Here is a 71,644-nt window from a genome sequence, read left to right as displayed (position 1 = left end):
CAGGTACATCAAAATTTGATTTCAGCAAATGAACATATCCTGAGTTATGTAGCAGCATAGGCGAAATCTAGAATAGATTTATGATATAATAATGAAAATCTATGATATATTTAGCACAAGTGCCTTATTGACTTGCAGTTGGCGGTGTGAGTTGAGTATGAGTTGAATCTGCTCACATGCCAATAACATAAAACTCATTCCAATGCCCTGTTATGGGAAGCTTTGTTCACACAATCAAATGAGATGGGGATTTTCAAAGTTCCCAGAGTTTTCTTTCCCTGCCTGAAGTTTCCAGAATACCAGAAAGTATAGCCGTCTGTAGAATGTAAGAATGCAGGAATGGAATTTGGCAGTTGTCTAAACTCCAGCTTCCACTCATTCTCTCATCGCTCATTTGAGAATGGGTACATGATATGCAGGCTGAAGAGATAGCACATAGAGTAGGGCGTTTGCCTTGCACGCAGTCGACACGAGTTCAATCCCTCTTTGCCTCTCAGAGAGCCCGGCAAGTGACCGAGAGTATCTTAGTCACACAGGAGAGCTGGGCAAGCTCCCCATGGCATATTGGATATGCCAAAAACAGTCACAATAAGTCTCACCATGGAGACATGACTGGTGCTCGCTCGAGGAAATTGATGCACAATTAAATGACAGTGATACAGTGACAGTGGTCCCCAGGAAAGAATAAAATAGATGACAGATACCTTTCAGCTTCAAAACTGCAAGAGGCAAGCATACAGTAAAAATGTAGATTTTTTTAGAGGTAGGAGCAACCCTGCTCAAAATTGAGTAGGAAACGTTCAGGACTTACTTGATACTTTAAGGGTGCCTTTGGGTAGCCATGTGAAATACCCCGGGCTTTGATCAAGGGACCGGTGCAATGCTGCTGTGCTCCCTGAGTATCCTCCTGGAGATCTCTGTCAGCAATGACTCACCTGTTGGGAGAACCAGGGGAGAGGTTGGGGGAGGGAGTGATGTTGTATCCAACACAATGGACAGCCAGGAGAAGACTGAGATATCTGTCCGTCTGTATAAGGAGACTGTTGCCCGTTCTGAGTATTGGGATGCATTGTAATGACTGTCTTCCTTCCCTTCTTTTCTGCCAATTGCAGTAAGACCTGGCTATGAACCCACTGACGCCGATCGCAAAATGTACGAAAAATTGGTTAAGAAACACGGGATTCCCAAAGAAAACATCATGCGTACCCTATCCGAAGGTAAATTCATTATTTGCCCTTCTTGGGTATAAAAGTGGCCATCATGAAATTTTCTCCAGGAAAGTTCTTTGTCAAGTGTCCCTTGGACATCTGTGTTCTGAAAAAAATGTTTGACTAGTGCACTGCATAGAAATGTTAAAAGTATCAGCTATTGCGTTGAACGCTCTATTCATTGTCTTCCACAGATACCTGCCCCCAGTAAGAAGAGCTGTTGGGTGAGTGATGACATGGTATCTCCTGATATTTTAAGAGGTCAGAATGTCTTGGGAGGGGTGACCGTTTCAAAAATCAGACACAACTCTTCTGAAGAAAGGGTGGGCAAGTGCGATCATATAGACATGTACATGAGTGTGGGTTTAAATCGTGCTCCACGCCCGCTCGGAACTATATCATAGGGTGGGATTCTATACTTTGAGGACAAAAGTTTTTTTCAAATGGATGAAGCATTGAACTCTGAATGAGGATTAACTCAATGAATTCCAGTGACCGCAAACTATAATGCAAACTCTTCTATAATGTTCAGGAGATTCGAGGAAGTCTCATGGGTCCTGTGTGTTTTGTGGCGTCCCTTGTTTTACATATTATGTGCACCTTAGTTGGTCGTTGAGCACAGCCAAGTGAGGTCAGTTATTCCCAGCTCCCAAGAAATTCTATGAAAAGAAGCCTTATAAGTCACACACTTGCAGAGTTCAATTCCCTATGTCCGACAGCCATGAACACATTTCTACCTTACATACTTGATGTAAGACCTCATAGAAGATCATTCATGGCTACAGGTATCATAGCAGCCAAGTTCTTACCCTGAATATCACATGCAACAAATTTACAACAATTTTACAACAATTCTACAAAAATTCATGCAACAAATTCTACAGTAACATTTCTCTTAAACATTGCATTTATATCTGCCTCTCCTCTCTCCCCAAAGTGTTTACTTTGATGCACCCCTTTGGATCCAACTCAAAATGTTTTTTATTAATGTTTTAATTTTTATAGACATCTCGAGATCATGATGACAGAACGCAGCATCATCTCAGATACCCGAATCATGAGTCAAATTGTAATTCCTTCTTTCCCGCTATCATCGTGACCTCAGCCCGTGTTTTTCTCTTCCTTCATTTCTCACCCTCTATTTTATCCCATTGGATGCCTAAATTAATAAACTGATTATTCTATGCACAAAGCTGTTTTTGTTGCAAAGACTCTTATTTGTAAAGCACAGAAATACCTACTTGTGATGTGATGTGAGGGTTCAGGCAATTAGGTCTCCACTGAAATTGAAATTTGGTCTTCATAGGCAAATGGAATCCTTTTTGGAAATGTCTTGTTCGGGGGGAAATAAGATAAACTATATCGCGGATGATATTTTTGCAACTTATTGATCAGATTACTAATTGATTGGATATCTCATGCATGTCACATGAAGGAGAAGAGAAAGTGATGAGAGCATATCTTAAGTATATTTTTCTGACTTCCCAGCGAATGCTAGAACATGTGTCAAACACTGTATGCGTGAGCAGCATTAGCTGTCTGGTAGAAGAGAGAAGGATAGGATATAACAGAAGACAACATGATATGGCCAGTGTCGTAATTTTGAGGAATTTCTACTCTCAAAACATTTCCACTTGGAACCAGAGACATAGCACAATGCATAGGGCATTTGTCTTGCACGTGGCAGACCAGGGTTCAATCTCCAGCATCCCATGTGGTCCTCCAAGCACCACCAAGAGTAATTCTCCAGTTCAAAGCCAGGAGCAGCCCCTGGGAATCACTGGGTGTGACCCTTCCCCCCTCCAAAAAATAACATTTCCATTTAAGGCTCTTCCCAAAGAATGAGTCATTTTTACATGACAGGATTCTCACTGAAAGTTGGAAAGTGGCTGAAATTTGAGGGAGGTTATAAATCATGTCATTATCCTAAACTTAGACGGGGCACATCTCATACACAAAAGCTGCAAAGCATGGGGTATCTAATTAAAAGCAAGGGAACAAAAGTTAATGAGGCATGTGCATAGCCCAATGGTCTGCTTGCAATAGGACAGACAGAACGGCCAATGACCTGCTTGCAAAGTTCACTTCGGGGACATTTCCCTCCTTAACTGAACTCTATCAGAGATCTGTGGTGTGGGCAGTTTTCCCTGAGAAAAATTCACAGGTTTCTTTCAAACTACTTCAATGGATGAACATGTAGAGTCTTACCCTGAGTGAGTCAGAGGGAGAAGGACCGACATGAAATGATCGCATTCATTGGTGGGAGATAAAAGCCAGAGTGTGAGAAAAATAGCCAAAGATGGTGGGAGGAAGGGCCAGGAGAACTGGTCCATGGTTGGAAGTTGTTCACAGGAGGTGCTGGGGATAAGGCAGTTGGGATAGAGATGGATCCAGTGTGATGATGGCAGTTGTAAAGGATCACTCTGCACAAGAACTGCGTGCTGAGAGTTGGTAAACGGGCAGACATAACAACTGTTTAGTACCTGTCTGGTGTAGGGGTATGCAAAAAGAGAAACAAAAAAAGGAAAAGCAAATTCTGGTCTTTCCCTTGGGAAAATAACTGTTCTAACAGAGTATTAGGCTGATAAACCTAGTCAGTTTTACTTTACCCATCTTCATAAATTTCGGACTGGTGGTGATGGGTTTCAGATATGTTGGGATCAGGGCCATAAAATTTAACATGACCGTAACCACGTACACGGAATGATTTAGATGGTAAAATTTTAATTTTAACTCTCAGTTGAGAAGTACATCCTCGCAATTATATTAATGTGCTTGTTTGATTTTTTTGGTTTATGGGTCACACATGAAGGTGCCTAGGGCTGACTCCTGGGTCTGTGCTCAGGGTTCATTCCCGGCATCAAATGGGGTACTGGGAATCAATCCTAGGCTGGCCATGTGAAGGCATCTCTGGGCCTATCATGTATATTAATATTTACATAATGACAAGACACAAACTCCCAAATTATCTAAGTCCATAATTCCCTTGTGTACAAAGGAATAGATGATGTAATTTGATGCCCATTTGATGACGAGTTTTGTTCATGCCCATGGAACTAGCTAAGTCTATAGAGGTGTCTAGAATTTGAGGATGACTTTTCACAATGATTTAAAACCGTTTCAGGAATTAAAGTCTATCCGGTTTTGGATTTCAGTATTTTAGTATTTCAGTAATTAAATCCAGGGAAATTTCTGCCAGAAAGTGCATCATTGCAAGCTCGTACCTCTCTTTAGTGGTCCTTATGAGATGGCGGAGTCGACATGCCTTTCCCCCGTCCACTCCTGAAAGGAAATAGCCGATGAGAGAAAAAAAAATTTCTCCATCCTGGGAGGCATAGGAAAAAACAAAGAGAGAGATAGACATAGAAAGATTGCACTCATTTGTGGAATATAAAGTAACCAAATGGGAGACTGCCACCCAAGAATTGTAGAGATAAGTATCAAGAGGAGTAATTCACAGCTTGGAAGCTGACCTCACATGCTAGGTGAAGAAGCAGCTCTGATAGAGATGAGGTCACCAAATGAGGGTGCTAGTCGGGCCCTCTAGGAATGGCAGATCCAGGCTGAAAATAGACTATAGAACAAACAAGATGCCTACTTAATACCTCTGTATCCAACCACCACACCCAAAAGGACAGAGCGAGCTAATGAGAATGCCTTGCCACAGAGGCAGGGTGGGGTTAAGAGGACAGGGTGGGGATGGTGGGAGGGATGCTGGGATCATTGGTGCTAGAAAATGTGCACTGGTGGAGGGATGGGCACTCGATCATTGTATGACTGAAACCTACTCATATAAACCTGTAAGTCTGTAACTTTGTCTCACAGTGATTTACTAATAAAATAAAATAATATATAATTAAATTAAATTAAAATTACAAAAAAGCATCATGCATGGGGTTGATTATATTTAATGATTGTCATTATTGAGATGAACATTAGAATAAAATTGATTATCACTATAATTATTGATAATTATTTTCAGATGAGGAACACAAGAAGAATTTACAATTATTATTATTGAATATTAATTCTAGGACAAGAACAGAGGAACAGTGTTAGAATTGATTATTATTATCATTATTGGTTATTGTTACTCAGGCAAGAAACAATGTAAGAATTGATTATCACTATTATTATTGAGATGAGAAACAGAGTAAGAATTTATTATTGTTATATATTGTGGGCTGGAGCGATAGCACAGTGGGTAGGGTATTTGCCTTGCATGTGGCCGACCCCAGTTTGATTCCTCTCTTGGAGATCATCCTGCCCTCATGGCAGAGCCTGGCAAGCTCCCCATGGCATATTTGATATGCCAAAAACAGTAACAACAAGTCTCACAATGGAGACGTGACTGGTGCCCACTCGAGCAAATCAATGAACAACGGGACGACAGTGATACAGTTGTTTGTTATTATTGAGATGAGGAACAGCATAAGAATTTATTATATTTTTGATTATAATTATTGAGACAAGGGTCAGAGTAAGAAATTATTATTATAATTATTGGTTATTGTTATTGAGAAAAGGAATAGTAAGAATTGAGGACCCGCCCTTCCCGCGTCCCAGCCTGCTCCATAGAGCCTGAGCACCCCAGCTGTCCCTCTCTCCCTGGACTGATGCCCTAGAGGCCAGCATGCTGCCCCCAAGCACCGAAGCCACTCTCTCTTCTGGCACAGGTGTGTGCTATTGTGGGGAAAGGGGCGTGGCCTAATCGTCAGGGGCGTGGCCGAGGCCAAAGTGGGAGTGGCCTCTTTTCTGGTCTGTGGCCGCTAACGTCCAAGAGAAACATCCTAGCAATCCGAAAACAGTAGGACAATAAAATACAACACTTCATATAGGATTAGAGGAATATCTGAGTGGTAGGCCATGTTCTAGAAGGGGAAATTAAAAAGGCAACCACCATTGACCGAGCCCATCCAGAATTCTTTTTCACAACAAGAGGGAACAGGGATACGGATAGAAGATCCCTCTTCCATACCAGCACAAGAACATGAAGAAATAGCACAAATCCCCACCACAAGTAGAAGACGATGATAGGAGTACGGAAACTTCAATAAGCATTTCCTGCAAACTTGAGCTCTCTGATAAAGAATTCCGAGTTGAAATTATCAAGATGTTCAATGAACTCAATGGAAAGATTGACAACTTAATGGAGGACCGGACAGAAACAGTATAACAGACAGCCGAGAAAACACGGGAAGAAATGAGAGCAGAAATAAAAAACCTACAAAAAGAAAGGAAGAATTTGGTAGATGAAATCAAAAACTCTGTGGCTGCCCTAAGAAATAGAATGACTGCAGAAGAAGAAAGAATCAGTGAGCTTGAAGATCAGCTGCAAGAAGCCTACAGGCAACAACAAACAATGGAAAGAGACCTCAAAACAGATCCAGGACAACTCAGAGTCAAGGGGATGATTTCATGAGGAACAACATTAGAATTATTGGGCTACCAGAAGGACAGGGAAAAAACCCAATAAAAAAAGTCTAGTCAAACAAATAATTGCTGAAAAGTTCCCATAGCTGGAGAATGCAGGCATCCAGATTCAAGGCGCCCAGAGGGTGCCAGCTAAAAGAGACCCTAACAGGAAAACCCCAGACATATCATGGATAGAGACACAATACTGCAAGCAGCAAGGTCGAACAAGGAAATTTCATACAAAGGAGCACCCCTTAGATTCACAGCAGATCTATTAGAGGAAACCCTCAGAGACCGAAGGCAGTGGTGGGATATAGTGAAAAAAATGAAATGAACGCTTCACCAAGAATATTTATCTGGCTAAACTCTTATTCAAAGTCGAAGGAATGATACACCAGTTTCTGGATAAACAACAGCTCAGGAACTTCATAGACTAAAATCGAAACCTAAAAGAAGCACTAAAGGGACTATTGTGAGAAAAGAAGACCCCTACAAGCACAACATAATCCTTACAGAAAGATGGCACAAAATCCCATAACAATAATCTCTCTTAATATCAATGGTCTAAATTCACCAATCAAGAGACAAAGAGTGGCAAAATGGATTTAGAGACTGAACCCAATATTTTGCTGCCTGAAGGAAACAAATCTGCATAACCAGAAAAAACACAGACTCAAATACAAAGGATGGAAAACAATCCTGCAAGCAAATAACTCTCTCAAAAAAGCTGGGCCGGCCTTACTAGAATCGTACAACAGAGATTTCAGGATGAAAAAGTCTAGGAAGGATAGAGAAGGCCATTTTTTATTAATTAACTGACATGTACAGCAGGAAGAAATCACACTCCTATTCATGTACGCACCCAGTGACAGACCAGCCAAATTCCTGCAACAACTGATAACATCCCATAAGAAGGACATCTCGAGCAACACAATAGTCATTGGAGACTTCAACACTGCCCTATCACCCCTGGATAGATCAAGAAGATTAGAACACACCAAGGAAATACTGGCTTTGAGGAAGAAATAGAAGAGAGAGGGCTATAGGTCTATACAGGGCTTTATATCCCCCAAAAAAGGGGAATACACATTCTTTCACAGTGCACATGGAACATTTTCCAGAATAGACCATGTGCTGGGTCACATAAAATACCTCAACAGAATCAGCAAGATAGACACTGTACCAGCTATCTTTTCAGACCACGATGCAATGAAGATAGAAGTTCATCACACACAGACGCAGAAAATCAGATCAAAGAGCTGGAAATTAAACAACTCGATGTTGAACAATGAGTGGGTCAGGGAGGAAATCAAGGAAGAAATCCAAAGGTACCTGGAAACAAAGGAGAATGAAGATGCAAGATATCAGAACCTGTGGGACGCAGCTAAAGTTGTGTTAAGTGGAAAATTTATAGCTCTGCAAGCATTCCTCAGGAAAGGAGAAAGGACCCACATAAATAACTTGATTTCACAGTTGAAGATTTTAGAAAAGAACCAACAAAGGGAACCCAAACCAGTCAGAAGAAAAGAGATAATAAAACTTAGGGCAGATCAACGACATGGAATACCAAAATACAATCCGAAAGATCAATGAAACCAAGAACTGGTTCTTTGAGAAAGTAAACAAAATTGATAATGCACTAGTAAGACTCACAAAGAATGAGAGAGGGAAACCCCTTATAAGCCGAATCAGAAATGATAAGGGGGACATCACAACAGAAACCAAAGAAATTCTCAAGATCATCAGAGACTACTCTGAAAAGCTGTATGCCACGAAACAACAGAACCCAGAAGAAATGGATAAATTCTTGGATTCCTACAGTTTCCCAAGACTGAACGAAGAAGACCAGGAATACCTGAACAGTCCTATTGTTATCAAGGAAATAGAAACTGTAACCATACGTCTTCCCCAAAACAAAAGCCCATATCCAGATGGATTCACGAGTGAATTCCTCAAAACATTTAAAGAGGACCTGTTGCCAGTTCTTCTCAAGTTTTTCCAGAAAATTGAAAAAATAGAAACCCTTCCAAACAGTTTCTATATGGCTCATATCTCCCTAATACCAAAGGCTAACAAAGACACCGCAAACAAAAAAGAAAACTACAGTCCAATATCCCCGATGAACACAGATGCAAAGAATCTCTAAAAAATATTAGCAAACAGAATTCAACATCTCATCGAAAAGATCATAAACCATGACCAAATGCGTCGGGGATGCACGGATGGTTTAACATTCGAAATCGATCAAAATAATTCATATCAACAAAAGAATAGAACCATACGAAAATATCAATAGATGCAGAGAAAGCATTTGACAAGATCCAGCCCCATTTATGATGAAAACTCTCGCCAAAATGGGTATAGAAGGGGCTTTCTTCAATATAGTTAAAGCCATCTACCACAAGCCTATGGCAAGCATCAGACTCAATGGGGAAAAACTAAGAACTTTCCCTCTGAGATCAGGGACGAGATAAGGATGCCCACTCTCTCCATTCCTGTTAAATATAGTACTGAAAGTACATGCAATAGCGTTTAGGCAAGAAAAATATATTAAAGGCATTCAGGTAGGAAAGGAAGAAGTCAAGCTCTCACTATTTGCAGATGATATGATACTATACTTAGAGAACACTAAAACCTCTAGCAAGTAGCTCATAAACAATAGACATGTAGAGTAAAGTTGCAGTCTATAAAATCAACACCCAAAAGTCCATGGCTTTCTTATATGCAAATAATGATAGAGAAGAAAGCGACATGGTAAAAGCAATCCCATTCACAATTGTGCCTCAAAGGATCAAACACCTGGGAATCAACTTAACTAAGAGGTAAAGGACTTGTATAATGAAAACTACAAAATGCTGCTTCAGGAAATAATAGACGGCACGAGGAAATGGATAGGTATCCCATGGTCATGGATTGGAAGAATTAATATTATCAAAATGGCAATACTCCCCAAAGCATTGAAAAATTCAATGCGATCCCTATAAAGATACCCTGACATTCTTCAAAGAAATGAAGCAAGCATTCCTGAAATTCGTAAAGAACAACAAGCCCCCACTAATAGCTAAATCAATTCTTGGGAAAAAGAAAACGGGAGTAATCAACGTCCCCAACTTCAAACTCTACTACAAGCGGTAGTAAATTAAACAGCATGGTACTGGAAAAAATGGAGAGCTGCAAACCAATAGAACAGGGTTGAATATTCTGACACACCACCCCAAATATATGATCATCTAATCTTTGATAAGGGATCAAGAAATGTGAAGTGGAGCAAGGAAAGCATGTTTAACAAATTGTGCTGGCAAAACTGTACAGCTATATGCAAAAAAAATGGACTCAGATCTCCACCTATCACCATACACAAAAGTCAGATCAAAATGGATTATAGACTTCAATATCAGACCAGAATCCCTAAGGTACATTGAAGACAAGGTTGGCAAAACTCTCCAAGACTTTGTAACCAACGGTGTCTTAAAAGCTGACACACCACTGGCCAAGCAAGTGAAAGCAGAGATAAATAAATGGGACTACCTTAAACTAAGAAGCTTCTGAGACTCAAAGAATACAGTTACCAAAGGACAAAGACAGCCTACAGAATGGAAAAGGATATTTAACCAATACCCATCCGATAAGGGGTTGATATCAAGGATATACAAGGCACTGGTTGAATTCTACAAGAAGAAAACGGCCCACCTGATCAGAAAATGGGGTGATGAAATGGACAGAAACTTCCCCAAAGAAGAAATCCCAGTGGCTGAAAGGCACACGAGAAAATGCTCGACATCACTAATCAGCCGGGAGATGCAGATCAAAACAACAATGAGATACTATCTCACACAACAGAGAATGGCCCAGATCCAAAAAAACAAAAGTGACCGGTGTTGGCACGGATGTGGGGAGACAGGGACTCTTCTTCACTGCTGTTGGGAATGCCGACTTGTTCAGCCCTATTGGAAAACAATATGGACGTTGCTCAAAAAAATGAGAAATTGAGCTCCCATGTGACCCAGCAATACCACTCCTGGGAATATATCCTGGAGAGGCAAAAAGATTAGAACCCACCAAGGAAATACTGGCTTTGAAGGAAGAAATAGAAGAGAGAGAGCTAATAGATCTATACAGGGCTTTATATCCCCAAAAAAGGGAATACACATCCTTTTCCAGTGGACATGGAACATTTTCCATAATAGACCATGTGCTGGGTCACATAACATACCTCAACATGGAAAGTACTCAAAAAATGAGAAGTTGAGCTCCCATTTGACCCAGCAATATGACACCTGGGAATATATTCCGGAGAAACAAAAAGGTATATCAGAAATCAAATCTGCATTTCTATGTTCATTGCAGCTCTGTTTACAATAGCCACCATCTGGAAAAAATCGGAGTGCCCCCAAACAGATGACTGGTTAAAGAAACTTTGGTACATCTCCACAATGGAATACTATGCAGGTGTTAGAAAAGTTGAAGTCATGAAATTTGCATATGAGTGGATCAACATGGAAACTATCATGTTGAGTGAAATGAGTCAGCAAGAAAGAGACAGACATAGAAAGATTGCACTCCTATGTGGAATATAATGTAGCAGAGAGGTACAAGCTTGCAATGATGCAAATTCTGGCAGAAATTTCTCTGGACTTAGTTTTTCAAATATTAAAGTACTGATATCCAAAACCTCACAGCCGCTATTAAGGCCACAAGACCTCATATCTCTTTATTCCCAGCAATGGAAAACAAATTATCAAAAGTTTTCTTTCCAGCAGGTCCGTCTTTGGGGGGGAATCTCCAAACAATAATAGTGAGTTTTTTGTTGAAATATTGAATGTAATCAACGTAAAGAGGTAGTAAAGTGAAATTTATCAGTTACACAGGTGGTGTGGGGGTTTGGGAGGGATTGGGGGGCAGGGGGAAGGTTTACTGTGGTTCTTGGTGGTGGAGTATTTGCACTAGTGAAGGCATGGCTCTTTGAGCATTGTGTAACTGAGACTTAAGCCTGAAAGCTTTGTAACTTTCCACATGGTGATTCAATAAAAATAAAATTAAAAATTTTGAAAAAAGAATTGATTATTATCATTGAGATTTTTATTACTGATAAGAGAAACACTAAGAATTGATTGTTATTATTGAGTATTATTAGACAAGGATCAGAGTAAGAATTTATTAATATTATTACAATTATTATTACTGATTATTATTATTGAGATGAGGAACAGAGTAAAAAGAGGAGACTGGCTGCGTGTGGCTTTGAATCAAGTGCATCACGTACGATCTCCATGGCCCACCCAGTTGAACTCTCTGCGTCTGCCCCTCGGAAAGGCCTCTCCTCTGCAGTAAGCAAATGTTCAGTAGCATCGACTGTCTCTACCAAAAAGACGGAAGCTGTAAATATTTTCTCAAAGCGTACTTCATCTTTGCTTTATTTTTAACCTTTTTATGTTTTGTCTTGGGGCCACAACAGGGGTTGCTCATGGCTGACTCCTTGCTCTGTGCTCCAGGATCACTCCTGGTGGGCTGGAGGGAGCTAGGGATCAAAGAAGGGTTTACCATGAGCAAGGATAAGTACCTGCCTATTCGAGTCCCACTCCACCCTTCTTATTTTTTTTAGTTTTTGGGTCACACCTTGTGATGCACAGGGGTTCCTCCTGGCTCTGCACCCAGGAACTACCCCTGGCGGTGCTCAAAGGACCATATGGGATTATGGGAATCTAACCCGGGTTGGCCACGTGCAAAGCAAATGCCCTTCACGCTGTGCTCTGGATGTTGGCCGTTGATGGGATTACACACATCTGGGTTCCTCTGCTGGTATCTTCCTGCATGAGGCTTGTCTGAATGTGCGGAGAGGGGCCTTGAGCTTGACTCTGGCTAGGTCCGGGAGGTCTTCCGCCGCCGGGAACTCTGCTTGGGGTGGGGAGGGAAGCTGGAGCCCATCCCCTCCGAGGGACCCAGGGGAAGGTAGCCAGGTGTGCGGGCAAGAGACTCTATAGAATCAAGATTATACAGGTCTGATGCTTAAGGCGGCTTAAGATTCTTTGGGTGGAGGGGATGGTGTTTACGTTCACTTAGGAAGACTCGGTTGCATAATCTCTGGGCAGCTAGGAAAACCCCATTGGCTCTCCTTCTCATTGCCCGTGTAAGTTGGACTCCGGCCACTTGCCCAGCCACCTTGGTTGGCCCAGGCCATGGGGTGGATGAAGGAAGAAATGAGGGCCAGGCCGGTTGACGATCAGTTGTCGTTTATTCCATTCTCACAACGCCCTTGTTCCAGTCTCACTCAGTTCCCCATGCTAGCCTCACATGGCCCCTCACTCCCGTCCCTTCCTGTCTCTCCTCCCCATCTCTCCATGCTCCATCTCTCAGCCTGGGCTCTCTCTCTCTCTCTCTTTCTCTCTCTCTCTTTCTCTCTCTCTCTCCTCATGCCTGCTCCTCATTCTTCTTCTACATTCTTCTCCCTATGTCTAACTTGGCTAGTCTCTCTGCAGTCCCTCTTGCTGCCCTGGTTTCTCTCTCATCTCTCCCCAACTCCCCCAAATTGGGGGTAGTCAACACACCCTGCTCTAGCAAAATTAACATAGCCAAAGCCCTTCCTGACTGCCCATCGGGCGAAAGGGCATTAATCCCACCTAGGGGTGCTTCTCCTCTGCTGAGACCAATAACTTAATCAACAACTAAATGAACATCTTAATTCTATTGAACATTAGTGACTTTGCATGGTCACAGATATTTTGAGCATATAGCGTGACTCTCCTGGGGACATCTCATCATAGACTCAGACTATAGTGCTCAGGCTGGATTAATCATTCCTAACGCTAGCAGTCTGAACCTAGTAATTGCTCTTATTTTATTTATTTATTTATTTTTGCTTTTTGGGTCACAGCTGGCAATGTACAGGGATTACTCTTTGCTGTGCACTCAAGAATCACGCCTTGCGGTGCTAAGGGGACACTATGGGATGCTGGGAACCAAACCCAGGTCAGCCGCATGCAAGGGAAACGCCCTCCCCGCTGTACTCTTGCTCCAGACCCAGTTATCGCTTTTTGGATCATGACAGCATTTGTCCGTGACCAAGCTCTTAGGTTATAGTTAAGCATTATGGCACATTGTTCAGGCCCATCTGAATGCTAGGGTAGCACACAGCTCACCACTTGCCCGGGTTCTGTCCAGTCCCTCATCAGTCCCCTGCTTTTGGGGTGCTAGGAAGTAAGGGCAGCTGAGGCATAGGTCGAGAGAACAGATGCCCAAGAGGTAAATATCATTCAGAGACCATTAACTCCCAGGTTACAAAAGCATAGCATTAACTGTCTTCTTGCGGCTATACAAAAATGGTCATTGCTCTGAATTAACCAAGCAAAGGACATAAGAGGAGAAGTAAACCAATATTTACAGGCCAAAAGAACACAAAGAAGTTACAAGTAAACTCAGAGGAATGTGAGCACGGAGATGGGAGTAAACCAATAAACCTAAGCTCCCTGCAGCAAGGCTGAAAGGACAAACTATGTTATCCTATACTCTCTGACTATGGAGATCTGGAGCTCACGTTCTCACCAGAAGTAGAACTGAGAGAGTGTGTCACGCTGATCAATAATAAAAATATTGGGGCTAGAGCGATAGCACAGCGGGGAGGGCATTTGCGTTGCATGTGACTGACCCGGGTTCGATTCGCAGCATCGCATAAGGGTCCCCTGAGAACCGCCAGGAGGAATTTCTGAGTGCAGAGCCAAGAGTAATGCCTGAGCATCACTGGGTTTGACCCCAAAATCAAATATCTATCTATCTATCTATCTATCTATCTATCTATCTATCTATCTATCTATCTATCTATCTATCTATCTATATAGATGAGAAACAAGTTAGGAGTACTAGGGTCTTTGGGAGAGGGATGGAGTCCAATGGGGTGGGTTGTTGGAGATATGTGTATGATAAACCATTATTAAGAACATCAGAAGCCACTGATTCTCAATATAAATAAAAAATTAAATTTGAAAAGTAAAATTATAAAAGAAACCTATACACATATTGGGGCCAGAGTGATAGTACAGCGGGTAGGGTGTTTGCCTTGCATGCAGCCGACCCGAGTTCGATCCCCGCCCCTCGGCATACCATATGGTCTCCCAACCACCGCCAGGAGTAATTCCTGAGTGCAGAGCCAGGAGTAATCCCTGAGCATCGCTGGGTGTGACCCAAAAAGCAAAAAAAAAAAAAAGAAAACTATACACATATAAAGACTGGTTTTAAAAACTATACAGTATATATAATAAAACTGTTTAAAAACATCTATATAGAGTATATATGTATTGACTGTTTGAAAATAAATTATATATATACAGACAGAGAGAGTGAGAGAGAGGGAGGGAGAAATCATTGATATCTGAAGGTCATGCAGTTTTCTCTAATAGGATTATTAGATGAAAGATCAAGTAGTTGAGATAATCTCTTGGATAAATATTCTTTAACTTCCCTGAATGATCTAATGGGTCTGTTTGAGGAAATACATACATCTGAGACCCTCATCAATCCGCACCCCTAGGTGTGGGTGGAAGATTCTGATGAGAGGAGAAGAGGAAGGATTCCTTGTCAGCCCCGCACAGTACTGAAGACATGGGGACTCGGTGAAAGATAAAACATAGACTGCGATGCAGCATACACTGGGATTAAACGGGGGACGCAATGTTGAGAGATGGTCTCAAATTTCTGGGAACTACAAGAGAACAAAACGCGAAAAATAAAAGAGAAAGATTATTATCAAACAAAGAGTGTTTCTCTCTGAGTTTGAATGAAGACACCAATTGAAGAAGGACAGTCAAGATCATTATTCTACAGCTATGATCACACACAAAAAATGATACTGTTTCCCTCCCTTGCAGTATGAGGTCAATTCAATGCAATTTTAACACACACACACACACACACACACACACACACACTGCCTCACCTGGCTAGAAAATCCTTGGAGGATCAATGTCCAATTCTCTCAGAATGACAATTGAAAAAATGAGAGTGAAGAAAACCAAGATTACAAGGAGTAAAGTGGCAAAACTATGCATGCCACTATCATAAGACTAGTCAGGAAGAACAGAGTCAAAGGTCTCTCCTTGGCTTGAACACTTATTAAAGAAGAACCCATAATAGAAAGATATTCGTCTTTTTCCCTGCAAGCGTTTTTAAGGATTGGGGCATATAGACCTCTTGGAGATTAAGATTGAGTTCATGAATCTTTAAAGAACAGATTCCCTTAACACTAAGAGGGAAACGGAAGCTAAAATAATCGATTTCTTGCCTTTGAAAAGGAATGGAAGAGTCGTGTTAGGGAAGGAGCGAGGTACTCCAAGATGGTCGGTGATGGCACCCAACACTCAGATGTCCAGGGATGGTGTGTGGGTTTCTTAGGAAACGTAAAACCCTGAAATTCAATAGCTATTCGGGGAAGGTGTCTCCACAAGCTCTGTGAGAACCATACTAGATCATGTTCTAGTCTATTCCAAAACAACTTGCGTATCCAAGTGATGATCTCCAAAATGCAGGCAAACAGTTGCATAAAAATATAGATTAGAGACCCATGATCAACTTCATATCGTTCGATGATGGTACCGATACCAAAATTAATTGCATCAAAGCAGCTATTTTGTTTGGAAAATGCAGTTAGGTCTATCTAAGCATGTAATCTAGTGTCAGAGCAGAAACACCATTCTTGGAGAATTCGGCCCAGGTGGAACTCATCATGAAAAGACAAATCCATGTCACCGCCCTTGAAGACGTGAATCTAAAGGTCAGCTGTCCACTCCAACATAAGCTTCTCTTAAAACAAATGTCATTATGGCTTGACAGCTGTCTTAAACACCAACCGGATATGTCCATACGCGTAATCCTCCGTGGCGGATCACCGCCGACCATGGTCGGTTCTGTGTCGGGTCCAAAGAGCAGTGCTATAAAAAGCCCAACACCTTTGCAGTGTCTACATCCTGCCTTTCCCACTTCTCTGCAAGAAGGACCCCAAGACATCGGCAAGATGAAACTTGTACTCCTGGCTCTGTTCGTTGTGGTGGCTTCTGCCAAATTGCACAAGAAGGTATCAGGGAAGAGCTGATCTGTGTGTGTGTGTGTGTGTGTGTGTGTGTGTGTATTCCGCATTCTAGTTTCGCTGGTATTTTGTACGCTTTTTGCTGTGGGGGCACACCTTGCAGGGCTTAGGTCTTACCCCTGGCTCTTAGCTAAGGACTCACTGTTGGTAGAACTTAGGCTTCATCTGGGATGCCAGGGATTGAACCCAGGACATCCCAGTACTAGACAAGCATCCTAGCACTGTTCTATCTCTCTAGCCTCGGTGCTGAACACTTGATACACATATTGATTGATGGATCTGATCACAATCAAATAATCTCTTCCGTCTCTCTACTTTATTCCATTCTATTTGAAATAAAGGGGGTTTCCTTATATTTACATTCGCTCTCAAAATAAAAAATGATGCTAATTTACCAACATCCTGGATGTTTTTATGGTATATGAGTGAACATTTTTTTTTCACTTTTTTTTCTATTACAAGAACCTTGTGATTGTATACTTGAGAGTTTCCAATTCTTGTTTTTACAATTCTATAAATCTTTTTTCTATCCTATCTATCCTGATTTCTGTTATTCTACCCAATAGGCATACGGCACTACTTAGCTTGGTCCGATTAAACAACCTGTATTTTTTTTTCTCCAAAGTGCAATGAAGAGCAAGAATAGTTGAGGATGGGAGTTTATGAGAAAAGTGAAAAGTGTGATTGTCCTTCTTCATTGGAACTTTTCTTTCCAGAACACTGGTGAGTGGCGTACTGTCGCTCTAGCCGCTGACAATAAAGAGAAGATTGAAGAAAATGGGCCACTCAGAGGCTTCTTGAGAGACATCGAGTGTCTTGACAAACAATGTAACTCTGTCACCTTTACGTTCTGGATGATGTAAGTGACATTTCCCTGCATCTAAATTCACACATTTCATTTCCTTTTCTTTTCTTTTCTTTTCTTTTCTTTTCTTTTTTTTTCTTTTCTTTTTCCTTTTTGAGTCACACCCGCATTTCACAGGGGATAGTCCTGGCTCATATACTCAGGAATGACTCCTGGCAGTGCTCAGGGGATCCAATGGGATGCTGGGAATCAACCCTGGCTGGCCGCATGCAAGGCAAACACCCTCCCCACTGCGCTATCACTCCGGTCTCAAGTCACACACTTTTTAACTTCATGAACAACTGTTGAGTCTCGCTCTTCCAGATGTAAGGTGCTTAGTGACCTATCTGAATTCTTAAGAATTTGAGTCTCTGAACTTGGGTCAGAGAAGTTCTCCAGTGGGTGCCTTAATTTTCCAGAATGTTCATCCATCAGCTGTTTGAACTGCATTGTCAATGACAGAATAAAAAAAATTTAGGGAAGAAGTTTTCCTTGACAGTCTAAAACCTTGAGAGTCTAAGGACCATGATATCATCGATTAATCGTTGCATTTCATGTCACAGTTTCTGAAGATTTTAGAAAGACTAGTTCATGTTTCATTTATACGTGGTGTAAAGGGTTATCCAATAATATTTTTTACGTTAGACTCAGTAATAAATTATTGGTTCCACATAACATATGTTGAATGCTTACGGAATATATTTTGTTTACCTACAAACTATGAGAATCAGAAAATGACCAAAAAAGAATCCTGATCTTGACCACGGAATTATCAGTGCCTTTTTTTCGTTAAAAATGACCACACATGATGAATGATACGTAGAACACTGGTAACTAAAGCACAGACATGCAGTGAGAGATCGTTCTCCCCAAGTGTGATGTTTCCTCAGCAAAGAGCAACCGGGTTATTGATGTGGAGAATCGAAGATCAGAGATAAAAGTTCGTATGCAAAGAGACAGAGATGATTAAAGATCATTGTGAATTCAGCGTATTCTGAATCCTCATCGTGACGTTGGAAATACCTGAAATCAGGATAGATGACTAAAGTGAAAACAAAGCTAACGTGACAGCGTAATCTGGGAACATCGCTTGAAGGAATTAATGTCACTTTTGTCAGGGCACACTAATAGGGATGTTGGTCTCATATCAAGAACCTCATCAGACCCTTTTCGGAAGCTCCAGCTCCTAAGATGTTTCTTAATACAGGAAACGTTTATCACCCTACGATGCTCCCACATATATGTGAGAGATCCTCCTGGATGTTCTCTCTCTCTCTCTCTCTCTCTCTCTCTCTCTCTCTGACTCAATCCACTGAGCACGCCCGTGTCCAGAGGTGTCTACCTAGAAGTAAGACTTGACGTCCTCTTGGAGCTGAGTCTTGTGAATGCCATCCGGCTATCGGCAGCGCTGCCGCCGTGGGGAGTATGGGAGGAATCACGGACCTTTTTATTGCTTTGGTTTTCAGAAACAACGGAGTGTGTACGAAGGTTGCCGCATTCGGATACAAAGCACCTGGTTCTGAGAAATACACCACTGCTTGTGAGTCCTTGTGCTTCTGGGATGAGGGACTGGTCTTTTATTTTCTTAACTTTTAAAATTTTATTAAGTATCACTGTATCACTGTCATCCTGTTGTTTGTCTATTTACTCGAGCGGGCACCAGTACCGTCCGTCTCTATTTCTGCCAGCCCTGAGATTTTATTTTTTTTTGAAATTTACTGATTTATTTTTTAAATTATTGCATCACCATAAGGGAACAGTTACAGATTCACACATTTTCGTGCTTGTGTTTCCCTCACACAATGTTCGAGAATCCATCCCTCCACCAGTGTCCATTCTCCACCACCAATGATCCCAGGATCCCTCCCACCCGCCCCAATCCCATCCCAGCCCCTTGCTCTGTGGCAGGATATTCCCTTTTGTTCTCTCTTTCTTTTGGGGTGTTATGGTTTGCAATAGGGGTATTGAGTGTCCATCGTGTTCAGTCTCTAGTCTACTTGCAATACGCATCTCCCTTCTCGAGAGGGATCTCCAACCACATTTTACTTGGTGTTCTCTTCTCTATTTGAGCTGCTTTTTCCCCCAGCATGTGAGGCCGGCTTCCTGGCCATGGAGCCAACCTCCTGGTACTTATCTCTACTATTCTTGGGTGTTCGTCTTCTACTCTGTTACTTTATATTCCACAGATAAGTGCAATCTTTCTATGTCTCTCTCTCTTTCTGACACATTTTACTTGGCATGATATTTTCCATGCTGATCCACTTATATGCAAAGTTTATAACTTCCTGTTTTCAAACAGCTGCATTGTATTCCCTTGTATAGATGTACCAAAGTTCCTTTAACCAGTCATCTGTTCATGGGCATTCGGGTTTTTTCCAGACTCTGGCTTTGTAAACAGTGGTGAGATGAACATGTAAGTGCAGATTTCATTTCGATTACACTTTTTTCCTTCTCCGGGATAGATTCCCAGCACTGGTATTGCTGGATCAAATGGGAGCTCAATTTCTAATTTTTTGACAAGCGTCCGTACTGTTTTCTAAAAGGCCAGCCCTGAGATTTTAGCAGCCTCTCCTTACTCATCTTTCCCCACGATTGGATGCTCTTTCAAGGTCAGGGAAATGAGACCTATCGTGACTGTTTTGGCATATCAAATATGTCACAGGGAACTAGCCGGGTTGTGCCTGGTCTGGTGAGATACTCTTGGTAGCTTGCTGGGCTCTCTGAGAGGTGTGTATATATACATACACAAATATAAATATATATATATATATATTTAAGTTCATGGGCTTTAAGTTCTTTTCAAGATTTCTTGATCTCCTTATCCTCTAACGAGCTCCACCACAAATTAGAAACAAGACCTTGGGAAAAGCCTCTCACTGGCAAACATTTACATTTCCACACGAGGTCAAAATAAGGGAAAGTTTGATTTTCATTTTTCAGATGATGATAGTTGAACGTATTCTTCGCTGCAGTGCGTGCGTGCCTTAGAGACGGATGACCCCATATCTAACCTCCGCACCACAAATGGTCCCCTGAGAGTAATTACCTGTAATCCCTGAGCACTAGAACGTATAAAAATCCCTGAGCACCACTGGCTATCGCCCAAAACAAAAAAAAAAGTCGATTTATTTTAATATATTTATTTGACCACACAATCCATTGGGCTGTATCTATAGCACACTGGAAGGGCGTTCGCCTTTCATGTAGCTGACCTGTGTTCAATTCCTCTGCCTCTCTTGGAGAGCCAGTCAATCTTAGAAGAGTATCGAGCCCACACAGCAAATCTTCACAAGATACCCCTGGTGTAATTGATATGCCCAAAACAGTCACAACATGTCTCACAATGGAGACGTTACTGGTGAGCAACGGGATGACAGTGACGGTGACAAATATTTGAGAAATGGGATGAGAGTGAGTTTCATAAAATCCAATGATCCTTTAACTGAACGATCTGTATTGTAAAGTATTGTTCATATAAGCTTGAAACTCGTGTGCCAATTTCTCTGTCTCTCTCTCTCTTCCACAGTCGAAGGACAAAATTACCTCACTTTCTGCTATCAAGGCAAGAACGTGTTGGCCATCTGTTTCCGGAACACCGATGAAACTGGAACCGTCACAAATGTGGTTGAAGCTGCTAGTATGTCTCTCATTCTCAGTAGAATCAGTGATTGTATTGACACATAGACGTTGCTTAAGAAAAGATTACATACATGCAATATGAAAAAAAAAAACCAAGCCCACATTTTCTGGAGATCTGGAGTGTCCTTTAATCCAATCCCAGAATGCACTGTCCCTTACTGAAGTGATTGTATACTCTCACTCAGGTACATCAAGTTTTGATTTCAGAAAATGAACATACCTGTGTTATGTTGCAGCTTAGGCAACATCTACTATAGATTTATGATATATTTATGAAAATCTGCGAAAATCTACGGTATATTTAGCACAAAATCCTTATTGACTTGCAGTTGGCAGTGTGAGTTGAGTATGAGTTGAATCTGCTCACATGCCAATAACATCAAACTCATTCCAATGCCCTGATACCAGGCCATTGGTTTCACGCAATCAAATGGGATGGGGACTAGTGCAAAGTTCCCAGATTTTTCTTTCCATCCCTGAAGTTTCCAGAATACTAGAGAGTGTAGCTGTCTGTAGAATGTAAGAATACAGGAATAGAATTTGGGAGTTCTCTAACTTCAACTTCCACTCATTCTCTCAACTCTCATTTGAGAGTGGTATCCTAATTTTCAGGCTGGAGCAATACTTCAGCGAGGAGGGCGTTTGCCTTGCACATGGTCGACCCAGGTTTGATCTCTATGTCCCTCTCGTGGAGCCCAGCAAGCTATTCAGAGTATCTTGCCCACATAGCAGAGCCTGGCAAGCTCCTTGTGGCGTATTTGATATGCTCAAAAGAGTCACAACAAGTCTCACCATGGAGACTTGACTGGTGCCCGCTCGAGGAAATTGATGAACAATGGAAAGACAGTGATACAATGTACCCAGGAAAGAATAAAATAGATGACAGATACCTTTCAGCTCCAAAAATGCACCAGGCGAGCATAGAGTAAGACTGTGTAGGGTTTTTTAGAGGTAGGAGCAACCCTGCCAAAAATTGAGTGGGAAAAGTTCAGGACTTGACATTTGAAGGGTGCCTTTGGGTAGCGATGTGAAATACCCCAGGCTCTGATCCAGGGACCTGTGCAATGCTGGTATGCTCACTTAGTCTCCTCCTTGAGATCTCTGTCAGCAATGACTCACCTGCTGGGACCCAGGGGAGAGGCTCCGGAGGAAGTGATGTTGTATCCAACAAAGCCTTTGGAAGACGAGGAAATCTGTACGACTGTATAAAAGTAACTGTAGCCCGTTCTGAGTATTGGGACGCATAGTAATGACTGTCTTTCCTCCCCTCTTTTCTGCCAATTGCAGTAAGACCTGGCTATGAACCCACTGACGCCGATCGCGAAATCTACAGAAACTTGGTAAAGGAACACGGTATTCCCATAAAAAACATCATTCCTCTCCAATCCGCAGGTAATTTCATTATTTGCTTTTCTTGGGAATAAAAGTGGCCATCATGAAATTTTATCCTAGAAAGCTTCTTGGTCAAGTGTCCCTTGGACACCTGGGTTCTGAAAAAAAAAATAATAGTCTTTGACTAGTTCAGTGTCTAGAAATGTTGAAAGTATCAGCTCTTGTGTTTAACGCTCTATTCATTGTCTTCCACAGATACCTGCCCTCAGTAAGAACACCTGTTGGGTGAGTGATGACATGGAATCTCCTGATATTTTAAGAGGTCTGGATGTCTTTGGGAGGGGTGACCGTTTCAAAAATCAGATGCAACTCTTCTGATGAAAGGGTGGGCAAGGGCGGTGATATAGACACGTGCACGAGTGTGGGATTAAATCCTGTCCACGCTCACTATAGAACCATACCATAGGGTGGGATCCTATATTTTGAAGACAAAAGTTTTTGCTAATGGATGAATCATTGAACTCTGAATGAGAATTAACTCCGTGAATTCCAGTGACTGCAAACTACAATGCAAACTTTTCTATAGTGGTCATGAGGAACCTCATGGGTCCTCTGTGGTGTGTGGCGCCCCTTGTGTTACATGTTCTGTGCACCGCATTTAGTCCTTGAGCACAGCCAAGTGAGGTCCGGTTACTCCCAGCTTTCAAGAAATACTAAAGAAAATTAGCCCTGTAAGTCTCACACTTGCAGAGTTCAATTCCCTCTGTCCTACAGCCATGAACACATTTCTACCTTACATACTTGGTGTTAGACCTCATAGAAGATCATTCACTGGTACACGTATCCTAGCAATAATGTTCTTACCCTGAATATCACATGGAACAAATCTACAACAATTCTACAACAATTCATGCAACAAATTATACAGAAACATTTGTCTTAAGTATTAATTTATAATTGCTCTTCTCTCTCCCCAAAGTGTTTACCATGATACACCCCTTTGGAACCAACTCAAAATGTTTTTTTTATTGTTTTAATTTTTGTAGACATCTCCAGATTGTGATGACAGAAAGCAACAGCATCTCAGATACCCGAATCATGAGTCAAATTGTAATTCCTTCTTTCCCACTATCATCATGACCTCAGCCTGCGTTTTTCTCTTCCTTCCTTTCCCACACGCTTTTGTATCCCATTGGATGCCTAAATTAATAAACTGATTATTCTATGTACAAAGCTGTGTTTGATGCAAAGACTCTTACTTGTAAAGCACAGAAATACCTACTTGGATGTGAGGTCTCAGTCAATGAGGTGTCCATTGAAATTGAAAATTGGTCTTGGTAGGCCAATGGAATGCTTTTCGGAAGTGTCTTTTTGGGGGTTGGCAGGAAATAAGATAAACTATCCTGAGGATGATATTTTTGCATCTTATTGATTAGATTTCTGATTGATTGGATATCACATGCATCTCAAATAAAGGATTCACATGCATCTCAAATGAAGGATAAGAGAAAGTGATGAGACCATACCTCAAGTCTTTTCTTTTGACTTCCCAGCTAATGCTAGAACATGTGTCAAACACTGTGTGTGTGAGCAGCATTAGCTGTCTGCTAAGAGGGAGAAGGATAGGATATAACAGAAAACAACATGATATGGCCAATGCTGTAATTTAGAGGGATTTCTACTCTCAAAACATTTCCACTTGTAACCAGATAGTCCAGTGCATTGGGCATTTGCCTTGCACGTGGCAGACCAGGGCTCAATCCCCAGCATCCCATGTGGTCCTCCAAACACCGCCAGTAGTAATTCCCGAGTGCAAAGCAAGGAACAGCCCCTGGGAATCACTGAGTGTGATCCTTCCCCCACAAAAACAACGATTCCACTTAAGGCTCTTCCCCAAATTATGAGTCATTTTTGAATGACAGAATTCTCACTGAAAGTAGGAAGGTGGCTGAAATTTGCAGGAGGTTATAAATCATGTCAGCATCCTAGACTAGGACGGGGCACATCTCATACAAAAAAGATGCAAAGAATAGAGTATCTAGTTAAGAGCAGGGGGACAAAAGTTAATGAGGCAATTACATAGACAATGGTCTGCTTGCAATAGGACAGAACGCCCAATGACCTGCTTGCGAAGTTCACTTGTAGGGGACACTCACCTCCTTAACTGAACTCTATCAAAGATGTGTGTTGTGGGTAGTCTTTTTTGAGACAAATCCAAAGATTTCTGTCAAACTACTTCAATGGATGAACCTGGAGAGTCTTACGCTGAGTGAGTCAGAGGGAGAGGGACCGACATCGAATGACTGCTTTCATTGGTGGGAGATAGAAACCAGAGTGTGAGAAAAATACCCAAAGATGGTGGGAAGAAGGGCCAGGAGAACTGGTCCATGGTTGGAAGCTGTCCACAGGCGGTGCTGGGGATAAGGCAGTTGGGATAGAGAAGGAACCACCATGATGAAGGCAGTTGTAAAGGATCACTCTGCACAAGAACTGCGTGCTGAGAGTTGACAAAAGGGACATACATAAGAACTCTTTAGTACCTGTCTGGTGTTGGTGAAAGCAAAAAGAAAAAAGGAAAAAAAAGAAAATTGTGGTCTTTCCCTTGGGAAAATGACCGTTCTAACAGCAGTATCAGGCTGATCAAACGAGTCGGTTTTACTTTACCCATCTTCATAAATTTCCCGCTGGTGGTGATGGGTTTCAGTTATGTTGGGATCAGGGCCATGAACTTTAACACGACCGTAACCACGTGCACGGAATTATTTAAATGGTAAAATTTTATTTTTTCACTTTCTTCCAATATGTACACTTCTCGCAATTATACTAATGTGCTTGTTTTATTTTTTCGGTTTATGGGTCACATCTGAAGGATCCCAGGGCTGACTCCTGGCTCTGTGCTCGGGGATCATTCCCGGCAGTGCCCCAGGAATCAAATGGGGTACTGGGAATCAATCCTGGGTTGGCCATGTGAAGGCATCTCTCTGGGCCCATCAAGTATATTAATATTTAAAACACTCAAATTATCTAAGCAAATCATTCACTTATCTGCGAAAGGATAAATGATATAATTCGATATCCATTTGATGATGAGTATTGCTCATGCCCACAGAACTAGCTAAGTTTGTAAAGGTGTCCAGAATATGATGGTGACGTTTCACAATGATTCAAAACCATTTCAGGAATTAAAGTCTATCCGAGGTTTAATGATCAATGCTATTTTGATTCAAACACGCACCTGTTGTAAAGCAATTATAAAGTCCCTGCACCCATTCATCTATAGCTTGATTTACCTTCAAAGCAATACCAGGATTGCTCCTATCCCAGACATCATTCTTCATTCTTTCTTTCTTCCTTCCTTCCTCCCTTCCTTCTTCTCTCCCTCCCTCCCTCCCTCCCTGCCTTTCTCCTCCTTTCCTCCCTCTTTCCTTCCTGCTTGCTTTCTTCCTTCCTTTTGTCTTTCCTTCTTTCCTTTTTTCTTTCCATCCTTGCCTTCTTGCCTTGTTTATTTCTGTCTTTTTCTTTTTACTTCCCTTCTTTCACTTCTTTTTACTTCCCTTCTTTTTACTTTTTACTTCTTTTTACTTATTTTCCCTTCTTTTTACTTCCCTTCTTTCGCTCCATACCTCCTTCTTTTCCTTCCTTTCTTCCTTCCTTCCTTCCTTCCTTCCTTCCTTCCTTCCTTCCTTCCTTCCTTCCTTCCTTCCTTCCTTCCATCCTTCCTTCCTTCCTTCCTTCTTCCTTCCTTCCTTCCTTCCTTTCTTCATTCTTCCTTCCTTCCTTCCTTCCTTTTTTCTTTCTTCTCCTTTGTTCTTTCCTCATTCCTCCCTTCTAAATTTCTTTTATTCCTTTTGTTACCTCCTTCCTTTTCTTCCTCCCTTCCTCCCTTTTTCCTTACTATCTTCCCTCCCTCCCACCCTACCTCTCTCCTTCCTTTTTTCCTTTTTTACTTCCTTCCATCCTTCCTTCCTTCCTTCCTCCCTTCCTTCCTTCCTTCCTTCCTTCCTTCCTTCCTTCCTTCCTTCCTTCCTTCCTTCCTTCCTTCTCTTCTTTCCCCTTCATCCCTTCCTTTCTTCCTTTCTTTCCTTCTTTTATTCCTTCCTTTCCTTTTTTTTCTCCTTTATTTTCATTTTGGGCCACACCCAGCAATGTTCAGGTGAGACTCCTGGCTTTGCACTCAGGAATGACTCCTGCAAGTCCTTAGGGTTTTCTATGTAATGCCGAGAATGAAACCAGGATTGGCCACATACAAGGCTAGTGCCTGAACAGCTATATTCTCTCCAGCCCCTTCCTTCCTTCAATATTCCATGAGATAATGAAAACATTCTCCCCATCTTTTCTCTATGTGTCTCTGAAACATCTAGTCACAGAGTGAGAATTGACAGAGAGTGAACAGTAACCCTATTTCCTTATGAAATGTGCCTGTGTCCACACTATCTAACCCAAGCATTGTGAACCCATTTTTTCCTTCCTCCATTTTTGTTTGTTGAATCACCATGTGGGCAGTTATAAATCTTTCAGGCTTAACTTTCAGTTACATAATGCTCGAACACCCATCCCTTCACCAGTGCACATATTGTACCACCAAGAACCAGAGTAAACCTCCCCCCTAGCCCAACAGCCACCCACCCCGCTTGTGTACCTGATAAATTTCACTTTACTTTTTTGTTTACTTTAATATCATTCAAACAAAATACTCACTATTATTGTTTGGAGCTTCCCCCCCAACAGAGTCAGACCTGCTGGAAAGAAAACATTTGATAATTTGTTTTCCATGGCTGAGAATGAAGAGATATGAAGTTGTGATTCCACAATAGCTGCCGCAAGGTTCTGGATTTCTGTATTTTAGTATTTTAGTAACTAAGTCCAGAGGGATAGCTAACAGAAGTGCATCATTGCTAGCTTGTATGTCTCTGCTACTTTACATTCCACATATGAGTGCGATCTTTCTATGTCTGTCTCTTTCTTTCTGACTCGTTTCACTCAACATGATACTTTCCATGCTGATCCATTTATATTCAAAATTCATGACTTCATGTTTTCGAACAGCTGCATAGTATTCCATTGTGTAGATATACCAAAGCTTTTTTAACCAGTCATCTGCTTTAGGGCTCCCTGGTTTTTTCCATATTGTGGCTATTGGAAACAGTGCTGCAATGAATATAGAAATGTAGATATCATTTCTACTATACCTTTTTGCCTCTCTGGGGAATATTCCCAGGAGTGGTATTCAAATGGGAGCTCCTTTGTCTGTGATTTCCTTCTTCATCCTTGCTGCTTGCAGAATAGTGTCTCTATCCATGACGTCCATCATTCTAACTATGATATGTCTTGGGCTTTTCCTGTTAGGGTCTATTTTAGCTGGCACCCTTCAGGCGCCTTGAATCTGGATGCCTGCATTCTCCAGCTCTGGGAACTTTTTAGCAATGATTTGTTTACTGTGGCTATTTCGTTGGGGTTGGTTCCCTGTCCTTCTGGTACTCCAATGATTCTAATGTTGTTCCTCTTGAAATCATCCCCTTGAACTCTGAGTCACCCTAGAGCAATTTTGAGGGCCCTTCCCATTGTTTGTTGTTGCCTGTAGGCTTCTTGCAGCTGATCATCAGCCCACTGATTCTGTCTTCCTCTGCAGTCATTGTATTGTTGAGGGCAGCCAAAGAGTTTTTTATTTCATCTAGCAATATCTTCATTTCTTTTTGTAGGTTTTTATTTTTGGTTTCCTTTCTTCCTGTATTTTCTTGGCTGTTTATTGTGCTGTTTCTGTCAGGTCCTCCTTTAAATTGTCAATCTTTCCATTGAGTTCACTGAACATCTTGAGGATTTCAATTCTGAGTTCTTTATCAGAGAGCTCAAGTTTGCAGGAAGTGCCTTTTGAGGTCTGGATTCCTTTCATCGTCCACTCCGTATGGTGTGTATTTGCGCTGTTTCTTCATGTTGTTGTGGTGGTATGGAAAAGGACCTTGAATATTAGTATCCCTCTTCCCTCTTGTTGCGAAAAAGGATTTTGGTTGGGCTCAGTCAATGGTGGTTGCCTTTTTATTTTCCCCTTCTAGAACATGGCTTCCCACTCAGATGTAATTTTAATCCTTATGTGAAATCTTGTGTTGTATTGTCCTACTGCTTACGGATAGCTTGGATGTTACTCTTGGACATGACATAGGTAACGAAGATTGAGATGTAACAACATATTGATGGGTTTAAGGAGAGTATCTGCAAGTGGAAAAGAGTCCCCGCCCTCTTATTGCCTAGGCCACGCCTCCTTACCATTTGGCCACGCCCATTTCCCCACAACCTGACACAGAAGGCTGGGGTGCTGAGGGTCTGAGGAGCAGGATGGGATGCGGAAGGGTGGGTCGAGGGGATGTCACACACCTGTGCGGAAGTCAGAACGGCTGCCATGCTTGGGGGTGCAGAGTGGCCAGCAGTTTGGAGGGGAGGAGTGCTGGGGTACTCAGGGTCCAAGGAGCAAGCAGGGACGCAGAAGGGCAGGTTGAGGGGCCCCAATTTTTTTTATTGAATAACCATGTGGACAGTGGCAAAGCATTCAGGCTTAAGTCTCAGTTATACAATGCTCAAACCCCCATCCCTTCACCAGTGCCCGTGTTCAACCACCAGGAATCCCAGTATACCTCCCCCCTACCCCACCCACCGGCCTGTGTAGCTGATAATTTTCACTGTACTTTCTCTTTACTTTGATTACATTAAACATTTCCACGAAAAACTCACGATTATGGTTTTGAGTTTCCCCCTGTAAAGTCAGACCTGCAGTAAATGAAGCATTGGATAATTTGTTTTCCATTGCTGAGAATGAAGAGATATGAGGTCATGGCCACGGGGTTTGGGATTTATTTATTTTAGCATTCTAATAATTAAGTCCAAAGAAATTGCTGCCCTGGTTTCTCTCTCATCTCTCCCCAACTAGCAAGAATTGGGGGTAGTCAACACACCCTGTCCAACAATATCAACATAGCCAAAAAGCCCTTCCTGACTGCCCATCAGGCTCAAGGGCAGAAATCCCACCTAGAGGTGTTTCTGTTCTGCTGAGACCAATAACTTAATCAACATCTTAATGAACATCTTAATTCTACTCTTAATATGAGTAACTGTATATGGACACAGATATATTGAGCATTTTAGCATGACTCTCCTAGGGACATCTCATCATAGACTCAGACTCCAGTGCTCAGGTGGATTAATCATTCCTAACCCTAGAAGTTTAAATCTAGTAATTGCTTTTATTTTATTTATTTTATTTTGCTTTTTTGGGTCATACCTGGCAATGCACAGGGATTACTCCTGGCTCTGCACTCAAGAATCACTCCTGGCGGCGCTCAGAGGACCATATGGGATGCTGAGAACCGAACCCAGGTCGGCTGCATGCAAGGCAAACGCCCTCCCCGCTGTGCTATCGCTCCAGCCCCAGTTATCGCTTTTTGGATCATGACAGCATTTGTCCATGACCAGCTCTTAAGTTATAGTTAAGCATTATGGCACTTTGGCCAGGCCCATCTTGATGCCAGGGTAGCACATAGTTCACCGCTTGCCCTGGGTCAATCCAGTCCTCGTTGGGCCCCAGCTTTTTGGGTGCTAGGAAGTAAGGGCAGCCGAGGCTTAGGTCGAGAGAACAGATGGCCAGGAGGTAAATATCATTCCGAGTCAATTAACTCCCAGGTTGCAAAAGCTTAGCATTGACTGTCTTCTAGTTTCTATACAAAAAAAGGTCATTGCTCTAAAATAACCAAACAAAGGACTTAAGAGGAGGGGAAAACCAATATTTACAGGTCAACAGAACACAAAGAAGTTACAGGTAAACTCAGAGGAATGTGAGCACTGAGATGGGAGTAAACCAATAAACCTAAGCTCCCTGCTGCAAGGCTGAAAGGACAAACCAATCTTATCCTACACTCTATGGCCATGGAGAATCTGGAACTCACGTTCTCACCAACAGTGAAGAGAGAGAGTGTGTCAGGCTGATCAATAATAAAAATATTGGGGCTGGAGCAATAGCACAGAGGGAAGGGAGTTTGCCTCTCATGCGGCTGACCTGTGCTTGATTGCTAGCATCCCATAGGGTCCCCCTAGAACCGTCAGGGGTGATTTCTCAGTACATGAGCCAGGAGTAATCTCTGAAAATCGCTAGGTGTGACCAAAAAAGCAAATATATATACATATATATATGTATATATATGTATATATATATAAAGACTGTTGAGAAAAATGTTAGGAAAGCTAGGGTCTTTGGGAGAGGGATGGGGTCTATTGGGGTGGGCTTTTTGGAGTCATTATGAAGAACATCCGAAGCTACTGATTCTCAATAAAAATAAGAAATTAAATTAAAGAAAAAGTAAAATAAATCTATACACATGTTAAGGCTGGTTTTAAAAACTATAGAGAGTATGTAGTGTAAAACTGTATAAGAACAAGTATATAGAGTATATATGTATTGGCTATTTACAAATAAATTATATATATACAGAGAGAAAGAGTGAGAGTGAGAGAGAGAGAGAGAGAGGGAGAATCCATTGTTATTTGAAGGTCATGTAATTTTCTCTAAGAGGATTATTAGATGAAAGATCAAGCTGTTGAGATAATCTCTTAGACAAATATTCTTTAACTTCCCCATGATGGAGAGACCAGAATGATCTCCCTGTATTATCTAATGTGTATGTGTGAGGAAATACCTACAGGTGAGACTCTCATCAGCCCAACCCCTAGACGTGTGTGGATGTTTCTGATGAGAAGAGAAGAGGAAGGCTTCCTTGTCAGCCCGGCACAATACTGAAGACATGTGGGGACTTCGTGAAAGATAAAACATAGATTGCGATGGCCACCGCACACAGGGATTAAACAGGGGGCACAATGTTGAGAAATGATCTCAGAGCTCTGGGAGTTACAAGAGAACAAAATGCTAAAAATAAAAGAGAAATATTATTATCAATAAAGAGTGTTTCTCTCTGCATTTGAATGAAGACTTTCATTGAAGAAGAACAATCAATATCATTATTCTATGGCAATGATCACGCACAAAAAATGATACTGTTTGCCTCCCTTCCAGTCCAAGGTCAATTCAATGCAAATTTCCTTCCCAATTGGCTACACCATCCTTGAAGGATCAATGATCCTTTCTCTCAGAATGACAATGGAAAACATGAGAGTGAAGAAAACCAAGATTACAAGGAGTGAAGTGGTAAAACTATGCATGCCGCTATCATAAGACTAATAAGGAAGAACAAGAGCCGATGGTGTCTGCTTGGTTTCAACACCCATTAAAGAGAAACCCATGTAGAAAGATATCCGTCATCCTTCCTGCAAGCTTTTTAAGGATTGTGCATATTGACCTCCTGGAGATACAGTGAAGCAGATTTGTCCATGAAAAGACAGTGACTCATATTTAAGTAATGAAAGGTACTATACTCTTATGATGTTAATCCGCAGTTGATAGGATTAGACACACAATGCAGAAAATTATCAAAATTATAATTGCATCCAAGCAAGTTTTGAGTTTGGAAAATGCAGTTAAGTCTATCTGTGCCATGCAACCTAGGGTCAGAGTAGGAACACCGTTCTTGGAGTATTGGGCCCAGGTGGAACTCAGGATAATGAAGAAGAGAAATGAATGTCACTGCCCTTGAAGACGTGAATGTCCGTCTATCCTTTGTTCTGGCTTTGAATCTAAAGGTCAGCTGTCCACTCCAACTTAAGCTTTCCTTAAAACAAATGTCACTATGGCGTGACTGCTGTCTTGAACACCAAACAGATATTTCCATACACGTAAGCCTCCGTATTGGATCACCTGGTCCACCATTGGTCGGTTCTGTGTCGGGTCCACAGAGCAGTGCTATAAAAAGCCCAACACCTTTGCAGTGCCTTCATCCTGCCTTTCCCACTTCTCTGCAAGAAGGACCCCAAGACATCGGCAAGATGAAACTTGTACTCCTGGCTCTGTTCGTGGCCGTGGCCTCTGCCAAATTGCACAAGAAGGTATCAGGGAAGAGCTGATCCGTGTTTGTGTGTGTGTGTGTGTGTTTGTGTATTCTGCACTCTACTTTGTATGGTATTTTTTATTTTTGTTGTGAAGGGCACACCTTGAAGTGATCAGGATTATTCCGGGCTCTGAGCTAAGGACTCACTGTTAGTGGAACTTAGGCTCCATCTGGGATGCCAGGGATTGAACCCAGGACATCCCAGTACTAGACAGGCACCCTAGCACTGTACTATCTCTCTAGCCTCGGTGCTGAACACTTGATACACATATTGATACATGGATCTGATCGCAATCAAACAATCTCTTTCATCTCTCTACATTATTCCCTCCAATCTGGAAGAAAGGGGGTTTCCATATATTTTCATTCGCAGTCAAAAGAAAGAGAAGCCGATGTTAATTTGCTGACATCCCGCATGTTTTTATGGTATATGAGTGAATACTATTTTTAATTTTTTTTCTATTATAAGAACCTGCGATTGTATACTTGAGAGTTTCCAATTCTTTTTTTTTTTTTACAATTCTATAAATCTTCTTTCTATCTTATCAATCCTTGTTTCTGTTATTCTACCCAGTGAGCATTAGAGCACTACTTGGCTTGGTCCAATTAAACAATCTGCATTTTTTTCCCCCAATGTGCAATGAAGTACAAGAATAGTTGAGGATGGGAGTTTATGAGAAAAGTGAAAAGTGTGATTATCCTTCTTCATTGGAACTTTTCTTTCCAGAACACAGGTGAGTGGCGTTTCTTCGCTGATTCTGCCGACAATAAAGAGAAGATTGAAGAAAATGGGCCACTCAGAGGCTTCTTGAGAGACGTCAATTGTAATGACAGACAATGTAATTCTGTTACCTTGACTTTCTGGATGATGTAAGTGACATTTCCGTGCATCTAAAGTCACAGTTTTCTTTTCTCTTTTCTTTCTTTTTTTTTCTTTTCTATTCTTTTCTTTTCCTTTTCTTTCCTTTTCTTTTCCTTTCCTTTCATTTCATTTCTTTTCTTTTCTTTTCTTTTCTTTTCTTTTCTTTTCTTTTCTTTTCTTTTCTTTTCTTTTCTTTTCTTTTCTTTTCCTTTCCTTTCTTTTGTTGTCACACCCAGCATTGCACAGGGATTAGTCCTGGATCATGCACTCAGGAGTGACTCCTGGTGGTACTCAGGGTCCAGTTGGGATGCTGGGAAAAAAACTCGGGTTGGCAGCATGCAAGGCAAACGCCCTCCATGCTGTGCTATAACTCCAGCCCCAAGTCACAAACTTCTTCACTTCATGAACACATGTTGAGTCTTGCTCTTCCAGATGGAGTGTGGTTAGTGATTTGTCTGAATACTCAAGAATTTGAGTCTCTGAACTTGGTTCAGAGAAGATCTCCAGTGGGTGCCCTAAGTATCCGGAATGTTCATCCATAAGCTGTTTAACTGCATTGTCAATGACAGAAAAAAAAATAATTAGGGACGAAGTTTTCCTTGAGAGTCTAAGGACCACGATATCATCGATTAGTCATTGTATTTCATGTCAGTTTGAAATATTTTAGAAACTCTATTTCATTTTTGATTTATACGCGGGTATAAAGGGTTATCCAGTGATATTTTTGATGATAGACTCAGTCCTAAATTAATGGTTCCATATATCAACTGTTGAATGTTTACGGAAAATATCTTTTTACCAAAAAAAATGTGAATCAGTAAATGACAAAAAAAAGTTCTGATCTGACCACTGAACAATCATTGCCCATTTTTTTGGTTAAAGATTACCACACATGATGAATGATATGTAGAACACTGATAACTGAATCATAGACATGCAGTGAGAGATAGTTCTCCCCAAGTGTGATGTTTCATCAGCAAACAGCAACCGAGTTATTGATGCGGAGAATCAAAGATCAGAGAGAAAAGTATGTATGTAAGAGAGAGAGAGAATTGAAAATCACTGTCAATTCGGCATATGCTGAATACTCATTGTGATGTTGGAAATACCTGAAATCAGGATAGATTACTAAAGTGCATATATGTCAGAGATCCTTCTGGATGTTCTTCCCCCACCTCTCTCTCTCTTTCTTTCTCCCTTCTCTCTCTCTCTCTCTCTCTCTCTCTCTCTCTCTCTCTCTCTCTCTCTCTCTCTGACTCAATCCACTCAGCAGATCGAGTGTCCAGAAGTTTCTCCCTGGAATCGCGACTTGACGTCCTCTTGTCGCTGACTGATGTGTGTGTCCGTGCCATACTTTCTTCATCCAGCTATAGGCAGCGCTGCTGCCGTGGGAAGTATGGGAGGAATCACGGATCTTTTTCTTGATTTGGTTTTCAGAAACAATGGAGTGTGCGAAAAGGTCACCCTGGTCGGAAACAGAGCACCTGGTTCTGATCAATACACCACTGCTTGTGAGTCCATGTGCTTCCGGGATGAGGGACTAGTCTTTTATTTTCTTAATTTTTAATTATATTAAGTATCACTGTATCACTGTTATGCTGTTGTTTGTTTAATTACTCAAGCTGGCGCCAGTACCGTATCTATTACTCCCAACCCTGGGATCTTATATTAATTTATTTAATTTTAAATTTATTTATTATTTTTTTAAATTATTCCATCACCTGAGGGTACGGTTACAGATTCACACATTTTCGTGCTTGTGTTTCCCTCAGATAATGTTGGAGAACTGTCCCTCCACCAGTGTCCATTCTCAACCACCAATGACTCCAGAATCCCACCCACCCCAAAATACTTCCAGCCCCCTGCTCTGTGGCAGGGCATTCCCTTTTGTTCTCTCTCTCCTTTTGGGTGTTGTGGTTTGCAATAGGGGTATTGAGGGGCTACCGTGTTCAATCTCTAGTCTACTTCAACACGCATCTCCGTTCCCACTTCCCGAGCGGGATCTTCAACCACATTTTTCTTGGTGTTCCCTTTTCTATCTGAGTTGCCTTTTCCCCCAGCATGTGAGGCTGGCCTCCAGGCCGTGGAGCCAAACTCTTGGTACTTATCTCTACTAATCTTGGGTGTTAGTCTCCTACTCTGTTACTTTATATTCCACAGATGAGTGCAATGTCTTTCTATGTCTGTCCTTCTCTTTCTGACTCATTTAACTTAACATGATACTTTTCATGTTGATCCAATTATATGCAAAGTTCATGACTTCCACTTTTCAAACGGCTGCAGAGTAACTATTATATACATGTACCAAAGTTCCTTTAACCAGTCATCTGTTCATGGGCACTCGGGTTTTTTCCAAATTCTGGCTGTTGTAAACAGTGTTGCGATGAACATGGAAGTGCAGATACCATTGAGACTATAGGTTTTTGCTTCTCTGGAATACATTTCCAACAGTGGTATTGCTGGGTCAAATGGGAGATCAATTTCTAATTTCTTGACAAGAGTCCATATGATTTTCCAAAAACAAGCCCTGAGATTTTAGCATCCTCTCCTTACTCATCTTTCCCAAAGATTTTAGGCTCTTTTAGGGTCAGGGGAATGAGAGCTATCGTGACTGTTTTTGGCATATCAAATATGTCACAGGGAGCTTGCCAGGCTCTGCCTGTGGTGGTGATATACTCTTGGTAGTATGTGGGGCTCTCTGAGAGGTGTCTGTATATAAACATACATATATATATATATATATATATATATATGTGTGTGTGTGTGTGTGTGTGTGTGTTTGTATATATATTTTTAAGTTCATGGGCTTTAAGTTCATTTGAAGATTTCTTGACCTCCTTATCCTCTATCCAGCCCCACCACAAATTATAAACACTACCGTAGGAAAAAGCCTCTCAGTTGGCAAAAATTTAAATTTCCACGCAAGGTCAAAATAAGGGACAGTTTGATTTTCTATTTTCAAATGATGATAGTTGAACCTATTCTTCACTGTATTGCGTGCTTACCTTAGAGATGGATGACCCCAGATCTAATCTCGGCAATACAAATGGTCCCCTGAGAGTCATTACCTTTAATCCCTGAGCACCAGAACCTATAAAAAGCCCTAAGCACCACTGGCTATCGCCCAAAACCAAAAGAAAAAAAGTCTATTTATTTTAATACATTTATTGACCACACTATCCAATGGGATGGAGGGATTGCACAGCTGTAGGGTGTTTGCCTTTCACGCAGCTGACCCATGTTAGATTCCTCTGCCCCTCTTGGAGAGCCAAGCAAGCCATTGAGAGTATCACACCCACATGGCAGAGCCTGGCAAGCTACCCATGGCGTTTTTGATATGCCCCAAAACAGTCACAACAAATCTCATAATGGAGACGTTACTGGTGAGCAACTGGATGAAAATGATGTGACAAATCGATGAGCAATGGGATGACAGTGACAGTGACAAAATCTAATAATCCTTTAAAAGATTATGTATTGAAAAGTATTTTCACATAAGCTTGAGACACATGTGCCATTTCTCTCTCTCTCTCTCTCTCTCTCTCTCTCTCTCTCTCTCTTCTTCAGTTGAAGGACAAAATTACTTCACTTTCTGCGATCAATCCAAAAACGTGTTGGTCATCTGTATCCGGAACACCGATGAAACCGGAACTGTCACGAATATGGTTAAGGGTGCAGGTATGTCTCTCATTCTGAGTATAATCAGGGATTGTTTTGACACATAGACCTTACTTAAGGAAAGATTACATACATGCATTATAAAAAAAACGCCCACATTTTCTGGAGATTTGGAGTGTCCTTTAATCCAATGCCAGAATGCACTGTCCACTTACTGAAGTGATTGTATTTTCCCACTCAAGTACATCAAGTTTTGATTTTAGCAAATGAACATACCTGTGTTATGTAGTATCGTATGCAAAATCTATGATAGATCATGATATATTTATGAAAATGTACGAAAATCTATGATATATTTAGCACAAATACTTTATTGACTTGCAGTTGGCGGTGTGAGTTGAGTGTGAGTTGAATCTGCCCAGATGCCAAAAACATCAAACTCATTCCAATGCCCTGATACCGAGCAATTGGATTCACGCAATCAAACGGGATGGGGACTAGTGCAAAATTCCCAGATTTTTCTTTCCATGCCTGAAGTTTCCAGAATACTAGAAAGTGTAGCCGTCTGTAGAATGTAAGATTACAGGAATAGAATTTGGCAATTTTCTAAACTCCAGCTTCAACTCATTCTCTCGATGCTTATTTGAGAATTGGTACCTGATTTGCAGGCTGGAGAGATAGCACAGGGAGAAGGGCGTTTGCCTTGCATGCGGTCGACCCGGGTTCTATCCCTTTGTCCCTCTTGGAGAGCCCGGCAAGCGACCGAGAGTATATTGCTCACATAGCAAAGCCTGGCAAGATCCACATTGCATATTTGATATGCCAAAAACAGTCAGAACAAGTCTCACCATGGAGACGTGACAGGTGCCCGCTGGAGCAAATTGATGAGCAACAGAATGACAGTGACACAGTGACAGTGGTTTCCAGGAAAGAATAAAATAGGTGACAGATACTTTTCAGCTCCAAAATTTCACCAGGCCAGCATACAGTAAGACTGTGTAGGGAGTTTAGTGGTAGGGGCCACCCTGCCAATAATTGAGTGTGAAACGTTCAGGACAGTGCAGTTTTGGTTGCCTTTGTGTAGTGATGTGAAATACCCCAGGCTCTGCTCCTGGGACCTGTGAAATGCTGCTATGCTCACTTAGTCTCCTCCTTGAGATCTCTGTCAGCAATGACTCACCTGTTGGGGCCCAGGGGAGAGGCTTGGGGAGGGAGTGATGTTGTATCCAAGAAAATGGTCAGCCTGGAGAAGACGGGGCCATCTGTCCATCTTTATAAGGGTGACACTATCCCGTTTTGAGTGTTGGGATGCATTGTAATGACTGTCTTTCTTCCCTTCTTTTCTGCCCATTGCAGTAAGACCTGGCTATGAACCCACTGACGCCGATCGCGAAATGTACGAAAAGTTGGTTAAGGAACACGGTATTCCCCTAGAAAACATCATACGTTACCAATCTGAAGGTAAATTCATTATTTGTTCTTCTCGGGTATAAAAGTGGCCATCATGAAATTTTCTCCAGGAAAACTTCTTTGCTAAGTTTCCCTTGGACACCTGGGTTCTGAAAAAAATAAAGTTTTTGACCAGTGCAGTGGTTAGAAATGTTGAATGTATCAGCTATTGTTTTAAATGCTCTATTCATTGTCTTCCACAGATACCTGCCCTCAGTAAGAACGCCAGTTGGGTGAGTGATGACCTGGTATCTCCTGATATTTTAAGAGGTCAGGATGTCTTTGGGGGGGGGGTTGTTTCAAAACTCAGACACAACTCTTCTGATGAAAGGGTGGGCAAGGGCGTTGATATAGACACGTGCACGAGTGTGGGTTTAAATCGTGCTCCACGTTCACTATGGAACTAAACCATAGGGTGGGATCCTATATTTTGAGCACAAAAGTTTTTTCAAATTGATGAAGCATTGAACTCTGAATGAGGATTTACCCCGTGAATACTAGTGACCGCAAACTATAATGCAAAGGCTTCTATAATGGTCATGAGATATAAGGAAGTCTCATGGGTCCAGTTTGGTGTGTGGTCGACATTGTGTTGCATATTCTGTGCACCGCATTTGGTCCTTGAGCATAGCCAAGGGAGGTCCAGTTACTCCTAGCTCCCAGAAATAGTTTAGAAAAGAAGCCCTGTAGGTTATACACTTGCAGATTTCAATTCCCTATGTCCTACAGACATGAACACATTTCTACCTTACTTTCTTGATGTAAGACCTCATAGAAGATCATTTACAGCTACATGTATCATATCTGTGAAGTTCTTACCCTGAATATCACAGATTAAGCTTCATGCAACAAATTCTACAGTAACATTTCTCTTTCAGATGACATTGATAACTGCCTCTCCCCTTCCCAAAACTGATTAGCTTGATGGAACCATTTGGAATCAACTCAAGATGTTTTTTTTATTAATGTTTTTATTTTTGTAGACATCTCCAAATCGTGATGACAGAATGCAGCAGCATCTTAGATACCCGAATCACGAGTCAAATTGGAATTCCTTCTTTCCCATTATCACATTGACCTCAGCCCATGTTTTTCTCTTTCTTTGTTTCCCACATGCTGATGTATCCCATTCAATGCCTAAATTAATAAACTGATTATTCTATGCACAAAACTGTGTGTGATGCAAAGACTCTATTTGTAAAGCACAGAAATACCTACTTGGATGTGAGGTCTCAGTCAATGAGGTGTCCATTGAAATTGAAAATTGGTCTTGGTAGGCCAGTGGAATGCTTTTTGGAAGTGTCTTTTTCGGGGTTGGGTGGAAATAAGATAAACTATCTGAGGATGATATTTTTGATTCTTATTGATTAGAGTTCTGATTGGTTGGATATCACATGCATCTCAAATGAAGGATAAGAGAAAGTGATGAGACCATACCTCAAGTCTTTTCTTTTGACCTCCCAGTTAATGCTAGAACATGTGTCGAACACGGTGTGTGTGAGCAGCATTAGCTGTCTGGTAAGAGGGAGAAGGATAGGATATCACAGAAAACAACATGATATGGCCAATGCTGTAATTTAGAGGAATCTCTACTCTCAAAACATTTTCACTTGTAACCAGAAAGATAGTCCAGTGCGTTGGGCATTTGCCTTGCACGTGGCAGACCAGGGTTCAATCCCCAGCATCCCATGTGGTCCTCCAAACACCGCCGGGAGTAATTCCCGAGTGCAAAGCAAGGAACAGCCCCTGGGAATCAATGGGTGTGATCCTTCCCCCCAAAAAACAACGTTTCCACTTAAGGCTCTTCCCCAAAGTATGAGTCGTTTTTGAATGACAGAATTCTCACTGAAAGTAGGAAGGTGGCTGAAATTTGCAGGAGGTTATAAATCATGTCAGCATCCTAGACTAGGACGGGGAACATCTCATACAAAAAAGCTGCAAAGAATAGAGTATCTAGTTAAGAGCAGGGGGACAAAAGTTAATGAGGCAATTACATAGACAATGGTCTGCTTGCAATAGGACAGAACGCCCAATGACCTGCTTGCGAAGTTCACTTGTAGGGGACACTCACCTCCTTAACTGAACTCTATCAAAGATGTGTGTTGTGGGTAGTCTTTTTTGAGACAAATCCAAAGATTTCTGTCAAACTACTTCAATGGATGAACCTGGAGAGTCTTACGCTGAGTGAGTCAGAGGGAGAGGGACCGACATCGAATGACTGCTTTCATTGGTGGGAGATAGAAACCAGAGTGTGAGAAAAATACCCAAAGATGGTGGGAAGAAGGGCCAGGAGAACTGGTCCATGGTTGGAATCTGTCCACAGGCGGTGCTGGGGATAAGGCAGTTGGGATAGAGAAGGAACCACCATGATGAAGGCAGTTGTAAAGGATCACTCTGCACAAGAACTGCGTGCTGAGAGTTGGCAAAATGGACAGACATAAGAACTCTTTAGTACCTGTCTGGTGTTGGTGAAAGCAAAAAGAAAAAAGGAAAAAAAAGAAAATTGTGGTCTTTCCCTTGGGAAAATGACCGTTCTAACAGCAGTATCAGGCTGATCAAACGAGTCGGTTTTACTTTACCCATCTTCATAATTTTCCCGCTGGTGGTGATGGGTTTCAGTTATGTTGGGATCAGGGCCAGGAACTTTAACACGACCGTAACCACGTGCACGGAATTATTTAAATGGTAAAATTTTATTTTTTCACTTTCTTCTGAAAAGTACACTCCTCGCAATTATATTAATGTGTTGTTTTATTTTTTCGGTTTATGGGTGACATCTGAAGGATCCCAGGGCTGACTCCTGGCTCTGTGCTCGAGGATCATTCCCGGCAGTGCCCCAGGAATTAAATGGGGTACTGGGAATCAATCCTGGGTTGGCCATGTGAAGGCATCTCTCTGGGCCCATCAAGTATATTAATATTTAAAACACCCAAATTATCTAAGCAAATAATTCACTTATCTGCGAAAGGATAAATGATATAATTCGATATCCATTTGATGATGAGTATTGCTCATGCCCACAGAATTAGCTAAGTTTGTAAAGGTGTCCAGAATATGATGGTGACGTTTCACAATGATTCAAAACCGTTTCAGGAATTAAAGTCTATCCGAGGTTTAATGATCAATGCTATTTTGATTCAAACACGCACCTGTTGTAAAGCAATTATAAAGTCCCTGCACCCATTCATCTATAGCTTGATTTACCTTCAAAGCAATACCAGGACTGCTCCTATCCCAGACACCATTCTTTCATTCTTCCTTCCTCCCTTCCTTCTTCTCTCCCTCCCTCCCTGCCTTTCTCCTCCTTCCTCTCTCTTTCCTTCCTTCCTTCTTGCTTTCTTCCTTCCTTTTGTCTTTCCTTCTTTCCTTTTTTCTTTCCATCCTTGCTTTCTGGCCTTCTTTATTTCTCTCTTTTTCTTTTTACTTCCCTTCTTTCACTTCTTTTTACTTCCCTTCTTTTTACTTTTTACTTCTTTTTACTTCTTTTCCCTTCTTTTTACTTCCCTTCTTTCGCTCCATACCTCCCTCTTTTCCTTCCTTTCTTTCTACCTTCCTTCCTTCCTTCCTTCCTTCCTTCTTCCTTCCTTCCTTCATTCCTTTCTTTTTTCTTTCTTCTCCTTTGTTCTTTCCTCATTCCTCCCTTCTAAATTTCTTTTATTCCTTTTGTTACCTCCTTCCTTTTCTTCCTCCCTTCCTCCCTTTTTCCTTACTATCTTCCCTCCCTCCCACCCTACCTCTCTCCTTCCTTTTTTCCTTTTTTCCTTCCTTCCATCCTTCCTTCCTTCCTTCCTTCCTTCCTTCCTTCCTTCCTTCCTTCCTTCCTTCCTTCCTTCCTTCCTTCCTTCCTTCCTTCCTTCTTTCCTTCCTTCCTTCCTTCCTTCCTTCTCTTCCTTCCCTTCCATCCCTTCCTTTCTTCCTTTCTTTCCTTCTTTTATTCCTTCCTTTCCTTTTTTTTCTCCTTTATTTTCATTTTGGGCCACACCCAGCAATGTTCAGTTGAGACTCCTGGCTTTGCACTCAGGAATGACTTTGGGAAGTGCTTAGGGGATTCTATGTAATGCCAAGAATGAAACCAGGATTGCCACATGCAAGGCAAGTGCATGAACAGCTATACTCTCTCCAGCCCCTTCCTTCCTTCAATCGTCCATGAGATAATGAAAACATTTTCCCCATCTTTCCTTTTCTCCATGTGTCTCTGAAACATCTAGTCACAGAGTGAGAATTGACAGAGTGAACAGTAACCCTATTTCCTTATGAAATGTGCCTGTGTCCACACTATCTAACCCAAGCATTGTGAACCCATTATTTCCTTCCTCCCTTTTTGTTTGTTGAATCACCATGTGGGCAATTATAAATCTTTCAGGCGTAAGCCTCAGTCACATAATGCTCGAACACCCATCCCTTCACCAGTGCACATATTGTACCACCAAGAACCAGAGTAAACCTCCCCCCTAGCCCAACAGCCACCCACCCCGCTTGTGTACCTGATAAATTTCACTTTACTTTTTTGTTTACTTTAATATCATTCAAACAAAATACTCACTATTATTGTTTGGAGCTTCCCCCCCAACAGAGTCAGACCTGCTGGAAAGAAAACATTTGATAATTTGTTTTCCATGGCTGAGAATGAAGAGATATGAAGTTGTGATTCCACAATAGCTGCCGCAAGGTTCTGGATTTCTGTATTTTAGTATTTTAGTAACTAAGTCCAGAGGGATAGCTAACAGAAGTGCATCATTGCTAGCTTGTACGTCTCTGCTACTTTACATTCCACATATGAGTGCGATCTTTCTATGTCTGTCTCTTTCTTTCTGACTCGTTTCACTCAACATGATACTTTCCATGCTGATCCATTTATATTCAAAATTCATGACTTCATGTTTTCGAACAGCTGCATAGTATTCCATTGTGTAGATATACCAAAGCTTTTTTAACATCTTTTTTAGTCATCTGCTTTAGGGCTCCCTGGTTTTTTCCATATTGTGGCTATTGGAAACAGTGCTGCAATGAATATAGAAATGTAGATATCATTTCTACTATACCTTTTTGCCTCTCTGGGGAATATTCCCAGGAGTGGTATTCAAATGGGAGCTCCTTTGTCTGTGATTTCCTTCTTCATCCTTGCTGCTTGCAGAATAGTGTCTCTATCCATGACGTCCATCATTCTAACTATGATATGTCTTGGGCTTTTCCTGTTAGGGTCTCTTTTAGCTGGCACCCTTCAGGCGCCTTGAATCTGGATGCCTGCATTCTCCAGCTCTGGGAACTTTTTAGCAATGATTTGTTTACTGTGGCTATTTCGTTGGGGTTGGTTCCCTGTCCTTCTGGTACTCCAATGATTCTAATGTTGTTCCTCTTGAAATCATCCCCTTGAACTCTGAGTCACCCTAGAGCAATTTTGAGGGCCCTTCCCATTGTTTGTTGTTGCCTCTAGGCTTCTTGCAGCTGATCATCAGCCCACTGATTCTGTCTTCCTCTGCAGTCATTGTATTGTTGAGGGCAGCCAAAGAGTTTTTTATTTCATCTAGCAATATCTTCATTTCTTTTTGTAGGTTTTTATTTTTGGTTTCCTTTCTTCCTGTATTTTCTTGGCTGTTTATTGTGCTGTTTCTGTCAGGTCCTCCTTTAAATTGTCAATCTTTCCATTGAGTTCACTGAACATCTTGAGGATTTCAATTCTGAGTTCTTTATCAGAGAGCTCAAGTTTGCAGGAAGTGCCTTTTGAGGTCTGGATTCCTTTCATCGTCCACTCCGTATGGTGTGTATTTGCGCTGTTTCTTCATGTTGTTGTGGTGGTATGGAAAAGGACCTTGAATATTAGTATCCCTCTTCCCTCTTGTTGCGAAAAAGGATTTTGGTTGGGCTCAGTCAATGGTGGTTGCCTTTTTATTTTCTCCTTGTAGAACATGGCCTCCCACTCAGATTTTCCTTTAATACTTATGTGAAGTGTTGTGTTGCATTGTCCTACTGTTTACGGGTATCTAGGATATTACTCTTTGACATGACATAGGTAAAGAAGGGTGAGATGTAACAACATATTGATGGGTTTAAGGAGAGTATCTGCAAGTGGAAAAGAGGCCCCGCCCTCTTTTTGCCTAGGCCACGCCTCCTTACCATTTGGCCACGCCCATTTCCCCACAACCTGACACAGAAGGCTGGGGTGCTGAGGGTCTGAGGAGCAGGATGGGATGCGGAAGGGTGGGTCTAGGGGATGTCACACACCTGTGCGGAAGTCAGAACGGCTGCCATGCTTGGGGGTGCAGAGTGGCCAGCAGTTTGGAGGGGAGGAGTGCTGGGGTACTCAGGGTCCAAGGAGCAAGCAGGGACGCAGAAGGGCAGGTTGAGGGGCCCCAATTTTTTTTATTGAATAACCATGTGGACAGTGGCAAAGCATTCAGGCTTAAGTCTCAGTTATACAATGCTCAAACCCCCATCCCTTCACCAGTGCCCGTGTTCCACCACCAGGAATCCCAGTATACCTCCCCCCTACCCCACCCACCGGCCTGTGTAGCTGATAATTTTCACTGTACTTTCTCTTTACTTTGATTACATTAAACATTTCCACGAAAAACTCACGATTATAGTTTTGAGTTTCCCCCTGTAAAGTCAGACCTGCAGTAAATGAAGCATTGGATAATTTGTTTTCCATTGCTGAGAATGAAGAGATATGAGGTCATGGCCACGGGGTTTGGGATTTACTTATTTTAGCATTCTAATAATTAAGTCCAAAGAAATTGCTGCCCTGGTTTCTCTCTCATCTCTCCCCAACTAGCAAGAATTGGGGGTAGTCAACACACCCTGTCCAACAATATCAACATAGCCAAAAAGCCCTTCCTGACTGCCCATCAGGCTCAAGGGCAGAAATCCCACCTAGAGGTGTTTCTGTTCTGCTGAGACCAATAACTTAATCAACATCTTAATGAACATCTTAATTCTACTCTTAATATGAGTAACTGTATATGGACACAGATATATTGAGCATTTTAGCATGACTCTCCTAGGGACATCTCATCATAGACTCAGACTCCAGTGCTCAGGTGGATTAATCATTCCTAACCCTAGAAGTTTAAATCTAGTAATTGCTTTTATTTTATTTATTTTATTTTGCTTTTTTGGGTCATACCTGGCAATGCACAGGGATTACTCCTGGCTCTGCACTCAAGAATCACTCCTGGCGGCGCTCAGAGGACCATATGGGATGCTGAGAACCGAACCCAGGTCGGCTGCATGCAAGGCAAACGCCCTCCCCGCTGTGCTATCGCTCCAGCCCCAGTTATCGCTTTTTGGATCATGACAGCATTTGTCCATGACCAGCTCTTAAGTTATAGTTAAGCATTATGGCACTTTGGCCAGGCCCATCTTGATGCCAGGGTAGCACATAGTTCACCGCTTGCCCTGGGTCAATCCAGTCCTCGTTGGGCCCCAGCTTTTTGGGTGCTAGGAAGTAAGGGCAGCTGAGGCTTAGGTCGAGAGAACAGATGGCCAGGAGGTAAATATCATTCCGAGTCAATTAACTCCCAGGTTGCAAAAGCTTAGCATTGACTGTCTTCTAGTTTCTATACAAAAAAAGGTCATTGCTCTAAAATAACCAAACAAAGGACTTAAGAGGAGGGGAAAACCAATATTTACAGGTCAACAGAACACAAAGAAGTTACAGGTAAACTCAGAGGAATGTGAGCACTGAGATGGGAGTAAACCAATAAACCTAAGCTCCCTGCTGCAAGGCTGAAAGGACAAACCAATCTTATCCTACACTCTATGGCCATGGAGAATCTGGAACTCACGTTCTCACCAACAGTGAAGAGAGAGAGTGTGTCAGGCTGATCAATAATAAAAATATTGGGGCTGGAGCAATAGCACAGAGGGAAGGGAGTTTGCCTCTCATGCGGCTGACCTGGGCTTGATTGCTAGCATCCCATAGGGTCCCCCTAGAACCGTCAGGGGTGATTTCTCAGTACATGAGCCAGGAGTAATCTCTGAAAATCGCTAGGTGTGACCAAAAAAGCAAATATATATATATATATATATATATACATATATATATGTATATATATATGTATATATATATATATATAAAGACTGTTGAGAAAAATGTTAGGAAAGCTAGGGTCTTTGGGAGAGGGATGGGGTCTATTGGGGTAGGCTTTCGGAGTCATGTGTATGATAAACCATTATGAAGAACATCCGAAGCTACTGATTCTCAATAAAAATAAGAAATTAAATTAAAGAAAAAGTAAAATAAATCTATACACATGTTAAGGCTGGTTTTAAAAACTATAGAGAGTATGTAGTGTAAAACTGTATAAGAACAAGTATATAGAGTATATATGTATTGGCTATTTACAAATATATTATATATATATACAGACAGAAAGAGTGAGAGAGAGAGACAGAGAGAGAGAGAGAAGGAGAATCAATTGCTATTTGAAGGTCATGTAATTTTCTCTAAGAGGATTATTAGATGAAAGATCAAGCTGTTGAGATAATCTCTTAGACAAATATTCTTTAACTTCCCCATGATGGAGAGACCAGAATGATCTCCCTGTATTATCTAATGTGTATGTGTGAGGAAATACCTACAGGTGAGACTCTCATCAGCCCAACCCCTAGACGTGTGTGGATGTTTCTGATGAGAAGAGAAGAGGAAGGCTTCTTTGTCAGCCCGGCACAGTACTGAAGACATGTGGGGACTTCGTGAAAGATAAAACATAGATTGCGATGGCCACCGCACACAGGGATTAAACAGGGGGCACAATGTTGAGAAATGATCTCAGAGCTCTGGGAGTTACAAGAGAACAAAATGCTAAAAATAAAAGAGAAATATTATTATCAATAAAGAGTGTTGCTCTCTGCGTTTGAATGAAGACTTTCATTGAAGAAGAACAATCAAGGTCATTATTCTACGGCAATGATCACGCACAAAAAATGATACGGTTTGCCTCCCTTCCAGTCCGAGGTCAATTCAATGAAAATTTCCTTCCCAATTGGCTACACCATCCTTGAAGGATCAATGATCCTTTCTCTCAGAATGACAATGGAAAACATGAGAGTGAAGAAAACCAAGATTACAAGGAGTAAAGTGGCAAAAGTATGCATGCCGCTATCATAAGACTAATAAGGAAGAACAAGAGCCGATGGTGTCTGCTTGGTTTCAACACCCATTAAAGAGAAACCCATGTAGAAAGATATCCGTCATCCTTCCTGCAAGCTTTTTAAGGATTGTGCATATTGACCTCCTGGAGATACAGTGAAGCAGATTTGTCCATGAAAAGACAGTGACTCATATTTAAGTAATGAAAGGTACTATACTCTTATGATGTTAATCCGCAGTTGATAGGATTAGACACACAATGCAGAAAATTATCAAAATTATAATTGCATCCAAGCAAGTTTTGAGTTTGGAAAATGCAGTTAAGTCTATCTGTGCCATGCAACCTAGGGTCAGAGTAGGAACACCGTTCTTGGAGTATTGGGCCCAGGTGGAACTCAGGATAATGAAGAAGAGAAATGAATGTCACTGCCCTTGAAGACGTGAATGTCCGTCTATCCTTTGTTCTGGCTTTGAATCTAAAGGTCAGCTGTCCACTCCAACTTAAGCTTCCCTTAAAACAAATGTCACTATGGCGTGACTGCTGTCTTGAACACCAAACAGATATTTCCATACACGTAAGCCTCCGTATTGGGTCACCTGGTCCACCATTGGTCGGTTCTGTGTCGGGTCCACAGAGCAGTGCTATAAAAAGCCGAACACCTTTGCAGTGCCTTCATCCTGCCTTTCCCACTTCTCTGCAAGAAGAACCCCAAGACATCGGCAAGATGAAACTTGTACTCCTGGCTCTGTTCGTGGCCGTGGCCTCTGCCAAATTGCACAAGAAGGTATCAGGGAAGAGCTGATCCGTGTTTGTGTGTGTGTGTGTTTGTGTATTCTGCACTCTACTTTGTATGGTATTTTTTATTTTTGTTGTGAAGGGCACACCTTGAAGTGATCAGGATTATTCCGGGCTCTGAGCTAAGGACTCACTGTTAGTGGAACTTAGGCTCCATCTGGGATGCCAGGGATTGAACCCAGGACATCCCAGTACTAGACAGGCACCCTAGCACTGTACTATCTCTCTAGCCTCGGTGCTGAACACTTGATACACATATTGATACATGGATCTGATCGCAATCAAACAATCTCTTTCATCTCTCTACATTATTCCCTCCAATCTGGAAGAAAGGGGGTTTCCATATATTTTCATTCGCAGTCAAAAGAAAGAGAAGCCGATGTTAATTTGCTGACATCCCGCATGTTTTTATGGTATATGAGTGAATACTATTTTTAATTTTTTTTCTATTACAAGAACCTGCGATTGTATACTTGAGAGTTTCCAATTCTTTTTTTTTTACAATTCTATAAATCTTCTTTCTATCTTATCAATCCTTGTTTCTGTTATTCTACCCAGTGAGCATTAGAGCACTACTTGGCTTGGTCCAATTAAACAATCTGCATTTTTTTCCCCAATGTGCAATGAAGTACAAGAATAGTTGAGGATGGGAGTTTATGAGAAAAGTGAAAAGTGTGATTATCCTTCTTCATTGGAACTTTTCTTTCCAGAACACAGGTGAGTGGCGTTTCTTCGCTGATTCTGCCGACAATAAAGAGAAGATTGAAGAAAATGGGCCACTCAGAGGCTTCTTGAGAGACGTCAATTGTAATGACAGACAATGTAATTCTGTTACCTTGACTTTCTGGATGATGTAAGTGACATTTCCGTGCATCTAAAGTCACAGTTTTCTTTTCTCTTTTCTTTCTTTTTTTTTCTTTTCTATTCTTTTCTTTTCCTTTTCTTTCCTTTTCTTTTCCTTTCCTTTCCTTTCCTTTCTTTTCTTTTCTTTTCTTTTCTTCTCTTTTCTTTTCTTTTCTTTTCTTTTCTTTTCTTTTCTTTTCTTTTCTTTTCTTTTCTTTTCTTTTCCTTTCCTTTCTTTTGTTGTCACACCCAGCATTGCACAGGGATTAGTCCTGGATCATGCACTCAGGAGTGACTCCTGGTGGTACTCAGGGTCCAGTTGGGATGCTGGGAAAAAAACTCGGGTTGGCAGCATGCAAGGCAAACGCCCTCCATGCTGTGCTATCACTCCAGCCCCAAGTCACAAACTTCTTCACTTCACGAACACATGTTGAGTCTTGCTCTTCCAGATGGAGTGTGGTTAGTGATTTGTCTGAATACTCAAGAATTTGAGTCTCTGAACTTGGTTCAGAGAAGTTCTCCAGTGGGTACCCTAAGTGTCCAGAATGTTCATCCATAAGCTGTTTAACTGCATTGTCAATGACAGAAAAAAATAATTAGGGACGAAGTTTTCCTTGAGAGTCTAAGGACCACGATATCATCGATTAGTCATTGTATTTCATGTCAGTTTGAAATATTTTAGAAACTCTATTTCATTTTTGATTTATACGCGGGTATAAAGGGTTATCCAGTGATATTTTTGATGATAGACTCAGTCCTAAATTAATGGTTCCATATATCAACTGTTGAATGTTTACGGAAAATATCTTTTTACCAAAAAAAATGTGAATCAGTAAATGACAAAAAAAAGTTCTGATCTGACCACTGAACAATCATTGCCCATTTTTTTGGTTAAAGATTACCACACATGATGAATGATATGTAGAACACTGATAACTGAATCATAGACATGCAGTGAGAGATAGTTCTCCCCAAGTGTGATGTTTCATCAGCAAACAGCAACCGAGTTATTGATGCGGAGAATCAAAGATCAGAGAGAAAAGTATGTATGTAAGAGAGAGAGAGAATTGAAAATCACTGTCAATTCGGCATATGCTGAATACTCATTGTGATGTTGGAAATACCTGAAATCAGGATAGATTACTAAAGTGCATATATGTCAGAGATCCTTCTGGATGTTCTTCCCCCACCTCTCTCTCTCTTTCTTTCTCCCTTTCTCTCTCTCTCTCTCTCTCTCTCTCTCTCTCTCTCTCTCTCTCTCTCTCTCTCTCTCTCTCTCTCTCTCTCTCTCTGACTCAATCCACTCAGCAGATCGAGTGTCCAGAAGTTTCTCCCTGGAATCGCGACTTGACGTCCTCTTGTCGCTGACTGATGTGTGTGTCCGTGCCATACTTTCTTCATCCAGCTATAGGCAGCGCTGCTGCCGTGGGAAGTATGGGAGGAATCACGGATCTTTTTCTTGATTTGGTTTTCAGAAACAATGGAGTGTGCGAAAAGGTCACCCTGGTCGGAAACAGAGCACCTGGTTCTGATCAATACACCACTGCTTGTGAGTCCATGTGCTTCCGGGATGAGGGACTAGTCTTTTATTTTCTTAATTTTTAATTATATTAAGTATCACTGTATCACTGTTATGCTGTTGTTTGTTTAATTACTCAAGCTGGCGCCAGTACCGTATCTATTACTCCCAACCCTGGGATCTTATATTAATTTATTTAATTTTAAATTTATTTATTATTTTTTTAAATTATTCCATCACCTGAGGGTACGGTTACAGATTCACACATTTTCGTGCTTGTGTTTCCCTCAGATAATGTTGGAGAACTGTCCCTCCACCAGTGTCCATTCTCAACCACCAATGACTCCAGAATGCCACCCACCCCAAAATACTTCCAGCCCCCTGCGCTGTGGCAGGGCATTCCCTTTTGTTCTCTCTCTCCTTTTGGGTGTTGTGGTTTGCAATAGGGGTATTGAGGGGCTACCGTGTTCAATCTCTAGTCTACTTCAACACGCATCTCCGTTCCCACTTCCCGAGCGGGATCTTCAACCACATTTTTCTTGGTGTTCCCTTTTCTATCTGAGTTGCCTTTTCCCCCAGCATGTGAGGCTGGCCTCCAGGCCGTGGAGCCAAACTCTTGGTACTTATCTCTACTAATCTTGGGTGTTAGTCTCCTACTCTGTTACTTTATATTCCACAGATGAGTGCAATGTCTTTCTATGTCTGTCCTTCTCTTTCTGACTCATTTAACTTAACATGATACTTTTCATGTTGATCCAATTATATGCAAAGTTCATGACTTCCTCTTTTCAAACAGCTGCAGAGTAATCCATTATATACATGTACCAAAGTTCCTTTAACCGGTCATCTGTTCATGGACACTCGGCTTTTTTCCAAATTCCGGCTGTTGTAAACAGTGTTGCGATGAACATGGAAGTGCAGATACCATTGAGACTATAGGTTTTTGCTTCTCTGGAATACATTTCCAACAGTGGTATTGCTGGGTCAAATGGGAGATCAATTTCTAATTTCTTGACAAGAGTCCATATGATTTTCCAAAAACAAGCCCTGAGATTTTAGCATCCTCTCCTTACTCATCTTTCCCAAAGATTTTAGGCTCTTTTAGGGTCAGGGGAATGAGAGCTATCGTGACTGTTTTTGGCATATCAAATATGTCACAGGGAGCTTGCCAGGCTCTGCCTGTGGTGGTGATATACTCTTGGTAGTATGTGGGGCTCTCTGAGAGGTGTCTGTATATAAACATACATATATATATATATATGTGTGTGTGTGTGTGTGTGTTTGTATATATATTTTTAAGTTCATGGGCTTTAAGTTCATTTGAAGATTTCTTGACCTCCTTATCCTCTATCCAGCCCCACCACAAATTATAAACACTACCGTAGGAAAAAGCCTCTCAGTTGGCAACAATTTAAATTTCCACGCAAGGTCAAAATAAGGGACAGTTTGATTTTCTATTTTCAAATGATGATAGTTGAACCTATTCTTCACTGTATTGCGTGCTTACCTTAGAGATGGATGACCCCAGATCTAATCTCGGCAATACAAATGGTCCCCTGAGAGTCATTACCTTTAATCCCTGAGCACCAGAACCTATAAAAAGCCCTAAGCACCACTGGCTATCGCCCAAAACCAAAAGAAAAAAAGTCTATTTATTTTAATACATTTATTGACCACACTATCCAATGGGATGGAGGGATTGCACAGCTGTAGGGTGTTTGCCTTTCACGCAGCTGACCCATGTTAGATTCCTCTGCCCCTCTTGGAGAGCCAAGCAAGCCATTGAGAGTATCACACCCACATGGCAGAGCCTGGCAAGCTACCCATGGCGTTTTTGATATGCCCCAAAACAGTCACAACAAATCTCATAATGGAGACGTTACTGGTGAGCAACTGGATGAAAATGATGTGACAAATCGATGAGCAATGGGATGACAGTGACAGTGACAAAATCTAATAATCCTTTAAAAGATTATGTATTGAAAAGTATTTTCACATAAGCTTGAGACACATGTGCCATTTCTCTCTCTCTCTCTCTCTCTCTCTCTCTCTCTCTCTTCTTCAGTTGAAGGACAAAATTACTTCACTTTCTGCGATCAATCCAAAAACGTGTTGGTCATCTGTATCCGGAACACCGATGAAACCGGAACCGTCACGAATATGGTTAAGGGTGCAGGTATGTCTCTCATTCTGAGTATAATCAGGGATTGTTTTGACACATAGACCTTACTTAAGGAAAGATTACATACATGCATTATAAAAAAAACGCCCACATTTTCTGGAGATTTGGAGTGTCCTTTAATCCAATGCCAGAATGCACTGTCCACTTACTGAAGTGATTGTATTTTCCCACTCAAGTACATCAAGTTTTGATTTTAGCAAATGAACATACCTGTGTTATGTAGTATCGTATGCAAAATCTATGATAGATCATGATATATTTATGAAAATGTACGAAAATCTACGATATATTTAGCACAAATACTTTATTGACTTGCAGTTGGCGGTGTGAGTTGAGTGTGAGTTGAATCTGCCCAGATGCCAAAAACATCAAACTCATTCCAATGCCCTGATACCGAGCAATTGGATTCACGCAATCAAACGGGATGGGGACTAGTGCAAAATTCCCAGATTTTTCTTTCCATGCCTGAAGTTTCCAGAATACTAGAAAGTGTAGCCGTCTGTAGAATGTAAGATTACAGGAATAGAATTTGGCAATTTTCTAAACTCCAGCTTCAACTCATTCTCTCGATGCTTATTTGAGAATTGGTACCTGATTTGCAGGCTGGAGAGATAGCACAGGGAGAAGGGCGTTTGCCTTGCATGCGGTCGACCCGGGTTCTATCCCTTTGTCCCTCTTGGAGAGCCCGGCAAGCGACCGAGAGTATATTGCTCACATAGCAAAGCCTGGCAAGATCCACATTGCATATTTGATATGCCAAAAACAGTCAGAACAAGTCTCACCATGGAGACGTGACAGGTGCCCGCTGGAGCAAATTGATGAGCAACAGAATGACAGTGACACAGTGACAGTGGTTTCCAGGAAAGAATAAAATAGGTGACAGATACTTTTCAGCTCCAAAATTTCACCAGGCCAGCATACAGTAAGACTGTGTAGGGAGTTTAGTGGCAGGGGCCACCCTGCCAATAATTGAGTGTGAAACGTTCAGGACAGTACAGTTTTGGTTGCCTTTGTGTCGTGATGTGAAATACCCCAGGCTCTGCTCCTGGGACCTGTGAAATGCTGCTATGCTCACTTAGTCTCCTCCTTGAGATCTCTGTCAGCAATGACTCACCTGTTGGGGCCCAGGGGAGAGGCTTGGGGAGGGAGTGATGTTGTATCCAAGAAAATGGTCAGCCTGGAGAAGACGGGGCCATCTGTCCGTCTTTATAAGGGTGTCACTATCCCGTTTTGAGTGTTGGGATGCATTCTAATGACTGTCTTCCTTCCCTTCTTTTCTGCCCATTGCAGTAAGACCTGGCTATGAACCCACTGACGCCGATCGCAAAATGTACGAAAACTTGGTTAAGGAACACGGTATTCCCCTAGAAAACATCATACGTTACCAATCTGAAGGTAAATTCATTATTTGCTCTTCTCGGGTATAAAAGTGGCCATCATGAAATTTTATCCAGGAAAACTTCTTTGCTAAGTTTCCCTTGGACACCTGGGTTCTGAAAAAAATAAAGTTTTTGACCAGTGCAGTGGTTAGAAATGTTGAAAGTATCAGCTCTTGTTTTGAACGCTCTATTCATTGTCTTCCACAGATACCTGCCCTCAGTAAGAACGCCAGTTGGGTGAGTGATGACCTGGTATCTCCTGATATTTTAAGAGGTCAGGATGTCTTTGGGGGGGGGTTGTTTCAAAACTCAGACACAGCTCTTCTGATGAAAGGGTGGGCAAGGGCGTTGATATAGACACGTGCACGAGTGTGGGTTTAAATCGTGCTCCACGCTCACCATAGGGTGGGATCCTATATTTTGAGCACAAAAGTTTTTCCAAATTGATGAAGCATTGAACTCTGAATGAGGATTTACCCCGTGAATACTAGTGACCGCAAACTATAATGCAAACGCTTCTATAATGGTCATGAGATATAAGGAAGTCTCATGGGTCCAGTTTGGTGTGTGGTCGACATTGTGTTGCATATTCTGTGCACCGCATTTGGTCCTTGAGCATAGCCAAGGGAGGTCCAGTTACTCCTAGCTCCCAGAAATAGTTTAGAAAAGAAGCCCTGTAGGTTATACACTTGCAGATTTCAATTCCCTATGTCCTACAGCCATGAACACATTTCTACCTTACTTTCTTGATGTAAGACCTCATAGAAGATCATTTACAGCTACATGTATCATATCTGTGAAGTTCTTACCCTGAATATCACAGATTAAGCTTCATGCAACAAATTCTACAGTAACATTTCTCTTTCAGATGACATTGATAACTGCCTCTCCCCTTCCCAAAACTGATTAGCTTGATGGAACCATTTGGAACCAACTCAAGATGTTTTTTTTTAATTAATGTTTTTATTTTTGTAGACATCTCCAAATCGTGATGACAGAACGCAGCAGCATCTCAGATACCCGAATCACGAGTCAAATTGTAATTCCTTCTTTCCCACTATCATCTTGACCTCAGCCCATGTTTTTCTCTTTCTTTGTTTCCCACACGCTGATGTATCCCATTCAATGCCTAAATTAATAAACTGATTATTCTATGCACAAAACTGTGTATGATGCAAAGACTCTATTTGTAAAGCACAGAAATACCTACTTGGACGTGAGGACTCAAGCAATGAGGTCTCTATTGAAATTGCAATTCGGTCCTGGTAGGCAAAAGCAATCCTTTTTTGTAGTGTCTTTGGCAGCGGGGTGGGAAATAAGATAAGCTATTTGCGGAACATATTTTTGCAACTTATTAACTAGATTACTAATTGATTGGATTTCCCATGCACGTCACTTGACTGATAAGAGAAAGTGATGAGACCATATCTCAAGTCTATTTCTTCTGACTTCCCAGGTAATGATTGAACGTGTGTCCAACACTGCGTGAGTGAGCAGCATTAGCTGTCTGGTAGGAGAGAGAAGGGTAGGATATAACACCAGACAACATGATGTGGCCAATGTCGTAATTTAGAGGAATTTCTACTCTCTAAACATTTTCAGTTGTAATCAGAGTGATAGAACAGTGCATATGGCATTTTGTCTTGCACGTGGCAGTCCCGGGTTCGATCCCCGGCATCCCATGTGGTTCCCCAAGCACCGCCAAAATTCCCCAGTGCAAAGCCGGAAACAGCCACTGGCAATCACTTCCTTCCCCCCCCAAAAAAACAACTTTTGCACTTCATTGGTGGGAGATAGAAACCAGAGTGTGAGAAAGATACCCAAAGATGGTGGGAAGAAGGGCCAGGAGAACTGGTCCATGGTTGGAAGCTGTCCACAGGCTGTGCTGGGGATAAGGCAGTTGGGATAGAGAAGGATCCACTATGACGATGGTAGTTGGAAAGGATCACTCTGCACAAGAACTGCTTGCTGAGAGTTGGTAAACGGGCAGACATAACAACTGTTTAGTACCTGTCTGGTGTGGGTGAAAGAAATAGAAAAATAGAAAAAAAAAACAAAAAGAAAATTGTGGTCGTTTCCTTGGGAAAATTGCCTTTCTAGCAGCAATATGAGAATGATAAAAATGAGTTGGTCTTACTTTACCCATCTTCATAAATTTCCCGCTGGTGGGGATGGGTTTCAGATATGTTGTGGATTAGGGCCATGAAATTTAAACCGACCGTAACCACGTACACGTAATGATTTAAATGGTAAAATTTTAATTTTAACTCTCTATTGATAAGTACAGTCTTCACAATTATATTAAAGTGCTTGTTTTATTTTTTGGTTTATGGGTCACATCTGAAGGTGTCCAGAGCTGACTCCTGGCTCTGTGCTCGGGGATCATTCCCGGCAGTGCCCCAGGAATCAAATGGGGTACTGGAAATCAATCCTGGGTTGGCCACATGAAGGCATCCCTCTGCACCCAAAAGTATATTAATATTTAAAGAATGACAAGGCACAAACACCCAAATTATCTAAGCAAATAATTCCATTGTATTCAAAAGGATAAATGATATAATTCAATGCCCATGTGATGATGAGTGTTCTCATGCCCACGGGGCTAGCTAAGTCTCGAAAGTTGTCCAGAATATGATGGTGACGTTTCACAATGATTCAAAACCGGTTCAGGAATTAAAGTCTATCCGAAATTTAATGATCAATGCTATTTTGATTCTAAGAATTATCTGTTGTAAAGCAATTATAAAGTCTCTGCACCCATTCTTCTATAGCTTGATTTACCTTCAAAGCCATACAGGATCGCTCCTATCCCCGACATCTTTCTTTCGTTCTTTCTTTCTTCCTTCCTCCCTTCTTCCCACTATCCCTCCCTCACTCCCTGCTTCCTTATGAAATGTGCCTGTCTCCACACTTCTGAACCCAAGCATTGTGAAACCCTTTTTTTATTTATTTTTTTTATTTTTTATTTTTTTATTTTTTTAAATTTTATTGAATCACCATGTGGAGGGTTACATAGTTCTCAGGATTATGTCGGTTATACAGTTCTCAAACACCCTTCACTTCACCAGTGCCCATCTTCCATCACCAACCCCCCCAGTATACCTGCCGCCCCCTCCCACCTCCCCAGTCCCAACCCTTGCACATGATATGTTTCACTTCGTTTACGCCTTATTTCGATTACATTCCATGTTTCAACACACAACTCACTACCGTTGTTGGGGTTTCCCCCAAAAAAGAAAAGCAGTCCTATTGCCAAGGAGGCATTTGATATTTCTCCATTGCTAAGAATATAGAGATATTAAGTCCCGCTGTTTGTTACATAGTTTTTCTTTTTCCCCCTTGCCCCGCGCCACCGAGTTCACGCCTGTTTTAGTAATCGCCACGCTGCCTGACAAGGGAAAAAAAACCCGAAAAGGATGGTTATTTCCCGTCATCAGCAGGCGTGGGGCTCTGGCTTAGTTGATAGACTTGTAGAGTATCTGCAAGCAGTCTCTGGAACCGACGGTCTTGCGCTGGTGTCGGCTCCGGCTCGAGATTCCACCAGCGTCCCGCTGTTCCTTGTACTTAATTTTTCCCCTTATATCCCATTCCCACGCCACCAGGTCTGTTTGCTTAATGGACATCACACTGTAGTTGATGACACACCGCGTTTCTTCCCGAGAAAGAAGAAAATTTCTTCTCAGCCGGCGTGGGGATATAGCTTAGTTCAGTCTAGTGAGATGGCTACCACTTTGATTGCCTTCAATATTTCAGCAACAGACTTACTATTAGGATCTCCCACAAAAGTCCGCCCCATTAGAAAGGAACCATTACATATTGCTCATACTAAGATGACATTAAGTCGCGCGGCCGCGGCAGCGGCCGCGCGGTTTTGGGGTGAAACCCTTTTTTTAAAAAATTAAATCACCTTGTGGACAATTACAAAGCTTTCAGCTTAAGTCTCAGTTACATAATGCTCGAACACCCATCCCTTCACCAGTGCACATATTCTGCCACCAAGAACCACAGTAAACTTCCTTCCCACCCACCCCCAGCCCTCCTGCCCCTAACCCCGCTTGTGTAGCTGATAAGTATCACTTTACTTTCTCTTTACTTTGATTACATACAAACAAAAAACTCACTATTATTGTTTAGAGCTTCCCCCTCCACCAGAGTCTGAACTGCAGGAAAAAAAAACATTTGATAATTTGATTTCCCTTGCTGAGAATGAAGAGATATGAAGTTGTGAGGCCACAGTAGCAGCCGCTAGGTTCTGGATTTCCGTATTTTAGTAACTAACTCCAGAGAGAATTCTGCCAGAAGTTGCATCATTGCTAGCTTGTACGTCTCTGCTACTTTATATTCCACATATGAGTGCAATCTTTCTATGTCTGTCTCTTTCTTTCTGACTCATTTCACTCAACATGATACTTTCCATGTTGATCCATTTATATGCAAAATTCATGACTTCATGTTTTCTAACAGCTGCATAGTATTCCATTGTGTAGATATACCAAAGTTTCTTTAACCAGTCATCTGTTTGGGGGCACCCTGTTTTTTTAACCATTGTGGATATGGTAAACAGTGCTGCAATCAACATAGATATGCAGATGTCTTTTCTACTATATGTATTTGCCTCTGTGGGGTATACTGCCAGGAGTGGTATTGCTAGGTCAAATGGGAGCTCCTTTGTCTGTGATTCCCTTGGTAGACCTTGCTGCTTGCTGTATAGTGTCTCTATCCATGACGTCCATCATTCTAACTATGATATGTCTTGGGGTTTTCCTGTTAGAGTCTCTTTGCCTTTGGGCGCCTTGAATGTGGATGCCTGCATTCTCCAGCTCTCGGAACTTTTCAGCAATGATTTGTGTGACTTGGCTTTTTCGTTAGGGTTGGTTCCCCATCTTTCTGGTACTCCAATAACTCTAATGTTGTTCCTCTTGAAATCATCCCCTGGAACTCTGAGTTGTCCTAGAGCTATTTTGAGGTCCCTTCCCTTCCTTTGTTGTTGCCTGTAGGCTTCTTGCAGCTCATCTTCAAACACACTGATTCTGTCATTCTCTGCAGTCATTCTATTGTTGAGGGCAGCCACAGAGTTTTTGATTTCATCTACTTAATCCTTCATTTCTCTTTGTAGGTTTTTTATTTCTGGTTTAAATTTCTTTCTGTATTTTCTTGGTTGTCTGTTGTACTGTTTCTGTCAGGTCCTCCTTTATGTTGTCAATCTTTCCATTGAGTCCATTGAACATCTTGAGGATTTCAATTCTGAATTCTTTATCAGAGAGCTCAAGTTTGCAGGAAACGCCTATTGAGGTTTCTGGACTCCTTTCATCGTCCTCGCCTTTCGGTGGGTATTTGCGCTGTTTCTTCATGTTGTTGTGGTGGTATGGAAGAAGGACCTTGAAGATTAGTATCCGTGCTCCCTCTTGTTGCGAAAAAGGATTCTACAGGGGCTCGGTCAATGGTGGTTGTCTTTTTATTTTCCCCTTCTAGAACAAGGCCTCCCACTCAGATGTTCCTTTAATCCTTATGTGAAGTCTTGTGCTTCATTATCCTACTATTTTTGGGCAGGTAGGGTGTTACTCTTGGACATGACATAGGCAGCGAAGGTTGAGAGGAAACAACATATTGATGGGTTTGAGGAGAGTATCTGCAGCTGCAAAAGAGGACACGCCCTCTTTGCCTATGCCACCCCCCTTACGATTAGGCCACGCCCCTTTCCCACAATAGTACACACCTGTGTCAGAAGAGAGAATGGCTTCAGTCCTTGGAGGTGGCGTGCCGGACACTAGGGCAGCAGTCTGGGGGGAAAGGGATGGATGGGGTACTCAGGGTCCAAGGAGCATGCCGAGACATGGGAACGGCAGGTCCTCAATTATTTCTATTCCTTGTCTCTATAAGAATAATCAATAATTATAATAATAATTTCTTACTCTGACCCTTGTCAATATAATAATAATAATCAATCACTTGTATCACTTGTAGTCCCATTGATCTTCAATTTGCTTGAGCAAGCGCCCGTAACATCTTCATTTGTCCCTGTCACGTGCTAGTGCATCCCAATGATATCTGCTTGCTCTAGGAACATTAAGAGCCTGAATCATTTATTTTGGGATTTGATGAAATAATCTCATCATCTAGTTTTGGGGCGTCCATGAGGTCTTCTGAAGTCCCGTGGAATCCAGTTGGTAACAGCTCTAGTCCAGCGGTTATCTCTGAATTGCATTACATGTCCAGCCCATCTATTCTTGATGCCTTGGCAAATTAGACAGCAACCCTGATTTTTGACAATCGACATAGGTCAGAAATCCAGATCCTTCTCTCACTTGAGCAGACATAATATTCCCAGGATAGCTCTTTTGATTCCTCTTTGGAATACCCTAATAGCATTATCATCCTGTTTGCTTAGAGCCCAGGTCTCTGAGGCATATGTTAGTGCAGGAAGAACGGTGGAATCAAAATGATGAGCCCGGAGTCAAAGGTTCTTCATTCTCTTAACCACTTCTTTGATGCTCTTGAATGGTTTCCATGCTGCTCTCTTCCTCCTGCGCAGTTCTGGCACCAAGTCATTCCTCATGTTGATATCTCGACCCAGGTACACATAGATGCTGCGTTCGGAGATGTTTGTTCCGTTGAGAGCAAATGGAGCTTCAGGGACAAATTCATTTTTCATGAACATCATCTTGTTGAGATTCAGCTGCAATCAGACCTTTCCACACTGGCGGATGAAGTATTTAATTATGATTGATTACAATTATGATTAATTATTATTAATCAATAATAATAATATAATTCTTATTCTGTTCCTTATCTCAAAAATAATAAACATCTGTATCACTGTCGCACTGTCGTCCCGTTGTTCATCAATTTGCTCCAGTGGGCACCATAACGTCTCCATTTTGAGACTTGTTGTTACTGTTTTTGGCATATCGAATACGCCATGTGGAGCTTGCCTGGCTCTACCATGAGGGCAGGGTATTCTCAGTAGCTTTCAGAGCTCTCCATGAGAGGGATCAAACTGGAGTCGACCATAAGCAAGGCAAACGACCTACATGCTGTGCTATCGCTACATCCCAAAATAAATGAAAACAATAATAAATTCTTACTCTATTCCTCATCTCAATAATAATAATAATCAATTCTTACTCTGTGCCTTGCCTGAGTAACAATAATCAACAATAATAATAATCATTCATATTCTTTTCCTCTGTTCCTTGTCTCAGTATTAATAGTCAATAATAATAATTGTAAACTCTTATTTTGTTGCTCCTCTCATTTATAATAATCAATAATTATAGTAATAATTCTTACTCTGATCTACATCTCAATAATACCAATCAATAAAAATAATCAATTCTTACTCTATTCCTCACCTCTATAATAATAAAAATGATAAATAATTATTTGTCTTATCCTTGTCTCAATAATAATCAAAAGCACTGTAGGCCTGTCATCCTATTGCTCATTGATTTAATTGAGCGGGAACCAGTAATGTCTCCATGGTGAGACTCATTGTGACTGCTTTTGGCATATTGAATATGCCATGGGGAGTTTGCCAGCCTCTGCCGTACGAGCGGGATACTCTCAGTAGTTTGTCAGACTCTCCGAGATGGACGGAGGAATTGAACCCAGGTTGGCCACATGCAGTGCAAAAGCCCTACTTGCTATGCTATCACTCTAGTGCAATAATTATAATAATAATAATAATCAATGACAATAAGAAATTCTTACTCTGTTCCTCGTCTCAATAAGAATCAACAAATGAACAACGGGATGACAGTGATACACTGATATAGTGAATAATAATCCATTCTTTCTGTTTCTCATCTCAATAATAACAATCAATAATATGCTAATTTTCCAAGTCAAAGTTTCTGTTCCAAGGTTCAGTAGGGCAGAATAGTTGGTTTTGCTCTCCAAGTTTTGTTTTTTGTTTTTCTTTTTTGCTTTTCGGTCACACCCTGCAATGCACAGGGTATACTCCTGGCTCATGTATTCAAGAATTACTTTTGGCTGTGCTCTGGGGACCACATGGGATGCTGCGAATCGAACCCGGTGGGTATCGCACAAGGCAATCACCCTACCCACTATAGGGCATTTGCCTTGCATGCGACAGACCCGAGTTTGATTACTTTGTCCCTCTCAGAGAACCCAGCAATCTACCGAGAGTATCCCGCCCACACAGCAGAGCCTTGCAAGCTACCCATGGTGTATTCTATATGCCGAAAACAGTCACAAGTCTCACAGTGAAGACATTACTGGTGCCTGTCCGAGTAAATCGATGAATAATGGTTTGACAGTGATACAGTGATAATAATTTTCCATTTTCCAGTAGCTAGGAAGACACTCCCAGAAACTGCCCTCAGCGCCTTGTAATCCCATCAATGCCCAACATCCAGTGACTATAAAACAACGCTCCTGGATATCTATAGCCTAGTTCTCCCTCTGGGAGAACCTGAAAAGCTACGGAGAGTCTCATGACTACATGTGAGAGCTGGCAAACTCCCTGTGGCACATTGATATGCCTAAACCAGTAAAAAAAATGGGTCTCGTTTCCCTGACCTTGAAAGAGCCTCGAATGCAGCACCGTTTGGAAGGGCGAGTAGAGGGAGGCTGCTAAAATCTTAGGGCTAGAATGAATGAAGACATTACTGAGACTGCTCGAGAATATGAATGATCAATGGGATGATTAACAATAATAATAATAATAATAATATAGAATTATTTCTCTGTTCCTTGTCTCAGTGTTTATATCAATCATAATTATAAATTGTTACTGTTCCTCATCATCATAATAATAATCAATAATCACGATCATTAATCTCAAAATACCGTTGATCATCGATTTCCCGAGAGGGTTCAGTAACCTCTCCATTCGTCCTATCTCTGAGATCTCGAATCCTGTCTCCACTTGGCCCTCCCAACAATGCCACACTGGAGGCTCTTTCAGGGTCAGGGGAATGAGACACAGGTTGTTACTGGCATTAGCATATGAATACACCATGGGAAGCTTCCAAGGCTGTCTCATGTAGGCAGGAAACTCCCAGTAGCTTGCTAGTTTCTCCCAGAGGGAGAAGTAGGATACAAGATATCATGCAGCCACAAAGCAGCCATGCACGCCTCTGGGAGTTTGCTTTTAAGTCTCTGGGTATTGGCCATTGATGGGATTACACACACCTGGGTTCCTGTTCCGGTACCTTCATGAGTGAGGCTTCTCTGAACGTGTGCAGAGGGGCCTTGAGCATGGCTGTGGTTAGGTTCCGGTGGTCTTTGGCCGCTGGGAGCTCTGCTCGGGGTGGGGAGGGAAGCTGGAGCCCATCTGCTCTGAGGGGCCCCGGGGAAGACAGCCAGGCTTGTGGGCAAGATAATAATCAATAATCATATTAATTAATCCCCTGGCTTTCTTTGGCCCTTCCGTTGTCATTCTGGATTTGACATATCCAGACCCCTTGCCTGGGACAGGTGTCTAGTACCCCACCGCCACAAGCCTCCCCCACCTCTCGGTGTCTACCGCTCTCACATCTCCTCATTTGATGTTTCCTCCTTCTATCTGTGACATTGCAGAGACCACAGACCACCTCACCCTCTTTCACAGGTTTGAGTCTGATTCAGTGGCCAACACCATGCATGATATTTTATTTTTTATTTTTATTTTATTAGTGAATCACTGTGAGACTAAGTGACAGACTTACAGGTGTTCATGCTTATGTTTCAGTCATACAATGATTGAGTGCCCATCCCTCCACTAGTGAGCATTTCCCACCACCAATAGGGAGACGTGTAAAGTAAAACCAACTCGTTTTATCAGCCTGATTCTGCTGTTAGAACGGTAATTTTCCCAAGCAGAGACCAAAATTTTCATTTTTTTTCTTCTTTTTTCTTTCATCCAGACCAAACAGGTAGTAAAAAGTTGTTATGTCTGTTCGTTTACCAACTCTCAGCACGCAGTTCTTGTGCAGAGTGATCCTTTACAACTGCCATTGTCATAGGGGATCCTTCTCTATCCCAACTGCCTTATCCCCAGCACTGCCTGTGGACAGCTTCCAATGAGGGACCAGTTCTTCTGGCCTTTGTTCCCACCATCTTTGGGTATTGTTCTCACACTCTGGTTTTTATCTCACACCAATGAATGCAGTCATTTGATGTCACTCCCTCTCCCTCTGACACTCAGAGTAAGACTCCCCATGTTCATCCATTGAAGTAGTTTGACAGAAACCTGTGGATATTTCTCAGGGAAAAATGACCACACCACACATCTCTTGATAGAGTTCAGTTAAGGAGGTAAATGTCCCCTACAAATGAACTTTCCTACGCACTGGAGTATCTGTCCAGTCCCAAGTGGAAATGTGTAGAGAGTAGTGATTCCGCAAAATTGCTACACTAGCCATATCATGTAGTCTGATGTCATATCCTATCCTTCTCTCTCCTACCACACAGCTAATGCTGCTCACACACACAGTGTTTGACATATGTTTTGGCATTCGCTGGGAAGTCAGAACAATAGACTTTAGATATGGTCTCATCACTTTCTCTTATCCTTCATCAGACGTGCATGGGATAACCAATCAATTAGTAATCTAATCAATAAGTTGCAAAAGTATCATCTGAAAGACAGTTTGTCTTATTCAACGCCCGCCCCCCGAACAAGATACTTCCAAAATTTTTTCTCTTTGCCTACCAAGACTGAATTTCAATTTCATTGGAGAACTAATATCCTGAATCCTCACATTCAAGTAGGTATTTCTGTGCTTTACAATAAGAGTCTTTGCATCAAACACAGCTTTGTGCATAGAATAATCAGTTTATTAATTTAGGCATCCAATGGGATACAACAGCGTGTGGGAAATGAAGGAAGAGAAAAGCATGGGCTGAGGTCATGATGATAGTGGGAAAGAAGGAATTACAATTTGACTCATGATTAGGTATTTCAGATGCTGCTGCATACTGTCATCATGATCTGGAGATGTCTACAAAAATTAAAACATTATTGAAAAAATATTCAGTTTATTGCAAGCATTCCATCATGTTAAACACTTTAGGGGAGGGGGGAGGCAGTTATCAATGTAATCTTTAAGAGAAACGTTACTGCAGAATTGTAGCCTGAAGCTTAATCTGTGATATTCAGGGTAAGAACTTCACTGTTATGATACCTATAGCAGCGAATGATCTTCTTTGTGGTCTTACATCAAATATGTAAGGTAGAAATGTGTTCATGGCTGTAGGACATAGGGGAGTGTATTTTTCAAGTGTGTGCCTAACAAGATTTCAATTCTTCATTATTTCTTGGGGGCTAGGAACATTGGACGTCACTGGGCTGTGCTCAAGGACCAAATTCGGTGCAGAGAATATGCAACACAAAGGTCGCGAATCGCCACTTAGGACCCATGAGACTTCCTTGAATCTCATGACCATTATAGAAGAGTTTGCATTATAGATTGTGGTCACTGGAATCCACGGGGTTAATCCTCATTCCGAGTTCAAAGCTTCATCAATTAGAAAAAACCTTTGTCCTCGAAATATAGGATTCCACCCTACGTTTTTTTTCCATAGTTAGCGTGGAGCAGGATTCAAACACAGACTCATGCACGTGTCTATATCACCGCCCTTGCCCACCCAAAATCAGAAGAGATATATCTGATTTTTGAAACGGTAACCCCTCCCAAAGTTATCCTGACCTCTTAAAATATCAGGAGATACCATGTCATCACTCACCCAACAAGTGTCCTTACTGAGGGCAGGTATCTGTGGAAGACAATGAATAGAGCGTTCAAAACAATAGATGATACATTCAACATTTCTAAGCACTATATTGGTCAAAGATTATTATTTTTTTCAGAACCTAGGTGTCCAAGGGACACTTGACAAAGAAGATTTCCTGGATAAAATTTCAGGATGGCCACTTTTATACCCACGAAGAGCAAATAATGAATTTTACCTGCGGATTGGAGAGGAATGATGTTTTTTATGGGAATACCGTGTTCCTTTACCAAGTTTTTGTACATTTTGCGATCGGCGTCAGTGGGTTTATAGCCAGGTCTTACTGCAATTGGCAGAAAAGAAGGGAAGGAAGACAGTCATTACAATACGTCCCAATACTCGAAACGGGCTACAGTCACCCTTATATAGACGAACAGATGTTCTTGTCTACTCCAGGCTGTCCACTTTTTTTGGAAACTATATCACTCCCTCCCTGAGCCACTCCCTGGGGTCCCAATAGGTGAGTCATTGCTGACAGAGAACTCAAGCAGGATAGTAAGTGCGCATACTAGCATTGCACAGGTTCTTAGAGAAAATCCTGGAATATTTCACATCTGTGCCCTAAGGCACCCTTCAAAGGTCAAGTCCTGAACGTTTCCTACTCAAATTTTGGCAGGGTTGACCCTACCTCTAAAAACTCTACACAGTCTTACTCTATTCTGTCCTGGTGCATTTTTTGGAGATGACAGGTATCTGTCACCTATTTTATTCTTTCCTGAGTACACTGTCACTCTGTCCCTGTCATTCTGTTGCTCATCAATTTGCTCGAGCGGGCACCAGTCACGTCTCCATGGTGAGAACTGTTGTGACTCTTATGGGCATGTCTCCATGGTGAGAATTGTTTTGACTGTTTTGGGCATATAAAATAAGCCATGTGGAGATTGCCAGGCTCGGCTATTTGGGCAAGATACTCTAGGTAGCTTGCCGGGCTCTCCAAGAGGGACGGAGGGATCGAAACTGGGTCGACTGAGTGCAAGGCAAACGCCCTCTTCTCTGTGCTATAGCTCCAGCCCGCATATCAGGTACCCATTCTCAAATGAGCATTGAGAGAATGAGTGGAAGCTGGAGTTTAGAAAACTGCCAAATTCCATTCCCGTAATCTTACATTCTAAAGATGGATACACTTTCTAGTATTCTGGAAACTTCAGGCATGGAAAGAAAAATCTGGGAACTTTGCACTAGTCCCCATCCAATTTGTTTGCGTGAACCAAACTGCCTGGTAACAGGGCATTGGAATGAGTTTGATGTTATTGGCATGTGAGCAGATTCAACTCATACTCAACTCACACCGCCAACGACAAGTCAGTAAAGTATTTGTGCTAAATATATCGTAGATTTTCTTACATTTACATTAATATCATAAATGTATCATAGATTTTGCTTACGATGCAACATAACTCAGGATATGTTCATTTGCTAAAATCAAAGCTTGATGTACTTGAGTGAGAAAATACAATAACTTCAGTAAGTGGACAGTGAATTCTGGGATTGGATTAAAGGACACTCCAGATCTCCAAAAAATGTGGGCTTGTTATTTTTTCCTAATGCATGTATATAATATTTCCTTAAGTAAGGTCTACGTGTCAAAACAATCACTGATTCCACTCAGAATGAGAGACTTACCAGCACCCTTAACCAAATTTGTGACCGTTCCGTTTTCATCGGTGTTCCGGATACAGAGGACCAACACGTTTTTGGATTGATGGCAGAAAGTGAAGTAATTTTGTCCTGCAACTGAAAAAAACAGAGAGAGAGAGAGAGAGGGAGAAATGGCACATGCGTCTCAAGCTTATGTGAAAAATACTTTTCAACTCAAAATCGTTTTGTTAAAGATCATTGGATTGTGTCACTGTCATCTCATTGCACATCGATTTGTCACTGTCACTGTCATCCCGTTGCTCACCAGTAACGTCTCGATTATGAGACTTGTTGTGACTGTTTTGGGCATATAAAATATGCCATGGGTAGCTTGCCAGGCTCTGACATGTGGGCGGGAAACTCACGGGAGCTTGCCTGGCTCCCCCAGAGGGGCAGAGGAATCTAACACGGGTCGGCTGCAGGAAAGGCAAACACACTACCGCTGTGCTATCACTCAAGCCAATTAGATTGTGTGGTCAAAAATATATTAAAATAAATAGACTTTTTCCCTTGGGTTTTGGGTATAGCCAGTGGTGCTCAGGGCTTTTTATAGGTTATGGTGCTCAGGGATTACAGATTATGACTCTCAGGGGACCATCTGTATTGCCGAGATTAGATCTGGGGTCATCTGTCTCTAAGGCAACCATGCAATACAGTGAAGAATATGTTCAACTATCATCATATGAAAAGAGAAAACCAAACTATCCCTTATTTTGACCTTGCGTGGAAATGTAAAAATTTGCCAACTGAGAGGATTTTCCCCATGGTCATGTTTATAATATGTGGTGGGATGAAAAGAATAAGGAGGTCAAGAAATCTTGAAAAGAACTTAAATCCCATGAAATTAAATATATATACATATATATGTATGTATATGAACACTCACCTCTCAGAGATCCCGGCATACTACCATGAGTATCTCACCCGCAAAGGCAGAGCAGTCAAGCTCCAGTGACATATTTGATTGCTAAAAAGAGTCACGATAGCTCTTATTCCCCTGAACCTAAAAGAGCCTCCAATCGTTGGGAAAGATGAGTAAGAAGAGGCTGCTAAAATCTCAGGGCTGGCCTTTTGGAAAACTATATGGACGCTTTTCAAAAAATTAGAAATTGAGCTCCCATTTGACCCAGCAATACCACTGCTGGGAATGAATCCCAGAGAAGCAAAATCTATAGTCGCAATGACATCTGCACTTATGTGTTCATCGCAGCACTGTTTATAATATCCAGAGTCTGGAAAAAACCCGGGTGCCCGTGAACAGATGACTGGTTAAAGGAAGTTTGATAAATATATACAATGGAATACTATGCAGCTGTCAGAAAAGAGGAAGTCATGAACTTTGCATATAAGTGGATCAACATAAAACTATCATGCTAAGTGAAATGAGTCAGAAAGAGAGGAACAGACATACAAAGATTGCACTCATCTGAAGAACATAAAGTAACAGAGTAGGAGACTAACACCCAAGAGTATTAGAGATTAGTACCAGGAGGTTTGCTCCACAGCCTGGAGGCCAGCCTCACATGCTGGGGTAAGAGGCAACTCAGATAGAGAAGGGAACACCAAGTAAAATGTGGTTGAAGATCCCGCTTAGGAAGTGGGAATGGAGATGCGTGTTGAAATAGACTCTAGACTGAACACGATGGCCACTCAATACCCCTATTGCAAACAACAGCACCCAAGAGGAGAGAGAGAACAAAAGGGTATGCCCTGCCACAGAGCAGGGGGCTGAAAGTATTTGGGGGTTGGAGGGATTCTGGGATCCTTGGTGGTGGAGAATGGACACTGGTGGAGGGACAGTTCTCCAACATACTTTGAGGGAAACACAAGCACGAAAATGTGTGAATCTGTAACTGTACCCTCTGGGTGATGGGATAATTTAAAAAATAAATAAATAATTCTCAAATAAAATAAAATATGATCTCAGGGCTTGCAGGAATAGAGACGGTACTGGTGCCAGCTCGAGTAAATAGACAAACAACAGGATGAGAGTGATATAGTTACACTTAATTAAATTATAATATTAAGAAAAAAAAAGACTAGTCCCTCGTCCCGGAAGCACAAGGACTCACAAGAAGTGGTGTATTCTTCAGAACCAGGCTCTCTGTTTCCGACTAGGGTGAACTTTTCACACACTCCATTGTTTCTGAAAACCAAATCAAGAAAAAGATCCGTGATTCCTCCCATACTTCCCATGTCAGCAGGGCTGCCGATAGCTGGATGAAGAAAGTATGGCACGGACACACACATGTGTCAGCTACAAGAGGACGTCAAGTCGAGCTTCTAGGGAGAAACCTCTGGACACGGGCATGCTGAGTGGATTGAGTCAGAGAGAGAGAGAGAGAGAGAGAGAGAGGGAGAGAGAGAGAAATAGAGAGAGAGGTGGGGGAAGAACATCCAGAAGGATCTCTGACCTATATGTGGGAGCATCATAGGGGGATAAACTTTTCCTGTATTAAGAAGCATTGTAGGGGCTGGAACTTCAGAAAAGGGCCTGATGATGTTCTTGATAAGAGACCAACATCCCTATCAATGTGCCCTGAACAAATGTGACATTAATACTTTCAAGCGATGTTCCCGGAGTATGCTATCAATTTACCTCTGTTTTCACTTTAGTAATCTATCCTGATTTCAGGTATTTCCAAAGTCACAGTGAGTATTCAGCATACGCAGAATTCACAATGATCTTTAATCATCTCTATCTCTTTGCATATGAACTTTTCTCTCTGATCTTTGATTCTTCTCATCAATAACTCAGTTGCTGCTTGCTGATGAAACATCACACTTGGGGAGAATTATCTCTCACTGCATGTCTATGGTAGAGTTATCAGTGTCCTACGTATCATTCATCATGTTTGATAATCTTTAACCAAAAACTGAAAAAAGGCTCTGATAGTTGGTGGTCAAATCAGGATTTTTTTGGTCATTTTCTGATTCTCATATTTTGCAGGTAAATAAAATATTTTCCTTAAACATTCAACAGCTGTTATATGGAACCATTAATTTATGACTGAGTCTAACATCAAAATTATCAGTGGATAACCCTTTACACCCGTGTAGAAGTCAAATTTGATGTAGAGATTCTAAAATATTCAGAAACTGTGACATGTAATGCAATGACTAATCGATGAAACCATGGTCCTTAGACTCTCAAGGAAAACTTCTTCTCTTATTTTTTTTTATTCTGTCATTGATAATGTAGTTCAAACAGCTTATGTATAAACGTTCTGGAAACTTTTGGCACTCACTGTAGAACTTCTCTGAACCAAGTTCAGAGACTCAAATTCTTGAGAATTCAGATAAGTCACTAACCACCCTCCATCACGAAGAGGAAGATTCAAGACTTTTTCATGAAGTTAAGAAGTGTGTGACTTGGGGCTGGAGTGATAGCAAGGCGGGGAGGGCATTTGCCTTGCATGCAGCCAACCCGGGTTTGTTTACCAGCATCCCCTAGGGTCCTTGTAGCACCACCAAGCATCATTCCTGAGTGCATGAGCCAGGACTTCCCCCTGTGCAATGCTGGGTGTGAGGAGAAAAGAAAAGAAAAGAAAGGAAAAGAAAAGAAAAGAAAAGAAAAGAAAAGAAAAGAAAAGAAAAGAAAAGAAAAGAAAAGAAAAGAAAAGAAATGCATGACTTTAGATGCAGGGAAATATCACTTACATCATCCAGAAATTCAAGGTGACATTGTTACATTGTCTGTCATTACACTCAATGTCTCTCAAGAAGCCTCTGAGTGGCCCATTTTCTTCAATCTTCTCTATATTGTCGGCAGAATCAGCGACGAAACGCCACTCACCTGTGTTCTGGAAAGAAAAGTTCCAATGAAGAAGGACAATCACACTTTTCACTTTTTCTCATAAACTCCCATCCTCAACTATTCTTGTACTTCATTGCACATTGGGGAATTAAATGCAGATAGTTTAATCGGACCAAGCTATATAGTGCTCTAATGCTTCTTGGTAGAATAACAGAAACAAGGATGTATAGAATAGAAAGAAGATTTATAGAATTGTAAAAACAAGAATTGGATACTCAAGTATA

General features: G+C 41.6%; 4 protein-coding genes across 4 annotated transcripts in view; all 4 read left to right on the top strand.

Moving 5' to 3' along the window:
• Nucleotides 1–2,400, top strand: part of LOC129400056 (odorant-binding protein-like) — a 6,677-nt gene extending 4,277 nt beyond the window's left edge. Inside the window, exons 4-6 of the mRNA XM_055122816.1 lie at nucleotides 1,113–1,217; nucleotides 1,403–1,432; nucleotides 2,214–2,400. Coding sequence (XP_054978791.1) covers nucleotides 1,113–1,217; nucleotides 1,403–1,419 — 122 coding nt within the window. The 3' untranslated portion in view covers nucleotides 1,420–1,432; nucleotides 2,214–2,400. The remainder of the gene's footprint in view (nucleotides 1–1,112; nucleotides 1,218–1,402; nucleotides 1,433–2,213) is intronic.
• A 14,188-nt stretch (nucleotides 2,401–16,588) lies between these two features.
• On the top strand, nucleotides 16,589–23,737 carry LOC129400152 (aphrodisin-like). Its single transcript, XM_055123531.1, has 7 exons — nucleotides 16,589–16,683; nucleotides 17,412–17,554; nucleotides 19,006–19,079; nucleotides 21,066–21,176; nucleotides 22,466–22,570; nucleotides 22,766–22,795; nucleotides 23,557–23,737. Exons 1-6 carry the CDS (start codon nucleotides 16,624–16,626, stop codon nucleotides 22,780–22,782), a joined length of 510 nt encoding a protein of 169 aa, XP_054979506.1. The 5' UTR covers nucleotides 16,589–16,623; the 3' UTR covers nucleotides 22,783–22,795; nucleotides 23,557–23,737.
• Nucleotides 23,738–32,370: 8,633 nt separating this feature from the next.
• LOC129400093 (lipocalin Cav p 2.0101-like) lies at nucleotides 32,371–39,590 on the top strand. Its single transcript, XM_055123081.1, has 7 exons — nucleotides 32,371–32,488; nucleotides 33,218–33,360; nucleotides 34,790–34,863; nucleotides 36,920–37,030; nucleotides 38,327–38,431; nucleotides 38,623–38,652; nucleotides 39,403–39,590. Exons 1-6 carry the CDS (start codon nucleotides 32,429–32,431, stop codon nucleotides 38,637–38,639), a joined length of 510 nt encoding a protein of 169 aa, XP_054979056.1. The 5' UTR covers nucleotides 32,371–32,428; the 3' UTR covers nucleotides 38,640–38,652; nucleotides 39,403–39,590.
• An 8,602-nt stretch (nucleotides 39,591–48,192) lies between these two features.
• LOC129400076 (lipocalin Cav p 2.0101-like) lies at nucleotides 48,193–55,386 on the top strand. The gene is made up of 7 exons (XM_055122990.1): nucleotides 48,193–48,295; nucleotides 49,017–49,159; nucleotides 50,625–50,698; nucleotides 52,734–52,844; nucleotides 54,141–54,245; nucleotides 54,437–54,466; nucleotides 55,205–55,386. The coding sequence occupies exons 1-6, from the start codon at nucleotides 48,236–48,238 to the stop codon at nucleotides 54,451–54,453; spliced, it is 510 nt and encodes a 169-aa protein (XP_054978965.1). The 5' UTR covers nucleotides 48,193–48,235; the 3' UTR covers nucleotides 54,454–54,466; nucleotides 55,205–55,386.
• The last annotated feature ends 16,258 nt before the right edge of the window (nucleotides 55,387–71,644 follow it).

Source organism: Sorex araneus, chromosome X (genome assembly GCF_027595985.1).
Source record: "Sorex araneus isolate mSorAra2 chromosome X, mSorAra2.pri, whole genome shotgun sequence".
Lineage (NCBI taxonomy): Eukaryota > Metazoa > Chordata > Mammalia > Eulipotyphla > Soricidae > Sorex > Sorex araneus.
Note: the sequence above shows the minus strand (reverse complement) of the source record. Positions and strands in the feature narration are given on the sequence as shown.

Coding starts and splice junctions, on each gene's coding strand:
- LOC129400152 (XM_055123531.1), top strand. CDS start 16,624: ATGAAACTTGTACTCCTGGCTCTGTTCGTTGTGGTGGCTTCTGCCAAA. Junction 16,684..17,411: donor CTGCCAAATTGCACAAGAAG/GTATCAGGGAAG, acceptor TTTTCTTTCCAG/AACACTGGTGAGTGGCGTAC. Junction 17,555..19,005: donor ACCTTTACGTTCTGGATGAT/GTAAGTGACATT, acceptor TTTGGTTTTCAG/AAACAACGGAGTGTGTACGA.
- LOC129400093 (XM_055123081.1), top strand. CDS start 32,429: ATGAAACTTGTACTCCTGGCTCTGTTCGTGGCCGTGGCCTCTGCCAAA. Junction 32,489..33,217: donor CTGCCAAATTGCACAAGAAG/GTATCAGGGAAG, acceptor TTTTCTTTCCAG/AACACAGGTGAGTGGCGTTT. Junction 33,361..34,789: donor ACCTTGACTTTCTGGATGAT/GTAAGTGACATT, acceptor TTTGGTTTTCAG/AAACAATGGAGTGTGCGAAA.
- LOC129400076 (XM_055122990.1), top strand. CDS start 48,236: ATGAAACTTGTACTCCTGGCTCTGTTCGTGGCCGTGGCCTCTGCCAAA. Junction 48,296..49,016: donor CTGCCAAATTGCACAAGAAG/GTATCAGGGAAG, acceptor TTTTCTTTCCAG/AACACAGGTGAGTGGCGTTT. Junction 49,160..50,624: donor ACCTTGACTTTCTGGATGAT/GTAAGTGACATT, acceptor TTTGGTTTTCAG/AAACAATGGAGTGTGCGAAA.